Source organism: Arachis hypogaea, chromosome 17, assembly GCF_003086295.3.
Source record: "Arachis hypogaea cultivar Tifrunner chromosome 17, arahy.Tifrunner.gnm2.J5K5, whole genome shotgun sequence".
In the NCBI taxonomy this organism is placed as follows: Eukaryota; Viridiplantae; Streptophyta; class Magnoliopsida; order Fabales; family Fabaceae; genus Arachis; species Arachis hypogaea.
The window spans coordinates 46180774-46252862 of NC_092052.1; the positions used below are offsets into that span (position 1 = coordinate 46180774).

Here is a 72089-nt window from a genome sequence, read left to right on the forward strand (position 1 = left end):
GACTTGGGGGCTGGCCATTCGGCCATGCCTGAACCTCATCACTTATGTATTTTCAACGGTAGAGTTTCTGTACTCCATAGATTAAGGTGTGGAGCTCTGCTGTTCCTCATGAATTAATGCAGAGTACTACTATTTTCTATTCAATTCAACTTATTCCGCTTCTAAGATATCCATTCGCACCCAAGAACATGATGAATGTGATGATTATGTGACGCTCATCATCATTCTCACTTATGAACGCGTGCCTGACAAACACTTCCGTTCTACATGCAAACAAGCTAGAATGAGTATCTCTTAGATATCTAATACAGAGGACCGAGTCCGAGTTATTAGTATCTTCGTGGTATAAGTTAGAACCCATGGATGGCCATTCCTGAGATCCAGAAAGTCTAAACCTTGTCTGTGGTATTCTGAGTAGGATCTAGGAAGGGATGGCTGTGACGAACTTCAAACTCGTGAGTGCTGGGCGTAGTGACAGACGCAAAAGGAGGGTGAATCCTATTCCAGTATGATCGAGAACCTCAGATGATTAGCCGTGCTGTGACAAAGCATTTGGACCTTTTTCACAAGAAGATGGGATGTAGTCATTGACAACGGTGATGCCCTTACAGAAAGCTTGCCATGGAAAGGAGTAAGACTGATTGGATGAAGATAGCGGAAAAGCAGAGAGTCAGAGGAACGAAAGCATCTCTATACACTTATCTGAAATTCTCACCAATGATATACATAAGTATTTCTATCTTTATTTTCTGTTTATTTATTATTATTATTCAAAAACTCCATAACCATTTGATATCCGCCTGACTGAGATTTACAAAGTGACCATAGCTTGCTTCAAGCCGACAATCTCCGTGGGATCGACCCTTACTCACGTAAGGTTTTATTACTTGGACGATCCAGTGTACTTGCTGGTTAGTTGTGCGAAGTTGTGAAGTTATGTTTGGACCATGGTATTGTGCACCAGTTGTTGGCGCCATTGCCAGGGAGAGAATGAACAAATTTTGCGACCTCAGAGTAACAATTTCACATACCAGTTACCGTGGTTCAAGATTTTGCAGAATAAATTATAAAATAGCTAAAAAAAATCAATTTACCAAAAACCAAATTCTTATTACTGATATATTTATAAAACCTCTTCTTGAAGATATATTTGAGCATTTTAAAAATTCTACTAACATGAAAATTTTTTAGGGCATGCATACGTATGCATATGTGCTCCCTAAGGTAGCATTTGTTTTGAGGTACTGGAACAGAGACGGAGAGACTAAGACTCATTATCATGTTTGTTGGTCTAGAAACTGGTACTAAACTTTCAGTCTCTGTCTCCAAAATTTTAGTATTTCAGTACCTCCAAAAAGTAGGGAAATAAGAGACTGAAATTTTTGGGAACGGAAACCGAAACTTTAATAACAATTTATACTTAAAATATCCAACATTTCAATTAATTAATTCCAACTTTGTTCTTTTTTCAAATTAAATTAAAGTTTCATTTTTATTTCAATCTCTGTCTCCCACTTTACACCAAACACAATACTGAGACTTATTTTAGACTCAATCTCTCCGTCTCTGTCTTTTAATCTCAGCCTCTCTGTCTTTGTCTCTCTTCCAAATGCTACCTAAAAGTTTACATCCCTTGAGAAATTTAAGACAAAATCCTAAAATGCTTCTGAGAGTGACCTAAGAACATAAAACCGCAAAAGAAACCACCACAGATTTCATAAGTCATCAAGTCAAGATACGTGGGTTGGAGACAATGGTATAACGATAACTTCAATGGAAAAAAAAGGTGGAATGTGTAATGTTCATGGGAAGTTAATTGTGCTATGTTTGTGAGTGTTAGTTGCTAACGTTTCAAATCTTTTAAACTGCTCTTTTTTCCTTAAGGCCCAGTTTGGGTAACCAACTTAATTAAGCTCCTTTTGATAAAATAACTTCAACAATAAATGACTCTATTAAAAGTAACTTATAAATAAGTTATTTTGTGTTTGGATTTTTAACTCTAAAAGTGTTTATTTTATAGAAATGTAATGAAAAGTAGAAGTATTATGAGAAAAGTCATTTTTTTTAACTTCTCTATAAGCTCCAAAATAGCTTCTTAGAAAGTTGCAATTTGGTTTTGAAAATTGAACCAGACATTAATACTACTACTTTTCATAAGTCAAAAGTTAAAAAAAGCTACTTCTAGAGTTTCCCAAACGGGCCCTAAGTCTTCATATATGCATTTCAAGTTTCCACTATTTGTCATCCCACTACTAGAAATATGTTATGTAGACACGCTTATTTTTATTCACTCTTAAAAAAGTGGCCAAAAGTGGTTAGCCGCCACACTTTTATTATGGTGATGTTTGTTTTGGATTTTAGTCAAGATTTTTATGTCACACTTGTAAAGCCTAGAAATAAAGGACAATCAGTATGTCTTTAAAACGTGGCTCATTTTTTCTTATGGAAAAAATGTTGGTGTAGTGCAATAAAATGGGCATAGACAAAAAATTTTCATTGTTATAGTGTCAGCCCAAAGCGCAACCTGCGTTTTATTTTTTTGAAGTTTTTCAAATTTTTTTTATTTCGTTTCAGCCCAAACACAACCTGCGTTTAGTGTGTGGCAATATGTTTATTTTTTTTTTTTGAAATAACAAAATGTAGCTTATGTTTTTGGTTTTGTGTTAGTATTTTTATTTTGAAGAAACAAAACGCAGGTTGCGTTTTTAAAGTGTCATAACTTTTTTTCGAAAGTCTAAAATGCAGGTTGCATTTTGTTTAAAAAAAAATATTTTAACCAAGGGTCCAGCCTATAAATACAAAGCAAGATTCACTCGAATCCCTCACTCCACTTCTACTCCTCCTATTCTTCTTTCTTGCACATATGTTATAGTTCTGAATTTTTTCAGCAGTTAGTTGCGTCAAAAAAGTCAAATTAGGTGAGATTGATGTTATGGAAGGTATTATCAACTTGCGAGTGTATTATAATGGTGAGATTATATCAAACACATACGAAGAAGTGACTTTTGTTTGTGAATGTCTGTTGGCATTTGCTATTTCATGCACCATGAGTTTTGTAGAGTTGAAAAATGGTTTTTGTGATAATATACAGAGTCACATTTCAAAAAGGGTGAGCAAAATTTTATATAGGAATCTTGTACAAGTATTTGGTGGGCTGATACAGTTTCAAATAATGCCCATTACTGACGACGCAAGTATGCAACAGATGTTCTGTATTTATCAACAAACCCGATTTCACGTGCCGATAATAGAGCTGTACGTTGAATTCGAACAGCATTTCGGGATGGACGCGGTTGCCGAGGAGGTCAATGTTGGCGAACTCAAGGATATAGATTGAGAAGAAGATAACAACGACAGCGAAGAGGAGTTCGAAGCCAACTATGAAGCCGATGACGAAACGATGACAGAGACTTGGCAAGCAATCCAGCGGTGTAAAATGAAGCGGATGCGATTGTAAGCCGGCACCCCTTTGGTGTTCCGTCTTTTATGTGGACTTTGGATTTCGAAGCCATGCATGACCAGGAATTTCTTGAGTATACGAATATGGGTATGTTATGATTGTTAAATCAAGTAACCACTAGTGTGTATTTTATTTGCCTTGTCTGACTGATGGTGGTGTGCATGTCGTATGTGAAGGTAGCGTTGCGGCGGAAGATGGTGAATTTAGTGTCCGAATGGAGTTTGGCTCTTGAGAGTTAGTGATATCTACAATCAAAAGCAACACTATCTCTAGAGGAGTTGATTACATTGTGTATGGTCTGAATAAGTAGCTTAAGATAAATTGTTAAAACTTACATTGTCGACTCCCATGTGATGGGTGGAAAATCAGATTTCCACACAAAACTCACCGGCAAGTGTACCGGGTCGCATCAAGTAGTAAAACTCACTTAGAGTGAGGTCGATCCCACATGGATTGATGGATCAAGCCACTTTAGTGAGTGATTAGTCTAGTCAAGCTAACAATGGTGAATTGAATGAAACGTAGCCAACAGAAGGGAAATTGACTGAAAATTTGTAAATTACAGAAAGTAAAGTGGACAGAAGCTTAAATTGGCAGAAGCTTAAAGGGCAAGAAAAGTAAATTGCATCAAATGTAAAGGAGGCTGGGTGCTGGAAATTAAAGAAAGCAGTAAAGCAAGCAATTGAAGAGATCTTGAGAATAAGTAACTGGGAATTTAAATTGCAGGAAGAGTAAATTCAGATCACAGCAAGAATTGTAAAATGCAGAATGTAAATGTGCAGAAGAGTAAATCAAGATCAAGAAGACTTAGATCTGAAATCTCAAAGAGAAATTAACAATTTCAAAGAAATAGCAAAAAAGAAAGAAGGCCAAGAGCTCAATTGCTCTCTCGATCAAAACAGAAAGGAAATTGCAGAGGAAGAAATTGTAGCAAAAGGTTGCAGAAACTGAAATTTTATAAATCCAATATTGAAAAATAAAAGTGCAGAAAATTCAAAGTGTTTTAAGAAGAGATGCCTTCTATTCTAATCCTAATCCTACTCCTATTGCTCTCTAGCAGAGCCAGCCTTATTAATGAAATGAAATAGATGCCTTTTTATAGGCTTTACAAAAATGAAAAATGAAATTGAAATTGAAATCAAATTACAAATTAAATGAAATTCCTAATCTAGCTTGTTCTTGTGCCTTTGAGTGATGATATGGGCTTTGCTTGCTTTGGATTTGAATGAGAATGGATCCGGATGCAATTGGTGACTTGGGTCTGTGAGGAATTGGATCCAAGATGGTAGTTGATGGCATGGGTCAGGAGTGGCTTGGTGACACTCCCAGAGGAGCGCTCAGTTTACTTTAGTGAACGCCCAGTTCACTTTCTTGGTGTGCCACTTTGGTGGGCATTTGGTGCCTAGTGTTCACTTAGTGAACGTCACGCTCCCTTAGTGAGTGCTATTCCTTGGGTGCTTGGTTCCTTTGTTGCACACTACCTTCAGGGCCAGCGCTCCCTCTTCGAGCCTTAGTATTGCCTTTAGTGAGCGCTGCTTCCTATGTTTCCTTGGGCCTCCCCTATGCCCAAAAACGCTCAATTGATTGAGCGTAGCGTTCACTTTAATGAACGCTTGCTCCTTATGTGCCCTCAATGTGCATCTTGCTTCCACTTGAGTTTCACGCAAAAGGTGAAACAAGTGAGCGTGGCGCTCATTGTTTAATGAATGCTAGGCTTTATTAGTAATGCCGTTCATTCATTAATAATGCAAATTTAATAATGCATGGTTCATGATGGCATTAAATGTATGCATGCTTTAATTAGTGAACGTTTAATTAGTGAGCGTGCAACGTTCCTTCATTTCATTCATTCTTTAATTGGCATTAGTAATTAAGTTCCATGCATGCTTTCATTTATTTCATTGCATTATTGATTGAATGTTTTATACATGCATGCTTTTATTGGTTTTAATAATAATGCCAATGCATTAACAACGTTGCTTTCATTCAATTTAAATGCATGCATGCTTTATTAGTTTCATGATGCATGCATAAGGCATTAATGCATGCCATGGCTTCATGGTCATGGGCCACGCTTTAAAAAGCGTGGCCTAAGGTTCCAAAGCATGCTCAATCTTCAAAGCGTGTCCAAAATTCCTCTTTTCTTCTTTTTAGCTTATTTTGTGCTTTTTTTGCTTCTTTTTCTTCTTATTTCCTACAAAGTTTTTAAAATCAAAAGATCAAAGAAATATACCATTTAAGCACAAAAGAATGCAATATTTAAGCACTAATCATCAATTTCTTGTATGAAAAAGCATAGAAAAATATGACATGATGACATGTCATCACAACACCAAACTTAAACCTTGCTTGTCCCCAAGCAAGAAAAGAATCATGTAGTACATTTTGACAAACCAAGGTGAGAAGAATAGCAACTCAATGTTCATGGTTAGCTAGTTTTCTATGCATGCTACAATCACAAAAGAAATGTAAATGATTGATGCTTCTATCTAGCTCATTTTATGAAGTCTTTTCCTTATATCTCTTTGATGAGCGGATAATTTATACGCTTTTTGGCATTGTTTTTAGTAGGATCTAGTTACTTTTAGGGATGTTTTCATTAGTTTTTAGGTTAAATTCACATTTCTGGACTTTACTATGAGTTTGTGTGTTTTTCTGTGATTTCAGGTATTTTCTGGCTAAAATTGATGGACTTGAGCAAAAATCAGATTCAGAGGTTGAAGAAGGACTGCTGATGCTGTTGGATTCTGACCTCCCTGCACTCAAAGTGGATTTTCTGGAGCTACAGAACTCGAAATGGCGCGCTTCCAATTGCGTTGGAAAGTAGACATCCATGGCTTTCCAGCAATGTCTAATAGTCCATACTTTTCCCAAGTTTAGACGGCACAAAAGCTGGTGTTCAACTCCAGAAAGAGCCTCTGCACGTGTAACATTCAAGCTCAGCCCAAGCACACACCAAGCGGGCCCCGGAAGTGGATTTATGTATCAATTACTTACTTCTGTAAACCCTAGTGGCTAGTTTATTATAAATAGGACTTTTTACTATTGTATTAGACATCTTTGGATCCTGGATTATATTTTTGATCTAGTGATCACGTTTTGGGGGCTGGCCATCTCGGCCATGCCTGGATCTTTCACTTATGTAATTTTAACGGTAGAGTTTCTACACTCCATAGATTAAGGTGTGGAGCTCTTCTGTTCCTCAAAGATTAATGCAAAGTACTACTGTTTTCTATTCAATTCATCTTATTCCGCTTCTAAGATATTCATTCGCACTTCAACCTGAATGTGATGAACGTGACAATCATCATCATTCCCTATGAACGCGTGCCTGACAACCACTTCCGTTCTACATTAGATTGAATGAGTATCTCTTAGATCTCTTAATCAGAATCTTTGTGGTGTAAGCTAGAATGATGGCGGCATTCAAGAGAATCCGGAAAGTCTAAACCTTGTCTGTGGTATTCCGAGTAGGATTCAATGATTGAATGACTGTGACGAGCTTCAAACTCGCGATTGCTGGGCGTAGTGACAGACGCAAAAGGATAGTAAATCCTATTCCAGCATGATCGAGAACCGACAGATGAATAGCCATGCCGTGACAGGGTGCGTTGACCATTTTCACTGAGAGGATAGGATGTAACCATTGACAAGGGTGATGCATTACATAAAGCCAGCCATGGAAAGGAGTAAGACTGATTGGATGAAGATAGCAGGAAAGCAGAGGTTCAGAGGAACGAAAGCATCTCTATTCGCTTATCTGAAATTCTCACCAATGATTTACATAAGTATTTCTATCCCTATTTTATTAATTATTTTCGAAAACCCCATTACTATTTTATATCCGCCTGACTGAGATTTACAAGGTGACCATAGCTTGCTTCATACCAACAATCTCCGTGGGATTCGACCCTTACTCACGTAAGGTATTACTTGGACGACCCAGTGCACTTGCTGGTTAGTTGTGCGAAGTTGTGAACCATGGTATTGGCATCATGTTTTTGGCGCCATTACCAGGGAAAGAAAGAGCAATGAATTTTACATAATCAAAGTGTAATCACAATTTCTGCGCACCAAGTTTTTGGCGCCGTTGCCGGGGATTGTTCGAGTTTGGACAATTGACGGTTCATCCTGTTGCTCAGATTAGGTAATTTTCTTTTTTGTTTTGTTTTCAAAAAGTTTTCAAAAATATTTTAAAATTTTCTCATTTTTTTTCAAAAAAAAATTTAAAATAAAAATGTTTTCAAAAATTTTATAATTTTATTCAAAATTTTTAAGAATGAATTCTAGTGTTTCATGAAGCATGTGAAGCCTGGCTGGCTGTAAAGCCATGTCTAAATTCATTTGGACTAAGGCTTCCAATTTGTTATCAAGAGCAAGCTAGTTGGTGCTAATCCACCTACTACTGTTCATGATCTACCTATTACATGCTAAAGCTTGGCTGGCTATTAAGCCATGCCTGATCCTTTGATTGGAGCTTTAGACTAAAGAGCATAAGATTCCTAGAATTCATATTAAAAATTTTGGAATCCTTATTTTTCTTTTTCAAAATGATTTTCGAAAAATTAAAAAGAAAATACAAAAAAAAATCATAAAATCATAAAAATCGAAAATATTTTGTGTTTCTTGTTTGAGTCTTGAGTCATGTTATAAGTTTGGTGTCAATTGCATGTGCATCTTGCATTTTTCGAAAAAATCATGCATTCATAGTGTTCTTCATGATCTTCAAGTTGTTCTTGGTAAGTCTTCTTGTTTGATCTTTGCATTTGCATGTTTTGTGTCTTTTCTTGTTTTTCATATGCATTCTTGAATTCTTAGTGTCTAAGCATTAAAAATTCTAAGTTTGGTGTCTTGCATGTTTTCCTTGCATTAAAAATTTTTCAAAAATATGTTCTTGGTGTTCATCTTGATCTTCATAGTATTCTTGGTGTTCATCTTGACATTCATAGCATTCTTGCATGCATTCATTGTTTTAATCTAAAAATTTCATGCATTGCATCATTTTTCTTGTTTTTCTCTCTCATCATTAAAAATTCAAAAATCAAAAAAATATCTTTCCCTTTTTCTCTCTTAAAATTTCGAAAATTAGATTTGACTTTTTCAAAACTTTTTAAAATCTAGTTGTTTTTATGAGTCAAATCAAATTTTCAATTTAAAAATCTTATCTTTTTCAAAATCTTTTTCAAAAATCAAATCTTTTTCTTTTTTCTTAGTTATTTTCGAAAATTTCAAAAATATTTTTTAAAAATCTTTTTCTTATTTTTGCATCAAATTTTCGAAAATAACAATAACAATTAATGTTTTGATTCAAAAATTTCAAGTTTTTTACTTGCTTGTTAAGAAAGGTTCAAACTTTGAGTTCTAGAATCATATCTTGTGATTTCTTGTGAATCAAGTCATTAATTGTGATTTTAAAAATCAAATCTTTTTCAAAACTAATTTCAATCACATCTTTTCAAAAATATCTTCTTATCTTATCTTTTTCAAAATTTAAAAAAAATCTCTTCTAACTTCTTATCTCCTTATCTTTTCAAAATTGATTTTCAAAATTTGTTTCAACTAACTAACTAACTTTTTGTTTGTTTCCTATCTTTTTCAAAATCACCTAACTAACTCTCTCTCTCTAATTTTCGAAAATATCCTCCCCCTTTTTCAAAATTTCTTTTTAATTAACTAATTATTTTATTTTTTATTTGAATTTTCAAAAAACTACCAACCTTTTTCAAAAACAATTTTCGAAAATCACTAACTCTTTTTCAAAAATAATTTTCGAAAATTCTCCCTCTCTCATCTCCTTCTATTTATTTATTCATCTACTAACACTCCTCTTCATCTCACATCTCTGCTCTTATCATCAACTTTGTGTTTGGATTATCCATTATTTTCTTCCACTCACACAGGGACCTCTATACTGTGGTATAAAGGATCCCTATTATTATCATTATTATTTTTCTGTGCCCTCTTCTTTGTCATATGAGCAGGAGCAAGGACAAGAACATTCTTGTTGAAGCAGATCCAGAACCTGAAAGGACTCTGAAAAGGAAATTAAGAGAAGCTAAACTACAACAATCCAGAGATAACCTTTCAGAAATTTTCGAACAAGAAGAGGAGATGGCAGCCGAAAATAATAATAATGCAAGGAGGATGCTTGGTGACTTTGCTGCACCTAATTCTAATTTACATGGAAGAAGCATCTCCATCCCCACCATTGGAGCAAACAATTTTGAGCTGAAACCTCAGCTAGTTTCTTTGATGCAGCAGAACTGCAAGTTTCATGGACTTCCATCTGAAGATCCTTTTCAGTTCTTAACTGAATTCTTGCAGATCTGTGATACTGTTAAGACTAATGGAGTAGATCCTGAAGTCTACAGGCTTATGCTTTTCCCATTTGCTGTAAGAGACAGAGCTAGAATCTGGTTGGACTCTCAACCCAGAGACAGCCTGAACTCTTGGGATAAGCTGGTCACGGCTTTCTTAGCCAAGTTCTTTCCTCCTCAAAAGCTGAGCAAGCTTAGAGTGGATGTTCAAACCTTCAGACAGAAAGAAGGTGAATCCCTCTATGAAGCTTGGGAAAGATACAAGCAGCTGACCAAAAAGTGTCCTTCTGACATGCTTTCAGAATGGACCATCCTGGATATATTCTATGATGGTCTGTCTGAGTTATCTAAGATGTCCTTGGATACCTCTGCAGGTGGATCCATTCACCTAAAGAAAACGCCTGTAGAAGCTCAAGAACTCATTGACATGGTTGCTAATAACCAGTTCATGTACACTTCTGAGAGGAATCCTGTGAGTAATGGGACGCCTATGAAGAAGGGAGTTCTTGAAATTGATACTCTGAATGCCATATCGGCTCAAAATAAAATATTGACTCAGCAAGTCAATATGATTTCTCAGAGTCTGAACGGAATGCAAGCAGCATCCAACAGTACTCAAGAGGCATCTTCTGAAGAAGAAGCTTATGATCCTGAAAACCCTGCAATAGCAGAGGTAAATTACTTAGGTGAACCTTATGGAAACACCTATAATCCATCATGGAGAAATCATCCAAATCTCTCATGGAAGGATCAAAAGCCTCAACAAGGCTTTAATAATGGTGGAAGAAACAGGTTTAGAAATAGCAAGCCTTTTCCATCATCCACCCAGCAACAGACAGAGAATTCTGAGCAGAATCCATCTAGCTTAGCAAACTTAGTCTCTGATCTATCTAAGGCCACTGTAAGTTTCATGAATGAAACAAGGTCTTCCATTAGAAATTTGGAAGCACAAGTGGGCCAGCTGAGTAAGAGGATCACTGAAATCCCCCCTAGTACTCTCCCAAGGAATACAGAAGAAAACCCAAAAGGAGAGTGCAAGGCCATTGACATAAGCACCATGGCCGAACCTGTAAGGGAAGGAGAGGACGTGAATCCCAAGGGGGAAGACCCCCTGGGACGTCCAGTGATCAATAAGGAGCTTCCCTCTGAGGAACCTAAGGAATCTGAGACTCATCTAGAGACCATAGAGATTTCATTGAACCTCCTTATACCATTCATGAGCTCTGATGAGTATTCCTCTTCTGAAGAGAATGAGGATGTTACTGAAGAGCAAGCTGCCAAGTTCCTTGGTGCAATCATGAAGCTAAATGCCAAATTATTTGGCACTGATACTTGGGAAGATGAACCTCCCTTGTTCATCAATGAACTAAGTGATTTGGATCAACTGACATTACCTCAGAAGAAACAGGATCCTGGAAAGTTCATAATACCTTGTACCATAGGCACCATGATGTTTAAGGCTCTGTGTGATCTTGGTTCAGGGATAAACCTCAAGCCTCTCTCTGTAATAGAGAAACTGGGAATCTATGGGGTGCAAGCTGCTAAAATCTCATTAGAGATGGCAGATAATTCAAGAAAACAGGCTTATGGACAAGTAGAGGACGTGTTAGTGAAGGTTGAAGGCCTTTACATCCCTACTGATTTCATAGTCCTGGATACTGGAAAGGAAGAGAATGAATCCATCATCTTAGGAAGACCTTTCCTAGCCACAGCAAGAGCTGTGATTGATGTGGACAGAGGAGAATTGATCCTTCAATTAAATAAGGACAACCTTGTGTTTACAACTCAAGGATCTCTCTCTGCATCCATGGAGAGGAAGCAGAAAAAGCTTCTCTCAAAGCAGAGTCAACCAAAGCCCCCACAGTCAAACTCTAAGTTTGGTGTTGGGAGGCCACAACCAAACTCTAAGTTTGGTGTTGGGAAGTCTCAACAAAGCTCTGCACATCTGTGAGGCTCCATGAGAGCCCACTGTCAAGCTATTGCCTTTAAAAAGCGCTTGTTAGGAGGCAACCCAATGTTTATTTATCTAATTTTATTTTTGTTTTTCATGTTTTCTTAGGTTCATGATCATGTGGAGTCACAAAATAAACGAAAAATTTAGAAACAGAATCAAAAACAGCGGAAGAAAAATCACACCCTGGAGGAAGCACCTGTCTGGCGTTCAACGCCAGAACAGAGCATGGTTCTGGCGCTGAACGCCCAAAATGGGCAGTATCTGGGCGCTGAACGCCCAAAATGGGCAGCATCTGGGCGCTGAACGCCAGAATTGCACCCTGGAGAAGAGCTGGCGCTGAACGCCCAGAACAAGCATGGTTCTGGCGTTCAACGCCAGAAATGGGCAACAAATGGGCGTTGAACGCCCAAAATGGGCACCAACCTGGCACTGAACACCCAGAGTTGTGTGCAAGGGAATTTTGCATGCCCAATTTGGTGCAAGGGTGTAAATCCTTGAACACCTCAGGATCTGTGGACCCCACAGGATCCCCACCTACCTCCACTCACTTCTTCTCACCCCTTTTTCACACAATCCCATAAACACTCTTCCCCAAAACCCTTCACCAATCACCTCAATCTCTCTTCCCCATCACCTCTTCACCACTCACATCCATCCACTCTTCCTCATAAACCTACCTCACAAACTCCACCTACCTTCAAAATTCAAAATCAATTCCCCACCCAAACCCACCCTAAATGGCCGAACCTCCACCCCCTCCCATCCCTATATATAACCCTCCATTCTTCCTCATTTTCACACAACACAACCCTCTCTTCTCTTCTTGGCCGAAACACAACCCCTTCTCCCTCTCCTCCATTTCTTCTTCTTCATCATCTATTCTTTCTTCTCTTGCTCGAGGGCGAGCAAAATTCTAAGTTTGGTGTGGTAAAAGCATAAGCTTTTTGCTTTTCCATTACCATTGATGGCACCTAAGACCGGAGAATCCTCTAGAAAAGGAAAAGGGAAGACAAAAGCTTCCACCTCCGAGTCATGGGAGATGGAAAAGTTCATCTCCAAAGCCCATCAAGACCACTTCTATGATGTTGTGGCCAAGAAGAAGGTGATCGCCGAGGTCCCTTTCAAACTCAAAAGAAATGAGTATCCAGAGATCCGACATGAAATTCAAAGAAGAGGTTGGGAAGTTCTAACAAATCCCATCCAACAAGTCGGCATCCTAATGGTTCAAGAGTTCTATGCCAATGCATGGATCACCAAGAACCATGATCAAAGTAAGAACCCGGATCCAAAGAACTATGTTACAATGGTTCGGGGGAAATACTTAGATTTTAGTCCGGAAAATGTGAGGTTGGCATTCAACTTGCCAAACATGGAAGAGAACGCACGCCCCTACACAAGGAGAGTCAACTTTGATCAAAGGTTGGACCAAGTCCTTATGGACATATGTGTGGAAGGAGCTCAATGGAAGATTGACTCCAAAGGTAAGCCGGTTCAACTAAGAAGATTGGACCTCAAGCCTGTGGCTAAAGGATGGTTGGAATTCATCCAATGCTCCATCATCCCCACTAGCAACCAGTCTGAAGTTACTATAGACCGGGCCATCATGATCCATAGCATCATGATTGGAGAAGAGGTGGAAGTTCATGAGATTATACCTCAAGAACTCTACAAGGTGGCTAACAAGTCCTCCACTATGGCAAGGTTAGCCTTTCCTCACCTCATTTGCCACCTATGCAATTCGGCTGGGATTGACATAGAGGGAGATATCCTCATTAAAGAGGACAAGCCCATCACTAAGAAAAAGATGGAGCAAGCAAGAGAGCCCATTCATGGAGCTCAAGAGGCGTATGAAGCTCATCACCATGAGATCCCGGAGATGCCTCAAATGCATTTTCCTCCACAAAACTATTGGGAGCAAATCAATACCTCCCTAGGAGAATTGAGTTCCAATATGGGACAACTAAGGGTGGAACATCAAGAGCACTCCATCATCCTTCATGAAATAAGAGAAGATCAAAAAGCAATGAGGGAGGAGCAACAAAGACAAGGAAGAGACATAGAAGAGCTCAAGGACATCATTGGTTCCTCAAGAAGGAAACGGCACCATCACTAAGGTGGATTCATTCCTTGTTCTTATTTCTTCTGTTTTTCGTTTTCTATGTTAAGTGCTTATCTATGTTTGTGTCTTCATTGCATGATCATTAGTAGTTAGTAACTATGTCTTAAAGTTATGAATGTCCTATGAATCCATCACCTCTCTTAAATGAAAAATGTTTTAATTCAAAAGAACAAGAAGTACATGAGTTTCGAATTTATCCTTGAACTTAGCTTAATTATATTGATGTGGTGACAATGCTTCTTGTCTTCTGAATGTATGCTTGAACAGTGCATATGTCATTTGAAGTTGTTGTTTAAGAATGTTAAATATGTTGGCTCTTGAAAGAATGATGACAAGGAGACATGTTATTTGATAATCTGAAAAATCATAAAAATAATTCTTGAAGCAAGAAAAAGCAGCAAAGAACAAAGCTTACAAAAAAAATAGGCAAAAAAAAATAGAAAGAAAAAGAAAAAGTAAGCAGAAAAAGCCAAAAGCTCTTAAAACCAAGAGGCAAGAGCAAAAAGCCAATAACCCTTAAAACCAAAAGGCAAGGGCAAATAAAAGGATCCCAAGGCTTTGAGCATCAGTGGATAGGAGGGCCTAAAGGAATAAAATCCTGGTCTAAGCGGCTAAACCGAGCTGTCCCTAACCATGTGCTTGTGGCGTGTAGGTGTCAAGTGAAAACTTGAGACTGAGCGGTTAAAGTCAAGGTCCAAAGCAAAAAAAAAGAGTGTGCTTAAGAACCCTGGACACCTCTAATTGGGGACTTTAGCAAAGCTGAGTCACAATCTGAAAAAGGTTCACCCAATTATGTGTCTGTGGCATTTATGTATCCGGTGGTAATACTGGAAAACAAAGTGCTTAGGGCCACGGCCAAGACTCATAAGGTAGCTGTGTTCAAGAATCATCATACTGAACTAGGAGAATCAATAACACTATCTGAACTCTGAGTTCCTATAGATGCCAATCATTCTGAACTTCAATGGATGAAGTGAGATGCCAGAACTATTCAAGAGGCAAAAAGCTATAAGTCCCACTCATTTGATTGGAGCTATGTTTCATTAATAGTTTGGAATTCATAGTATATTCTCTTCTTTTTATCCTATTTGATTTTCAGTTGCTTGGGGACAAGCAACAATTTAAGTTTGGTGTTGTGATGAGCGGATAATTTATACGCTTTTTGGCATTGTTTTTAGTATGTTTTTAGTAGGATCTAGTTACTTTTAGGGATGTTTTCATTAGTTTTTATGTTAAATTCACATTTCTGGACTTTAATATGAGTTTGTGTGTTTTTCTGTGATTTCAGGTATTTTCTGGCTGAAATTGAGGGACTTGAGCAAAAATCAGATTCAGAGGTTGAAGAAGGACTGCTGATGCTGTTGGATTCTGACCTCCCTGCACTCAAAGTGGATTTTCTGGAGCTACAGAACTCGAAATGGCGCGCTTCCAATTGCGTTGGAAAGTAGACATCCAGGGATTTTTCGCAATGTATAATAGTCCATACTTTGCCCAAGTTTAGACGACGCAAACTGGCGTTCAACGCCAGCTCTCTGCCCAATTATGGCGTCCAGCGCCAGAAACAAGTTGCAAAGTGGAGTTCAACGCCCAACATGGCACAAAAGCTGGCGTTCAACTCCAGAAAGAGCCTCTGCACGTGTAACATTCAAGCTCAGCCCAAGCACACACCAAGTGGGCCCCGGAAGTGGATTTATGCATCAATTACTTACTTCTGTAAACCCTAGTGGCTAGTTTATTATAAATAGGACTTTTTACTATTGTATTAGACATCTTTGGATCCTGGATTATATTTTTGATCTAGTGATCACGTTTTGGGGGCTGGCCATCTCGGCCATGCCTGGATCTTTCACTTATGTAATTTTAACGGTAGAGTTTCTACACTCCATAGATTAAGGTGTGGAGCTCTTCTGTTCCTCAAAGATTAATGCAAAGTACTACTGTTTTCTATTCAATTCATCTTATTCCGCTTCTAAGATATTCATTCGCACTTCAACCTGAATGTGATGAACGTGACAATCATCATCATTCCCTATGAACGCGTGCCTGACAACCACTTCCGTTCTATATTAGATTGAATGAGTATCTCTTAGATCTCTTAATCAGAATCTTTGTGGTGTAAGCTAGAATGATGGCGGCATTCAAGAGAATCCGGAAAGTCTAAACCTTGTCTGTGGTATTCCGAGTAGGATTCAATGATTGAATGACTGTGACGAGCTTCAAACTCGCGATTGCTGGGCGTAGTGACAGACGCAAAAGGATAGTAAATCTTATTCCAGCATGATCGAGAACCGACAGATGAATAGTCGTGCCGTGACAGGGTGCGTTGACCATTTTCACTGAGAGGATAGGATGTAACCATTGACAAGGGTGATGCCTCCAGACGATTAGCCGTGCCGTGACAGGGCATTTGGATCATTTTCCCGAGAGAAGACCGAAAGTAGCCATTGACAATGGTGATGCATTACATAAAGCCAGCCATGGAAAGGAGTAAGACTTATTGGATGAAGATAGCAGGAAAGCAGAGGTTCAGAGGAACGAAAGCATCTCTATTCGCTTATCTGAAATTCTCACCAATGATTTACATAAGTATTTCTATTTTATTAATTATTTTCGAAAACCCCATTACTATTTTATATTCGCCTGACTGAGATTTACAAGGTGACCATAGCTTGCTTCATACCAACAATCTCCGTGGGATTCGACCCTTACTCACGTAAGGTATTACTTGGACGACCCAGTGCACTTGCTGGTTAGTTGTGCGAAGTTGTGAACCATGGTATTGGCATCATGTTTTTGGCGCCATTACCAGGGAAAGAAAGAGCAATGAATTTTACATAATCAAAGTGTAATCACAATTTCTGCGCACCACTCTTCCTTGAAACAAGCTTTTCATTTTCTTATTAGCTTCCCTTTTGGGTGCTTTGCCCCATGAGTTGATAACAAAGCTACGACTTCTAAATGCTTTATTTTCAAGTATTACCACTTGATACATAAGCACCACAAGCATTTAATTAGAGGACTTCATTAAGCTCATTTGTTTCTTTTCTTGATTCTCTAATCATTGATGCTCATAGCCTTAAGTTTTGAGGGAGTGCTTTTGCACTTTGAGCCTAGCCTTGACTCTAAGTATTTTGTTTTCAAGCTTTTTGCTTGATACATAAACACCACAAGTACTTAACAATGGAATTGTCATTGGTACTCAGAGCCTTCAACTTTCTCATTCTTTCCCTTTTGCTTTTCTTGCCTTAATTTGCAATTGCTTCTTCAAGGTTTTCATGATTTCAAAATATTTCACAAAATGTTCTAGATGAAAACTTCAATTACACAAAATCCAATGCAATTGAGCAACAATTAACCATACTAGCCTTCCAATACTTGTATGCACATGCTAAGTTCTTCTTTAAGTCCTTGTTTGTTTATGATCATGATGCTTTATTGCTTTTGAACTCACAAAATTCAAGATGGTAGTGATAATGTCACAACAACATGTTGCAAATCAAAATTTAGGCTATGCTTATTCATACCACACATGCATACAGAGAAGATAAAGACAATGATGCAATTTAAAGTGCTGGAAACAAATGAGAGGAAGAGGAACTTTACAACCTTGTAATTCATCTTCTCTATTGTTGTCATTTTCTTCCCATTCTTTCCCTTCCTCTACCAACTTCAGAATGCTTGCTCATCCTCGAGCAACAATTAGAACAATAGCTATGGGGCTAAGATGGATCATGAATGTCTTACACAATGAAATGTTAGCAATACATGTGTTTTAAGGAAGCAAAATTAAGGATAACAATCAAGGCACAAGAGATAGAGACATTGTGATTGCAAACATAAGAGGGTGTGCATGATACATGACATAAAAGATAAGTGGCACACCAAACTTAGTGTGACACTCTCACTTGGAATTGATGCAAGTATCGAGTAAAGATCGAAAGCAAATTTTGTTGCATAACAACACCAAACTTAGAATGCAATCATATGTCAATTTATTTGAATTAAAACTAAGCAAATGAAATTGTTATTTGTTAAGTACAATCACCAAGCCAAGAATCTGTCATGAATAAGGATCTCTTGGTGATGTATTAACAAAAACAGTTAATAAAAGAAAGCATTAGAAACAGGGAAATGACTAAAATAAAGAGAAAACTAAAATCGTCCAACTAAAAAGAAAAATAACACTGCAAAGGGCACTATGATTATGCAGACAAGTGGTGTTGCTGAATGAATTGCATAGAAAATAAGTGACACACTAAACTTAGAATCTTAGTGTGACACTTTCATTTTTAATTTGATGCAATCATCCAGAAAGATTGAAAACAAATTGTTGCAAGGCAACACCAAACTTAGAATGTAATCATATGCCAATTTATTGAATTTTAAACAAAGCAGGCAGAGAAAATAACAAAGCAAGGAAATGAAATGTTACCTACGGTTGACATGTTCTTCACTTTCTTCCTCTCCTTCCAGTTTGTTAAGAGGAATGACCTCAAGGGGGGAGAAGATTCAGCTATTGTCCCCTGTCTTGGTTTCTCCTCAGCAAGCTTCCTTTTGTTAATGGCTTGATTGAGCTTGCTTGCTGGATCAGGGACAGGATTGGTGTTCTTATTAGTTGCCTTCACTCCTTTGGATTCAAGACTTGGTTGCTGTGTGATTATTGGAGTTTTATCTTCATCCATAGCCTTTTGAATTGGTGGTTCCATGAGCCCTTCCTCTATGTACTTCTCTACTTCACTTGAGTGTGAATTCTCTTGATTGACTTTCTCACTTTCTTGTTCTTCCACTTCCTCTTTTGCACCCAACATTTGACTTAATAGCACTTTCATGGAGGAGGTTTATTGTTCTTCTCAAGATTTCTTCATCTCCTCTTCATATCTTTCAATCACAGATCCAAGTGTTGAGAGTCTTTGGTTCAGGGAAGTTTGTGAGGGTTGTGAGTTTTCATGCTCTCTTGTCATCTCAAGTGCAGTTTCATTTTCAACCACCTCATTCTTCACTGAAAATTTGCTTGACATCAGGGCCTCTTCTTCTTGCTCTTCCACTTCCTCCTTCACACTTAACATTTGGTTTACCAGCACTTCCATATTTTTGAAGGAGTTCTCTTGGTCATTCCAGGATCTCTGTGCTTCCCCTTCATATCTTTCAAGCATGGGTTTCAAGCCTTGAGAGGCTTTGGTTTATGGAAGTTTGTATGGACTGTGAGTTTTAGAAGAGATTTTGTGTCACGGGATAGTTAAGTGATGAAAAATTTTCAGATGAAAAACTGGGAGGTGAGGTTTGAAAGCTTTCCATGAATGAATTGAAGGTTTGCTCAAGTGATGATAGTTCTTGATAAGTGGAGTATGAATTGTCAAATGTTTTCTGATTTTGATTCTCCCAAGCACAACTTAAATCATTGCCGAATTCATCACAGTATGAATCATTTTGTTGCCTTGGGGGACAATCTTGCATGAACTCATTGAATGTATACTCCAGTGATGATGTTTCTTGATGAGTGGAATATGAATCATTGAAATTCCCTTTCCAGCCACGATTTGTGTAACTGTCATCACAGTATGAGTCACTTTGTGGCTCTGGGAGGGCATTTATTGCACTTGATTGTTTACATTCTTGTTGATAAGCCCAAACACCATGAGGATAATGACATAGATCATTTTGTGGTTCTGGATCATATCTCATGTGAATTGCTTCATCATCTATCATTTCTTGGTGATACTCACAACCACCATTAGAATAATGACTTGAATCATTTTGTGGTGGTGGGAAATATCCTATATGATTCTCTTGCTCATCTTGTGGTTCTGAGACATATCTCCATGGATTGAAGTGCTCAGGATCTGTAATTTGTTGGTGATATCCCCAGCCATCATTAGAAATTGGTGATGGTGGGTAATATCCCATAAAATTTGTTTGATCATAAGATGAGTTGAACTCGATTTGAATTTTGTAAAACACAACACCAATGAAGATTGAAATTCATGTCTCAGAGAAGAATTTCTTAGTAAGGCAATAACTCAAACACCTTGGTGTCACTTTAAAGTAGAAAACAAAAACAAAGAAAATGCTTAATCTAGCATTCTCACCCACTTAATCATTGTTGATCTAAATCAATCCTCGGCAACGGCGCCAAAAACTTGATGGGTGGAAAATCAGATTTCCACACAAAACTTACTGGCAAGTGTACCGGGTCGCATCAAGTAGTAAAACTCACTTAGAGTGAGGTCGATCCCACAGGGATTGATGGATCAAGCCACTTTAGTGAGTGATTAGTCTAGTCAAGCTAACAACGGTGAATTGAATGAAACGTAGCCAACAGAAGGGAAATTGACTGAAAATTTGTAAATTACAGAAAGTAAAGTGGACAGAAGCTTAAATTGGCAGAAGCTTAAAGGGCAAGAAAAGTAAATTGCATCAAATGTAAAGGGGGCTGGGTGCTAGAAATTTAAGAAAGCAGTAAAGCAAGCAATTGAAGAGATCTTGAGAATAAGTGACTGGGAATTTAAATTGCAGGAAGAGTAAATTCAAATCACAGCAAGAATTGTAAAATGCAGAATGTAAATGTGCAGAAGAGTAAATCAAGATCAAGAAGACTTAGATCTGAAATCTCAAAGAGAAATTAACAATTTCAAAGAAATAGCAAAAAAGAAAGAAGGCCAAGAGCTCAATTGCTCTCTCGATCAAAACAGAAAGGAAATTGCAGAGGAAGAAATTGTAGCAAAAGGTTGCAGAAACTGAAATTTTATAAATCCAATATTGAAAAATAAAAGTGCAGAAAATTCAAAGTATTTTAAGAAGAGATGCCTTCTATTCTAATCCTAATCCTACTCCTATTGCTCTCTAGCAGAGCTAGCCTTCTTAATGAAATGAAATAGATGCCTTTTTATAGGCTTTACAAAAATGAAAAATGAAATTGAAATTGAAATCAAATTACAAATTAAATGAAATTCCTAATCTAGCTTGTTCTTGTGCCTTTGAGTGATGATATGGCCTTTGCTTGCTATGGATTTGAATGAGAGTGGATCCGAATACAATTGGTGACTTGGGTCTGTGAGGAATTGGATCCAAGATGGCACTTGATGACATGGGTCAGGAGTGGGTTGGTGACACTCCCAGGGGAGCGCTCAGTTTACTTTAGTGAACGCCCAGTTCACTTTCTTGGTGTGCCACTTTGGTGGGCATTTGGTGCCTAGCGTTCACTTAGTGAACGTCACGCTCCCTTAGTGAGCGCTATTCCTTAGGCGCTTGGTTCCTTTGTTGTGCGCTACCTTCAGGGCCAGCACTCCCTCTTCGAGCCTTAGCGTTGCCTTTAGTGAGCGCTGCTTCCTTTGTTTCCTTGGGCCTCCCCTATGCCCGAAAATGCTCAATTGATTGAGCGTAGCGTTCACTTTAATGAACTCTTGCTCCTTATGTACCCTCAATGCGCATCTTGCTTCCACTTGAGTTTCACGCAAAAGGTGAAACAAGTGAGCGTGGCGCTCATTGTTTAATGAACGCTAGGCTTTATTAGTAATGTCGTTCATTCATTAATAATGCCAATTTAATAATGCATGGTTCATGATGGCATTAAATGTATGCATGCTTTAATTAGTGAGCGTGCAACGTTCCTTCATTTCATTCATTCTTTAATTGGCATTAGTAATTAAGTTCCATGCATGCTTTCATTTATTTCATTGCATTATTGATTGAATGTTTATGCATGCATGCTTTTATTGGTTTTAATAATAATGCCAATGCATTAACGTTGCTTTCATTCAATTTAAATGCATGCATGCTTTATTAATTTCATGATGCATGCATAAGGCATTAATGCATGCCATGGCTTCATGGTCATGGGCTATGCTTTAAAAAGCGTGGCCTAAGGTTTTAAAGCGTGCTCAATCTTCAAAGCGTGCCCAAAATTTCTCTTTTCTTCTTTTTAGCTTATTTTGTGCTTTTTTTGCTTCTTTTTCTTCTTATTTCCTACAAAATTTTTAAAATCAAAAGATCAAAAAAATATACCATTTAAGTACAAAAGAATGCAATATTTAAGCACTAATCATCAATTTCTTGTATGAAAAAGCATAGAAAAACATGACATGATGACATGTCATCACCATGTCATCGAGTCCTCGCCTAAAATGTGCAGTAGGCCTCTGTATGTATCTTGTATGCCGGCGCCAATGATTCCACCTAAACAAAATTAAAGCAATTGAAATAAGAGCAACAACAGCAACAATAATAATATTAATAATAAGAACAATAACAATAACAATAATAATAATAATAATAATAATAATAATAATAATAATAATAATAATAATAATAATAATAATAACAGTTAAAAAGAATACCGTTGTGCAAGTGGAACCCAACATCGACGAGCTGATCGTGGGGAATAGGCGCCAGGAACGGCATACGCTCCCACGCCTAGACAAATAGTAGTATGAGTGGCCCATCCATCTCTTTACAATTGAATCGGGATGCACAACACAACGATCTGTATAAGTGTGCCAGACTGGCTGCGCCCCAACTGTATATTAAAATCCAGTGGAAATCCCGAAGTAGAGGCAAAAACTTCGAGTTCAATGAAGTGGTCGACTTATTCGGAATCACAACCGTTCCGAACATGTAGAAAATGTGAGCTCAGACGTACCACTCAACAGACTCCTGCGTGTCACACGGCTCAGTGTCTCTGCACCGCCAGACGCATGCCAGATTAACCTTACCCAATACATGATCTTGTGGACCAGGCTCCCGACTGAAGCACGCGATGCAGTTCTCCACCAAAAACTGGTGACTGCTGTCTGATCTACCCGTAACGGGATCCCCATTAACCGGGAGGCCAAGAATATATGTCACATCTTCCAATGTCACTGTCACTTTACCAACTAGAAGATGAAATATGTGGGTTTCCAGCCTCCATTTCGCCAAGGCACTCAGGAGTGCCGAATGACCTCTCATTTCGCCTACTCGCGAAACGTGTTAAAATCCAGTAAATACTAGTGACGCTGCAGCTACCTAGTTAAAGGTCTCTGGTAGATCTAGTTTTCTGGATAACTAATTCCTAATAACCTGCAAAAAGAAATATAATAATTATGATAATCACAACAACATTACTCATGATAGTAATTATTATAACAAGGTTACTAATAATACTAATAAGTAATAACAATAATAATAATAATAATAATAATAATAATAATAATAATAATAATAATAATAATAATAATAATAATAATAATAATAAAAATGACGTTACTGATGCCAGGGCACTTGGCTAGTTTTACTAGCCTTTTATTTATGAATTTCAGGTAGTTTCATGTATTTTTTTAGGCAATAAGCAAGCATTTGAGTGGATATGCACTTATATCTTGATTCAAGCAAACATTGTGAATTTTACATGATTTCAAGGGAATAATGCATGAATTAAATGATAAAATAGATGATGCATAATCTCATGATCTAAGGCAGGGCTTTGATGCACTTTGTTTGTTTGATTTCAGGAAAAAAGAAGCAGAGAAAAGCCACGTTAGTGATAAAGTTAACACCACTAACGTCTTCGAAGGATATTGTAGCCCATGTTAGTAGCCACGTTAGTGCCACTAACGTGGAAACTAACGTGGAAGAAAAGAGAAGCTCTAACGTTAGTCGTAAAGTTAACACCACTAACATTAGAAAGGCCAACATAAGCCCACGTTAGTGGCCACGTTAGTGCCACTAATGTGGGCATTAACATGGAGCATAAAGGGGAGCCAACGTTAGTGACACTAGCTTTGTCACTAACGTTGGAAATGGCCTAAGATACCCCCGTTAGTAGCCACATTAATGCCACTAACGTGGGTATTAACGTGGAGCAAGGAGAGAAAAGCCAACGTTAGTGACACTAACTTTTCACTAACGTTGGAATTGGCCAAGAAGCCTACGTTAGTGCCACTAACGTAGGCACTAACATAGAAGGGGAAGAGGTTTGCAATGTTAGTGACAAAGTTAGTGTCACTAATGTCTTCGAGTCATAGTACACCCACGTTAATGGTCATGTTGGCACCACTAACGTGGGCCATTAACGTGGAAGAAAGAATGGTTGTAGCGTTAATGGTAAAGTTAATACCATTAACGTTATCAAAGGTTAGAAAATGCTACATTACTTGTCAAGTTAGTGCCACTAACATTGGGGTTAACGTAGCTCAAGAGGGTTGGGACGTTAGTGACAAAGTTAGTGTCACTAACGTCTTCGAACCAGAATATACACTTAACGTTAACCACACTAACGCCTTGACTAACGTGAATCATACTTGACTCAACTTCTTTCATGCATGCTGAGCTAAGCCCATTGAGATTGTAACTGCTTCAACTATGCTTAAAGGCCCACATCCAGAGACTTGCAGACTCAACTTAAGATCAGAGAAGTAGTATATATAGGGGTAGTTTTGAACTAGGAAAGAGATTGGGACCTGGGGATCCAAGATTGTAAACACTCTGTATTTTACTTTCTCTGAAATTCAGTTTTAGATTCAATGCACTTTCCATTTCTAATTTCCATTTCTAAAGCTGTGAACAGCTAAACCCCTCTTCATTGGGTTAGGGAGCTCTGTTGTCATTCAATGGATCAATAATAGTTTTCACTCTTCTTCCTCTTTCTTTTCTCTTGATTCTCTTGAAAGCTTTTGATCTTCATACTAATGGATAATTGTCTTGGAGGAGAAATTATTCATACTTGGATTTCTTCGGACCCTTGGAAGAGGAATGAGGAAATCATGCTAGAAATGCTTTCTCATGTTGGACTGGGTTGGGGTTTGGATGGATATGGTGACATATAATCCTACCAACACTTTGATCTAGGAAAGCATGTGGTATAATCAGTGATCGTACTTCATCTCTTCCCATAAGCAATTAGATCAAGGAATTAGGCAATTGTTCAAGCTTAGAGAGATTGGATTGCCAAGGAATTGGGATCCAATCACTTAAGATTGCCAAGAGATCAATGAATACATTGATTAAGGAAGAGATGAGAATGAACTTGATCCGGAGAATTGCAATATCTCCTAAGCCCAATGAGCTTCCCCACTTCTGATCTTACCCATTCTTTAATTTCTGTTGTTTACTTTGATGTTCATCATCCCTATTCCCATTTAAGTTTCTGCAATTTAAGTTTCTACACTTACATTCTGCCATTTAATTTCAGCTATTTACATTTTGTATCATTTACATTTCCCGCTATTTAGTTTTTGCAATTCTCAATCTAATTTGTGCTTAGTTCAACTAGAATACTCCTCTAATTAAAGTTGCTCAACCAATCAATCCCTGTGGGATTCGACCTCACTCTATTGTGAGTTTTTACTTGACGACAATTCGGTATACTTGCCGAGGATAATTTTGTAGAGATACAGGATTCTTAGTATCAAGTTTATGGCACCGTTGCTAGGGATTGATTTTACATTGACAATGATTAAATTAGAGGATAACTAGATTGAGCAATTTTTTTTCCTTTGTTAAATTGTTTCGTTTCTGTTATTTTACTTTTAGTCTCAGCACTTACTTTTATTTTATTGCTTATCAGTTACTCATGATAACAATAATAAAAAAATTATTAAACATTCTTCTTTATTTGAATTAACTATACAGTATTGTATTATTATTATCATAACAGTTAATAATAAATTATTAAGAATTAATAAAAAATTGTTAAACAATTCTTTATTTTAATTTATTACACAGAATTGTTAATCACATAAAAATTAATTCTAAATTATTAAAAAATAATAAAAATTTTCTACACAATATTATTTATTATAATTTATTACACAGTACGGTTATTATCATAAAAATTAATAATAAGTTAATAAAAAATTATTAAAAACTAATAAAAAATATAAAATAGTATTATTTATTATTAAATAATAATAATTTATTATTATTATCTTCTACAGTATTTTACAAAATTAACAATATAATAATTATCATAATATTTTTTTTCCCAAGACTTAATCTTAATACTAATAATAACAATAACAATGTCATTAATAATAATAATAATAATAATAATAATAATAATAATAAAATTTCTAGTTGAAAGTTAAAACACAAATACATAAAGTATAAATAAATATATTTATTTAGTAATTATAAAATTAAAAAAAATGTACCCATTGAGGATGATCCAGATATTCAATAATGGGTTTTTTTAGTTTGGTAAAATTACAAACTATTTTTCCTTCCTTCATAGTATACTTCTTCTTCTCCCACACTTGCTTCTTCAGTTTTATCACTCTTGCTTCCTCATTCTCGTTTCACTCTTCTTCGGTAAGATTTTTTCACTCTTGCTTCCCCTATTTGCGTTTTGATTTTGACTTCTATAAACCGATTTCATTACCTTCCATGACACATGTCGCGCATGCAGCTAGGAAAACTACCAACGCAACCTGTGCTTTGTTCTGCACGGTTGACAAACGCACATGTGTTTTGCCTTCTCCAATGCTAGTGATGAGCGGATAATTTATACGCTTTTTGGCATTATTTTTAGTATGTTTTTAGTAGAATCTAGTTACTTTTAGGGATGTTTTTATTCGTTTTTATGTTAAATTCACATTTCTGGACTTTACTATGAGTTTGTGTGTTTTTCTGTGATTTCAGGTATTTTCTGGCTGAAATTGAGGGACTTGAGCAAAAATCAGATTCAGAGGTTGAAGAAGGACTGCTGATGCTGTTGGATTCTGACCTCCCTGCACTCAAAGTGGATTTTCTGGAGCTACAGAACTCAAAATGGCGCGCTTCTAATTGCGTTGAAAAGTAGACATCCAGGGCTTTCCAGCAATATATAATAGTCCATACTTTGGCCGAGTTTAGATGATGTAAAAGGGCGTTGAACGCCAGTTCTACGCTGCTGTCTGGAGTGAAACACCAGAAACACGTCACAAGCCAGAGTCGAACGCCAGAAATACGTTACAAACTGGCGTTCAACTCCAAGATTTACCTCTACACGTGTAACATTCAAGCTCAGCCCAAGCACACACTAAGTGGGCCCCGGAAGTGGATTTATGCATCAATTACTTACTTCTGTAAACCCTAGTAGCTAGTTTATTATAAATAGAACTTTTTACTATTGTATTAGACATCTTTGATCAGTTTTATGCTATCTTAGACTTTCATGGGGGCTGGCCATTCGGCCATGCTTGGATCATTATCACTTATGTATTTTCATACGGTAGAGTTTCTTCACTCCATAGATTAAGGTGTGGAGCTCTGCTGTTCCTCAAAGATTAATGCAAAGTACTATTGTTTTTCTATTCAATTTAACTTATTCCGCTTCTAAGATATTCATTCGCACTTCAACCTGAATGTGATGAACGTGACAATCATCATCATTCCCCCACGAACGCGTGCCTGACAACCACTTCCGTTCCACCTTAGATTGAATGAGTATCTCTTGGATCTCTTAATCAGAATCTTCGTGGTATAAGCTAGATTGATGGCGGCATTCATGAGAGTCCGGAAAGTCTAAACCTTGTCTGTGGTATTCTGAGTAGGACTCTGGGATTGAATGACTGTGACGAACTTTAAACTCGCGAGTGCTGGGCGTAGTGACAGACGCAAAAGGAGGGTGAATCCTATTCCAGTATGATCGAGAACCTCAGATGATTAGCCGTGCTGTGAAAGAGCATTTGGACCATTTTCACAAGAGGATGGGATGCAGCCATTGACAAGGGTGATGCCTCCAGACGATTAGCCATGTAGTGACAGCGCATCGGACCATTTTTCAGAGAGGATAAAAAGTAGCCATTGACAACGGTGATGTCCTTACATAAAGCCAGCCATGGAAAGGAGTAGGATTGATTGGATGAAGACAGCAGGAAAGCAGAGGTTTAGAAGAACGAAAGCATCTCTATGCGCTTATCTGAAATTCTCACCAATGATTTACATAAGTATTTCTATCCTTATTTTGTTATATAAATTTCGAAAACTCCATAACTGTTTTATATCCGCCTGACTGAGATCTACAAGGTGACCATAGCTTGCTTCATACCAACAATCTCCGTGGGATCGACCCTTACTCACGTAAGGTTTATTACTTGGACGACCCAGTGCACTTGCTGGTTAGTTGTATCGAAGTTGTGAATGAAAAACAATTTATTAAGACGTGCGTACAGAGTTTTTGGTGCCGTTGCCTGAGATCACAATTTCGTGCACCAGCTAGTCAACAACTACTCCTGCACGTTTCGTAACTTGGTTACCCTGCTAATCGCAGGCTGCATTTTGCAGCATGCTATACTTTCTTGGTCTTCGTTCCACCCAAAACGTAACCTGCATTTTGTGGTTTCTGACAATAACAGCTTCATATTTGTGCATAACACGCCATACATATATTTTTTAGCATTTTACCATTTTTTTATCCATTTACAAATTAATTTCTGTTAAAGCCAAACGTAGCCAATATTTTAAATTATGGTCATACTTTAAAAAATGGCCTCTTTATTTTATCATTTATTTTTTTATTTTAAAAACATAAAAGCAGAAACAAATGCTAAGACAATATAATATAAGATTTTTTTTGTTAACAAAGGGCCAAAGCCCATAAGTCAGATTCTTCTAAGTCCATCATCTTAATTAAAAATGTACATCGTTTTTCACACCTATTAAGTTATTATATTCTACTAAGCCCATTTTACTTGTATCGGGAAAAAAAATTTGTTTTTTTTTTTACCAAAGATAGGAGACTCGAACCCGCAACCTCTTAATTGAGTATGGAGAGACTATGCCATTTGAGCTATTACTCATTGGCTCAAAAATTTGAAAAAATAGGAGACTCAAATCCACAACCTCTTAATTGAGTATGGGGAGTCTTAATCAATAAAAATATAAAATTTTAGAATAATAAAGTTAACACCGTGTCGCTACCAAGTAATTTGAAGGTTATTAGCATAGTTCTTAACCATAAAGTCCTCGTATCGAAACTGGCACTCAGAAGAAGCAAACAAAGCGGAAAATTAGATCTTTAAAACATAAAAGTATTTTAAAAGTTTTATTTTTATTAAAAATAACAATGAATTTTTTTTATTTTTTTAAATATTTTACTCTTAAAATATTATTAAATATAATTTTTTAAATAATAAAAATAAATTAATATTATACATATAACAGTTATTAATTTAAATAAAACATAAAAAATTATATTTATTTATTTACTACATCTCCGCAGATCGATCCAACCAGTATCGTATGCTTGCGCTTTTTTATTTTTTGGATTTGTGATGAGCGGATAATTTATACGCTTTTTGACATTGTTTTTAGTATGTTTTTAGTAAGATCTAGTTACTTTTAGGGATGTTTTCATTAGTTTTTATGTTAAATTCATATTTCTGGACTTTACTATGAGTTTGTGTATTTTTCTGTGATTTCAGATATTTTCTGGCTGAAATTGAGGGACTTGAGCAAAAATCATATTCAGAGGTTGAAGAATGACTGCTGATGCTGTTGGATTCTGACCTCCCTGCACTCAAAATGGATTTTCTGGAGCTACAGAACTCAAAATGGCGCGCTTCCAATTGCGTTGGAAAGTAGACATCCAGGGCTTTCCAGCAGTATATAATAGTCCATACTTTGCCTAAGTTTAGATGACGCAAACTGGCGTTCAACGCCAGTTCTCTGCCCAATTCTGGCGTCCAGCGCCAGAAACAAGCTGCAAAGTGGAGTTCAACGCCCAAACTGGCACAAAAACTGGCGTTCAACTCCAAGAAGGACCTCTACACGTGCAACACTCAAGCTCAGCCCAAGCACACACCAAGTGGGCCCCGAAAGTGGATTTATGCATCAATTACTTACTTCTGTAAACCCTAGTAGCTAGTTTATTATAAATAGGACTTTTTACTATTGTATCAGACATCTTTGGTCTCAGTTTTAATCCATTGTTCATCTTAGGAGACTATTGATCACGGTAGAGTCTCTACACTCCATAGATTAAGGTGTGGAGCTCTGCTGTTCCTCAAAAATTAATGCAAAGTACTACTGTTTTCTATTCAATTCAACTTATTCCACTTCTAAGATATTCATTCGCACTTCAACCTGAATGTGATGAACGTGACAATCATCATCATTCTCTATGAACGCATGCCTGACAACCACTCCCGTTCTACCTTTGATTGAACGAGTATCTCTTAGATTACTAATACAGGGGACCGAGTCCGAGATATTGGGATCTTCGTGGTATAAGCTAGATTGATGGCGGCATTCATGAGAATCCGGAAAGTCTAAACCTTGTCCGTGGTATTCCGAGTAGGATTCTGGGATTGAATGACTGTGACGAGCTTCAAACTCGCGAGTGCTGGGCGTAGTGACAGACGCAAAAGGATAGTAAATCCTATTCCAGTATGATCGAGAACCTCCAGATAATTAGCCATGCAGTGACAGCGCATCGGACCATTTTCACAGGGAGGAATAGGATGCAACCAATGACAAAGGTGATGCCTCCAGACGATTAGCCATGCTGTGATAGAGCATTTGGATCATTTTCCCGAGAGAGATCGAAAGTAGCCATTGGCACCGGTGACATCCTTACATAAAGCTAGCCATAGAAAGGAGTAAGATTGATTGGATGAAGATAGCAGGAAAGCAGAGGTTCAGAGGAACGAAAGCATCTCTACACGCTTATCTGAAATTCTACCCAATGAATTACATAAGTATTTCTATTCTTATTTTAGTATTATTTTCGAAAACCCCATTACTATTTTATATCTGCCTGACTGAGATTTACAAGGTGACCATAGCTTGCTTCATACCAACAATCTCCGTGGGATTCGACCCTTACTCACGTAAGGTATTACTTGGACGACCCAGTGCACTTGCTGGTTAGTTGTGCGAAGTTGTGAACCATGGTATTGGCATCATGTTTTTGGCGCCATTACCAGGGAAAGAAAGAGCAATGAATTTTACATAATCAAAGTGTAATCACAATTTCTGCGCACCAATTTGGCTAAAAGAAAAGCGTAGCATTACCCATTTTACAAATGGATTTTGCTTTGAGCCTGCCTTTACAGAGGATCCTGCTCATCAGAAAATGGCATGGATGAGATCCACGGGAATTTCTCAAAGTGGAAAAGGGACTCAATGTTATAATGCTAAGTTTCGCTCAGACCATTTAATCTCACTCATTATAATGGTTGGAAAGAGTGACTGGGATAAGCAAATGATGCTTTATTTCATTGTTATCCTGAAGTACTAGAGATTCACCCCTGTAGTATCAGAGCCTCAGGTTTACAAGAGGAAGAAGAAGGTATTACTAGTAAAAGTAAGTAAGAGAGAATCATTAAGTATGAACCCCTCAGATTCCTCAAGCTCTTCACAACCCATACATCACTCTACCTCCCTAAGCATAGACCGATTACCCTCCAGTTTAAAGAAAACCCTTGGAAATAAAATTGATCAGTTAGTAGAATTCACTCATGTTCCAGAAGACTCCCGAACTCCAGCCACTGAATGCCCTCTTATAAGTCCCTATTCTTTCTACCAAAGACAAAAGAAATCAACCTTCACTTTCATTCGCCATCTTATCCACAGAAACCCTTCTCCTCCTCCTAAAGAAGTCATCCAGTCCTCCCATCTACAACAGTGTGGTCTAAAAGCCACTACTGCTGAACAATACACAACCTTGGAGATTCCTCCAGAACTCATTCAAAATTATCAAAACCAAGGCTATACTCATTTACATCTAGGAGCAGTTAGGCTTATTCTTACCCTTCATGGAAGAAGATCTCTTCCGGTAACGGCCAAGGTTGCTCTTTTAGATACCACTTTCAAAGAATACCAACATGCCTTGATAGGAGCATTAGTAACCACGCTCTCAAATGGAAGTGTCATTCTTACTATAGCTCCTAATTTCACTATGAGACTTTCAGATCCTACCATATGTCAAAGGCTAAAGATTCAAATACAACTAGTGCGAGTAATCCAATATTCCAATGCTGAACAAGCCACCCTACACCACCAAGTCCTCTACAGAGTTTAAGACCATGCTATTGATCTCAATCTCCCAAACACTACAGGAGAAGTATTATTCATGTTCACAGATAATGCAAGAAGACCAGCAATCGTAAACATTCCAAGAATGATCACTACTGATGAACTTTCTTCTATCATTCCATTGGAATGGATTACTGATTATGAGAAAGCCTTTCCAAAGAAACAGGTCGATGTTCATACTACAACACCTCCAACTATTACTCATAATAGTGATGGAACGGTGACAACTATTTTTCAGAGACCTAGAATGACCAAACAAACTTCACTGCGAGGACCATCCTTCAGAAGAATCAATATGATCTCTCCTGTTCAGGTGCAGACAACTCATGATCAGAATGATCCACCGGTGCACTTCTATGAGAACGGAAAACCTGTTTATGTCTCTCACATAAATGGCCACTTCATTTGGGATGTTGATCCCTCCATGTGTGATTCTGACTGTGATTGTGCCAATCAATGGAGTGACACAGATAATGAAGATTATGCTAGGAGACAAAGGAACAAGAAAAAGAAGAAGAAGTTACTACAGGCCCCTTGCTCTTTTAAAAGACCTGAGCCTCCTGATGATGCTGAATTAGCTCCAATGATCAGAAAGAGGCCAATGATCAGGAAGACGAAATTGTCTCGAAAAGGCTCCATGGATTACCTTTATCAACCAGTCAGCACACTCCCATGTATCACCACTCTCAGATCTTATGAGGAAGAATTCCCACCATTGGTGACCCAAAATGATGAAAAGAAAATCACTAGGAGACCTTATGTGATACCTCAAGGAATCACTCCACATGGACATCAAGCAACAACTCCTCAAGAGGAAGTGCTTAATTGGCATACAGATAATGCAGTCAGCCAAAATAAAGTACTACTCCGGATAGATCACACTCTTGATACTCTTGTAGAAAAAACTGAAGGACTCTCAGCACAATTAGGCTCTGTGGCAGAACAAGTGGCTGAACTCAAAGATCGACTTTCTGCACAAGCTTTTCAACTTGATCAAGAACTCAAAGCCTATATTGATAATCGCTACTTTTGCCCAAAATTTCAAAAGAAGAATAGAGAACTGGATCAAGTCAAGGCCCAACTTCGACAAATTGAGATGGACAAAAGCATAACAGCTGTACCCCAAGCACTGACTATAGACCCATTATCCATGTATCCCAAACCATATCCCTCATATTCACCTGTCTTATTTCCTTCCACATATTCACCACTAGAAACCCCAGATTATGACTCCATCTTCAAATCCACCTACCACTTAGCCAGATAAGTAAACACTAAAAAATCAATTTCTCCCCAAGGACGGCGTCACTCGTCCCAGCCCCAGCCACAACAATCTCAGCCATCTCTCCAACCTCATCCTCCTTGGAGACCAGAAAATTTTTTTAGAGAAGAAACATCTTCTAATATCCCTACGAAAGATAAGGGTATTAAAGAAGGGTCTCCTGCACCAGGACGATCAATTTATACCCTTACTTTGGATAATCAATCACACAGTGAAGAAATCACTGAAGAATCAGAAGATGAAACTACTGGGACCAGTGAAGAAGTAGATGAAGGGTCCGAAGAGAATTATGAAGCAGACCTTTTAGCAATAGCCATGGTTAACCCTGTAGAAGAAGAAAAGGAAGAGATAACTTCTGAGAGAGATGAACCAGAAGCTTCAGCAAGTCGTGCTCATACAGGGCCAGCTGAAATCAAAACTTCCAATAAATGGTTCACCTTTGATGATATTCCACCAGCAAGATACAGGAAAAGGTTAAATGAATTCAGTGCTTGGATTGAGACCACCATGGCTAACCCAAACCTCACAAGAACACAAGTCCTTGCAGATTTTATAAATCAGATGACTGGCAATCTCCGAGAATGGGTGAATAACCTTTCTGAATATAAAAGACTCCAGCTCATCAATGGTACCTCCTCACAGTTTCTGGGGATAATACATCAAGAATTTCTGGGAGACATTGCAATCATCCAAAAAAGAAATTCTCAAGAATATTTTGAAATGAAGTGTTGTTCACTCAACAGGAAGGACTTGGAGAGACATTACAAAAAGATGGCCGCCAAATATTATCCTCTTGGAGAAAATAATAATCCGCCACTTAAACATGTCTTCATAGCATCCTTGCCAGATGAGCTTCAGCCAGAGATACAACGAATGATGATGGCTCTTCGCAAAGAAGTGACTACCACAACCATTGGAGAAATATACCAGTTGGCCTTAGCTGCCTTGGAAAAATTGTGTGAACAACAACAAATGTTCAAACAACTTAACAAAAAATCAAGCAAACTCAAAGGAGCATGCAGCAAATCCCATCTGAAAATTAAGTGCAAAGAGTCAAGCACGTGTGAATGTAAGATAAAGAAGAAGACACATTGGCAATTACCGGCTATGAGATTTCACCAGAATATATCCAGAAGAAGAATAAAGAAGCAGAAATACCGCTATTTCAAAAGGAGAAAACCTCATACTAAGTCAAACAAATGCTTTATTTGTGGAAAACAAGGATACTTTGTTAAGTCATGTCCTCACAAAACAAAGAAGGAGATAAAAATGCTCCAGTCTTTAATGGATGCTGCTTCCATTGGTGATGAGGAAGATCTAGAGTCAGTACTTGAAGAACAAAGAAGTAAAAATGATGAAACTGAATATGTTTTCCAAGACTCTGACTCAGAAGTAAATAGTTCAGAGGAAGACCTCCCACCAAAAAGGTCTATCTTTACCATATCATCCATTGCTTCCATCACCACAAGAATTCCTAAAGGATCGAGTATTCCAGAAGAAGAACTTGGATATCTTGGATCTTTAGGGGTAAAACAGATTGATGGTACTCCTCGGCCTCATTTCGATTTAAAAGTCAAGACATCAGTCTATGATAAACCAATAAAGGCTGTTGCACTAATGGACACTGGATCTTGTGCTACTGTCATAAAACCACATGTCTTAAGAAAAGAAATGTGGGCACCTTTTTCCAAGAAGTTCGCAGCAGCTAACAATGAAGTCTTCACCATCAATCTCATCTCCAAAAAACCAGTTGGATTGGAGATATTTGCAGGCTAGACCACTTGGCTCAGAGTACTGGAAAGTTATCTCCCAGACAAAGATGTTTTGTTCGGATTTGATGCCTTCTTCCGAACCCATAGGCTACAAATCAAACCTATTGGTCTAAGTTACAAAGGGCAGTTTTTGCCTTTTACAGGGATACAAAGCATCCTTGAAATCCAAGAAGCTCCAGAAGGATATAAGGAGATCCAACAGCTACTCCTTAGTGCCTGTTGTGACAGTCATGATCAATTCAACCACCCTGCTCCTTTGTGGAAGAATCCAGAATTCTATGTTCGACTCCCCTTCAAAAAGAATGAAGACACCAGTCCTACAAAGACCACGCATTCAGGGATGAACCCCGAAGATCTTAAGATGGCAAGAGCTGAATGTGCAGCCCTTCTTGTTCAAGGGCTCATTGAACCAACTAATTCTAACTGGGCGTGTCAAGCATTCTATGTTGAAAAAAGGGCCGAGCAAAATAGAGGAAAAAAAAAAGCTTGTCATTGATTATAAGCCACTTAATGTCTTCTTACAAGATGACAAGTTTCCTCTACCAAGAATATCAGTTATTACAAAGAGATTAAGTGGAGCAAAGATATTTAGCAAGTTTGACTTAAAAGCTGAATTTTAGCAAATTGGCCTCCATCCTGAGGACAGGTACAAAACAGCATTCTGTATACCTGAAGCCCAATACCAGTGGACGGTAATGCCATTTGGACTCAAAGTAGCCCCATCTCTCTTCCAAAAAGCAATGACTAAAATCTTTGAGCCCATATTACACTCCACACTCATCTACATTGATGACATCCTACTGTTCTCAAAAAGACAGTGAAGCCCACAAGGCACTCCTGGTCCAATTCACTCAAATCATCAAAGATCAAGGAATCATGTTATCTTCAAAAAAGAGCTCTATTACTAAGACAAAAATTGAATTCCTTGGGATGATCTTCGAAGATGGATTTTTTCAACCAGGAGAGAATCTCGCCAAAGAGTTAATCCACTTTCCTGACGAAAACATGACGGTCAAACAAGTCCAACAATTCTTGGGAATTGTAAACTACATCAGAGACTTTATCCCAGAGGTGACCAGACACACCAGCCAGCTGTCAAAACTCCTAAAAAAGAAGCCCCCACCATAGGGACCTGAGCAAACCACAGCTGTCAAAACCCTGAAGAAGATAGCATAAGACCCCCCACCTTTAAAGATTCCCAGCACAGGAAAAAGAATATTGCAGACAGATGCTAGTGATGAATTCTGGGGAGCTGTGCTACTTGAAGAAATTGATAGGACAAGACACTATTGTGCGCATGCTAGTGGACAGTTCAAAGAATTTGAAAAACATTACCATGCCACTTACAAGGAGATTCTTGCTGTCAAGAGAGGAATAGAAAAGTTCAATTTTCATCTCAGTGCTTATCATTTCACTGTAGAAATGGATAACACCTCATTCACGTCAATGCTGGATATCAAGAAAAAAATCCTGCCAGACTCTCAATTGCTAAGATGGAAAGATTGGTTCTCTTGCTATAAATTCGAGGTGAAACACATCAAAGGACACCAAAACACATTAGCTGATTTCCTCTCCAGACCTACTAAAGAACCAATCCCAAAACCAATCCATTACATCTGCACCATGAGTTCCTACAATCCTTCACGCACCATTCCATTTCCTGATTGCCCACTTCACAGAAGCCCATACAGAAGAAAGATTAGTCCTTTTCCATTCAAAGCAGAATCCCAGACAGAATTCCAAATAAACAGTCTAGCTAGACAAACCTTGTTTTACTGGCTACATCAGCTTCTTATCATAACACAAATCCATCCAAATCTAAGGTACTTCAACATAGATACCCCTTTTTGTACTGTACTAATAATCCAAGGACCTATACTAGAAGAAATGATGTGGTATATCTGGGCTCTTTCTTCCATGTATACATGTGCTATCATATTGCCACTCTTTCCTATATATCACATCCTGTGTAATTGCACTCAAGCCCATTCTCATCTAGTCCGGTTATTCTCTATGTATGCACCACTTGAAGCATGGAGAGGAATGTTATATAATATGCTTGAAAGGCACCAACTATGGAATAAACCCTCTAAGGCAAAATGGAAATTCAGTTGTTTTGTCACCTTACAGAGGAGTTATTTCACTAGAAGAGATCCTCACACCATGAACAAAGTTGATATTGTTGGATACACTACCATGTGGCCTACTGATAAGAAGGCAGTCCTGAATGCCTTGGCTAAATACCTTTGTCAACTTTGGCAACCTGGTCTATATGGAGAAGGAGATGCAGTTGAAGGACTCCTGTTTCAAACAGATGTTTCCCCAATAACTCTCCAAGAGTTCCAGTCCAGATTCATAACTTCAGGAATAATCAATCAATTTGGACAATACTCCTTTTATGCTCCAAGAGACTAGTCCAGCACGTCTACACATATTCCAAACAGAAACTCCGAAGAAGATCTGAATTCTGAAGATCTAGATGGAAGAGTATATGCCTTACCACCAAACCCAACTAGAATTGATGCAGGAATACCCAATGATGCTGAAGGCCCAAACTCAGACCCATATGACCCATATCTGCAAGATGCCCAAGACCCGAATGAAGAAAACATTGAAGACCCGTTTGCATATCTGCAAGACCCGGATAGGGATCTTAGAGCTGTCAATTTGGCTTCTGATGACACATCATCTTTCTTAGATGGTGATGGAACTCTTCCAGAAGACTATTTTAAACCATCCCTCTATTAGGACACTATTGTTCCTACTATGTATAATTATGAGTGTGCTGAAATAAAGTGACCTTAGTCACATGTCTAGAAAATGCCAAAAAAAAAAGATAAGGCTTATCCTTATCCTCCAGATGGCATTGTATGATAGGTTTGTCTAGATTTCGTAAGATATCGCTTTTATCCAGAGACCTCTATAAAAGGAGGTGCTCACTTCAGTTGTAATCAGATTTCAAAAAACATTGTAATATATCCACTTTTCCTATCTCACAATATGTTCTAAATTTTCTTTCTCTCTCTGAAAGCTTAGCCAATATTATTTTCTTATTCCTCAATCCAGTGCCATATAGTATGCTCTGAGCCTGCCTCTACAGAGGATCCTGCTCATCAGAAAATGGCATGGATGAGATCCACGGAAATTTCTCAAAGTGGAAAAGGAACTCAATGTTATAATACTAAGTTTCGCTCGGACCATTTAATCTCACTCATTATATTTAATAATTAAAAAATACATAAAAAATTTATTTAAATTTATAATAGATACAAAAGATATTCAACTTTCAATTTTTTTAATTTGACATATATCTTTTATCACTTATTTAAATCTCTTTTTTTAGTGTTTCTTTCCTGATAATATAGATTTTAAACCACCCACTATTAACGATAAATAATTAAAGGTGAATGCTACCATGCCCTCTCTAAAATAAAGGGTAAATTACCCTCTGTGATTTATATAGTGCCTATAATTATAATTAAGTTGAATGTTAACCATAATAATTAGGTATATGTTCTCTACTTTTCTTTCTCTCTCTTGTGATTATTTAAATTTAGTTTAGCACCACCAGTCTATGGTGGTGGTGGTGGCTGTCACCGCTGAAAAAATTTCTTTATGGTGAACTCACAAACCCATCAACAAGGTGCAAGTATGTATTCAGCTCGTTACACGTAGAAACATTTGTACTATCGAGGTACGGAGAATCTCTGCTATATAGGCGCAACTCCTTCCCAACCTCAGCGTACACCCATTGTATGCCTCCTCCACCCTTTTCTGTATGGTGATAACATCCTCGGAGTTCACTATCTGTAAAACTTTTGTCCTATGAAAGTGATTAAATTCTTGTGCTAATTGTCACCTCATCTTGCAAATCCTATTGATCTCCACCTCATCGACAACAATGTCTTTAATCTCATGAGGATCCGAATCTACAATCCCTTGAAACTTGTATTTGACATCATCAACAATGTCTTTAACTGTGTTTATGACTTGAGGATCTAAAGAATCTTTCTAAATGTCTTTATGACTTCTATCATCACGGGCCATAAGCTATCCTTTACCTTTAAGTGCATCAATTGCATTCGTAAAGATCTCTTCCATGTCATAAAACTCATCTGGTGAATCACTTTCAATATATATATTATAAGAGGTAATTTACCCTTTATTTTAGAAAGGGTACGATAGAATTCACCATAATTAAAATATTGAATTAGTTCTTCTTCTAGGTACCTGTTTCAAATTCTTGTAATTCTACATGCTTCCATTTTTCGTAAGACTCCCACTCTCACGTATGTTTCAAATTTTTGTAATTTCACGTATTCTCGTTCTTGGTTCTAGGGGTGTATATGGGGCGGGCCATACCGGGTTTGGCTTAACTCAAACCCGACCCGAAATATAGATCGGGCCTAATTTTTAGACCCTAACCCGATACTAGACCCGATGAAACTTACGCATTTTTGGGCCGGGTAAAAACCGAGTGAAAACCTGGTCTTTAGTATGTAAAAATCACCTAATCTCCAACCATTATTTCACAATTCACATAGTAAAATTTACTTAAAAAAATATAACAAGAACCAACCCTTCGCTATAACCATAATCAATACTAATATTGTCTAATAACACCAAATATTTAAATCAATACAAATAACACAATATTATGCATTAGTCTAAAGTCTTATGCATTTTAAACATAAAACATTAACTTATAATTTTATAATGACTAATAACACAAAATATTAAGATTTACAATATTTAAATTCCACATAAGAATAGCCATTATCCATTACTAATAATACAAAATATTAATTGTGTATGATGACCGGGCCACCGGGTCGAGTTCGGGCCGAAATAATGATCGAGTCTATTTTTGAGACCCTTACTCGACCCTAGACTCAATAAAATCACACTAAATTAGTCCCTAAAGTGTTCGGGGCCGGGACATGTACACCCTTACTTAGTTCTTTTGATGAGTAATAGGCGATTTTAATTTTAATTAAATAATAAAAATAAATTTAAAAAGAAAAATAGAATTTAAAAATTTGAATAGATTATAAAAAAAATTAGTTGTTTAAATATAATAAAAAAGAGGAAGAGTTAATCAACGTAAAATATGGACAACTGCAAGACGTAATGAGAGAGGATTCTCACCCAAACAAAACAAATATCATTTGGTAATATTTCATTCGATCTAAATGATAATAAAATATATTGATTTTTATTTTTTGAATTAACATAAATTAAATTGTTAATATTTTTTTATTAAAAAAATTTATTTTTATAGTTATAAAAAGTATATTTTTATATTTACAAATACTCATATCTTATTATAAATTAATTATGAATATATTTTATTTACTGTATAGACGAGATAGGTGGAGTACACCAATTTTTTAAAAATTTTTGTCTTATCTCATTTACTGTTTAAATAAGATATACTCATAATTAATTTGTTTACACAATAAATAATATAAGTAATAAGATGTAAAAATATAAATAGTGTTTAAATTAAATAAAATATTTATTTGAAAAAAATCTTTTTACGAACCCCCAATGTTCGAACAAATAATAATGAGGGAATCCCTAATTCATTAGCCACCTGCGCTGCAACGTTCTCTCCGGCGATTAGAGTTCCAGCCACCTGCGCGCCGTGTAGCCACTTGTTTGCTTCCCTACTCGCTCGTGTTCGTGAACCTGCCCCTGTTCGCGTCGCTGCTCGTATCCGGCGTCCCTGTTGCTTGCTGATTTTGTGTTGTGCGTCCCTGTTCTCGGTGGGGGTTTTTTATTTTGATTCTGAGTTAATATTAATGACTTTAGGGTTCTGATTTTGTTTTGATTTGAGTTAATATTAATGAATATCCATCAATTTTTTCTGATTTAGTGATTGGTTTTTTTGGGTGGAAATTCAATTGCAATTAACTTTATGTTGAGTTGATAGCGATAGATAACAATTTAGTCACACCTGATAAATTATTTAACAATTTTTAATTATCACCTGCGTTTTCACCTTGTTTTAGTTTCTCATGTTTGGATCTGAATTTTAAAATTGATTATTTTGTGGTAATTTTTCTGCCTTAGAATTATGTCGGCTTTGAAAGAGCTTCTTCCTCCAGCAAAATCATCCTCAACAACTTACTATGATCACAGTAACGATCCATGGTTCAAGAAGAGATTCTCCTCTTCATCCGAGGAGGAAAAATCCACTGCCATCATACACAAGCCAGTGCCCCCTTATATGAAACGTGCCGGTTTTGTTCCTCGCAAGGTGGAGGATTTTGGGGATGGTGGTGCCTTTCCTGAGATCCATGTTGCTCAGTACCCACTTGACATGGGAAGGAACAAATCCTCAAAGCCGGGTTCAAAGATCCTTCCAGTGACAGTTGATGCTCATGGGAATGTTGCATATGATGCAATAGTGAAGCAGAACGAGAATGCTAAGAAGATTGTATACACGCAACAGAAGGATCTCATACCAAAGATCCTGAAGAATGATGAGGACAGTGACATGGAAGATGATGAGGATGAGCAGAAGGAGATTGAGGAGACAACTCAGGAGACTAAGGCTGCACTTGAGAAGATAGTTAATGTGAGATTGAGTGCAGCACAGCCGAAAAATGTCCCCAAGCAGTCATCAGATACAAAGTATATTAAGTATAAGCCTTCCCAGCAGAATGCAGCTTTCAATTCCGGGGCGAAAGAGAGGGTTATTAGAATGGTTGAGATGCCAGTTGATCCATTGGAGCCTCCAAAATTCAAGCATAAGCGTGTTCCCAAGGCTTCCGGCTCCCCTCCGGTGCCAGTGATGCATTCCCCTCCGAGGCCAGTTACTGTGAAAGACCAGCAGGATTGGAAGATACCTCCTTGTATTTCTAATTGGAAGAATCCAAAAGGTTACACTATCCCTCTTGACAAGCGTCTTGCTGCCGATGGGAGAGGTCTTCAGGATGTTCAGATCAATGATAATTTTGCAAAGCTTTCGGAGGCATTATATGTTGCAGAGCAGAAGGCTAGAGAAGCAGTTGCAATGAGGTCCAAGGTTCAGAAGGAGATGCTTCTAAAGGAAAAGGAAAGGAAAGAACAGGAGCTGAGAGCTTTGGCTCAGAAAGCTCGTTCCGAGAGAACTGGTGTAGCCCCTCCAGCTGCTATTCCTGTTCCATCTGAGAGGAGCATCATGGATGATGCTGACATGGCAGTTGATTATGAGCAACCACATGAACATGAAAGGGAGAAGAACTATCCAAAGGAGACAAGAGAGGAAAGGGAGGAGCGGTTGCATAGGGAGAAAATTCGTGAGGAACGGCGAAGAGAAAGGGAGAGGGAGAGAAGATTAGAGGCTAAGGATGCTGCTATGGGAAAGAAAAGCAAGCTCACAAGAGACAGGGATCGTGATATAAGTGAGAAAGTTGCTCTTGGTATGGCTTCTACTAAGCCGGGTACTGAGGTCATGTATGATGAGAGGCTATTCAACCAGGAGAAAGGAATATCATCTGGGTTTGCCACTGATGATCAGTACAATGTTTATGACAAAGGCTTGTTCACTGCACAGCCAACACTCTCAACCCTCTATAGGCCAAAGAAGGATGTTGATAATGAGGTTTATGGTGGTGCAGACGAGCAGTTAGAGAAGATTAGGAAGACCGATCGCTTCAAGCCTGACAGAGGGTTTGTGGGGACTTCTGAAAGGCCAGGTCCAAGGGACAGGCCAGTTGAATTTGAGAATCAAGATGAAGCTGATCCATTTGGTCTGGATCAGTTCTTGACTGATGTTAAGAGTGGTAAGAAAGCCATGGAAAATGTTGGTAGCGGAGGAACATTGAGAGCAAGTGCTGGATCTTCTATGCGGGATGGTTATGAGGGAGGTTCTGGTAGGACTCGCATTGGATTTGAAAGAGGGCACTAAGTAGCTCAGTATCAAATGAGGTCAATTTCTGATGGCTGGTCGTCACTTTACGGAATACAAATGGTGGTTTAGGTTGTGTTAAAACTTGGAATTTTCTTGACACCCCCTTGTTTGGGGGGAATGAAGTGTTTCTGTACTCTGGTCCTAAATTGTGTATGGCTTTTGATCAAGTTATATGTTGAATGAATTGGAATGTTTTAAAGTATATCTTTGCCTATTGGTGGTAAGTAGTCTCTTACTAACTGCACCCCTTTATTTACAGTTTCATAAAATATATTTCCAGATAAAAAAATCTCTTAATATGTAATGGATGGAAAGTTTTTCCATTGGATGGTTCAAGTGTCAACATTGGATTGGCCACTGAATAGCAAATTTCTCACCACTTGGATATCCATTACATATTTTACATGGCCATAGTATCTACTGTCATGCTATGAGAGTATTGAAATCACTTTCCATGTTTTAGTAGAAGAAAAGCATACTATACATACATAAGCCACATTGGAAGTGCGTTATTGAAAGTCGTTTTATGGCAACCAACAGCAATACACATGCGTTTTAATATACTTTGCATATATATCATGGAATCATGTTTATGTCCTTTCCCATCATTCAAAAGTTTTGAACAAGTGTGTGCTTTTAACTTTTGAATAGGTAGTGATAAATGGAGCAGCCAAGAAGACAAGACAAGCGGTAGTGGCAGCTATGACTGATCCCAAGCGAAAGTTGAAATTGAAGCAAATTATTCTGGGTCTTCAAAAGTAAGTTTTATGAAGGTAATGACCTTTAAGCAAATTCAGACTGATGAGATTTGCTCTTGCCTTTTAACTAAAGATCTTTGTTGGATGCTTATATATATTCTCGGACTGCATCCATTTCTTTATTCTTATTTGTTTCTCTTGTCTGTTACTAATGACATTACAAAGGCAATATTTGAAGAGTGATTTGAGAGGTACTAATATAATAGTTTTGAAAATGAGATCAGTTTTTCCTGTGAGAATAGTGGTTGAAAGAGTAGATATGGGTGAAATGATGCAAGTGCAATTTGGTTTAAAATATGGAGGAGTTGCTGAAGTGCAAGGAAGAACTCCTTTTGAGGTTATGCCCGGTCTTACTCCATTTTTGGACTGCATCTTTCATGATGTAGGCTACTTTCCTACTGAATGCAGGAATTTTTTTATAACTTGGAAGAGCTGTTGTTTTTTTGTTTTTTTTTTTATGTTTGAATGTCTTCATTTGTTATTGACATGTACTCTGACCGTTGTTGCATAGATAGGATTGAGATGGTAATGCTAGAATATTCATGGTATGTACTTTTGGACTTTTCCATTTGGAAGAACTTTGTTATATATGGGAGAAGAATCAAGGAAGTCAAGAGCTTAGTTCTAATGTGATTTGTAACTTGTAATACACTGTTAGGGTAATGAGCTTTGGTTCACAGGATATTTAGATTTGGTGGCTATATTTTTGTAGAGAGTCGCATGGTGAAGTAGCTTCCTGTAGCTAAAGATGATGATCACCGAACGTTTGTATTAACTTTCTTATTAATAATTAAATGAAAGATAATCTACATTATGGTGTCTATATTTTGTAATTTTGTGTACAAGTTATTACCCATCATAGTTTTTGATTGCGGATGGCGGCTCATGGTGGTGAGACAAAAATCCCCCATAAAATAATAGCGGATGACAACGTGAAAAATGACGGATTACCTAAAAAATGCATATATATGTACAGAAAAACATACAGAAAAATTACAAATATGATAAACTATAAAATCTAATCTATATAATCATTTTTCTAGTTATAAGACATCCAATTAATTCGACAAATATAATAACAAGTTTAGCAAATAAATATAAGACAGAAAAATAAAAACTAAAAACTTAAAAGAAAGACTAAAGTAATTGTGTCATCGTGTCTTTAAACTAACATGATGGAATAAATCATCTAAATTTTAGCCCTTATCAACTTTATCCGGATTAACACGATTATTATTACAATTGTTCTCCACATACAAGTGTTTTTTTATATAAGTCATTTATATTCACTCGCATCTCCAAAAATGCGTATTTACTGCACGTTCTTCTTCTTCTTTTTGTTATTGCAGGTTCTTTTTCGTTATTTTTCTTTTTTGTTATCGTCGTCATCAACACCACCTCTTTTTCCTTCTTTTTTCATTGGAATTTCTTCTCCTCCTTTCTTTTTCTCTTTCTCCTCCATCATCAGTTATCTCGTTATTGAAGATAATGAATAATTCAGGTTCAGTTTGTTAATTGAATCGGAACGAAATTGATTATTGTTTTGAATCCAATCAAGTGGTTGAGCTGTGGTTCAATTCAGAAGAAAAAATATAGCATTAGAGGAAATATTTTTCTGTATTTGCAGCAAATTTGGGTATAACACGAAGATATTTGGGTGTATTTTAAGGAATTTTGGGTGTATTTTTATTCTGATAAGTTCTGCATAATTCAAAACTCTTCATCTTCCTCCTTTTCATCTTCTACTGCTTTTTTTTTTCATCATCATCACCATCTTTTTCTTCTTTTTTTCTTATTCATTTTTTTCTTTTTGTTTTACCTTCTCAAATTTCTTCTTGTTTTACTCTCTTAACAAGAATAAAAACAAAAAAGTCAAGCAAAGAAAAAGAAGAAACACATAATGCTGCAAAATTACTTGAAAGTGAGTGAACTTACATTCATTTAACTACAAGAAAGAAAGAAATAAGGGAAAAAAAAGAAAAAAATGCAGTATTAGAGCAAACAATTTTCTGTATTTGCAGTAAATTTGTGTGTAACACGAAGATATTTCGGTGTATTTTAAGGAATTTTGGGTGTATTTTTATTCTGATAAGTTCTACATAATTCAAAACTCTTTCTCTTCCTCCTCCTCATCTTCTGCTGTTTCTTTTTTTTTCATCATCATCAGCATTTTCTTCTTGTTTTTCTTATTCATCTTTTCCTTTTTGTTTTACCTTCTCAAATTTCTTCTTATTTTACTCTTTTAACAATAATAAAAACAAAAAAATTAAACAAAGAAGAAGAAACACCCAATACTGCAAAATTACTTGGAAGAGGATGAACTTATATTCATTTAACTAAAAGAAAGAAAGAAATAAGGAAAAAAAGAAGAAAAAAATGCAGCATTAGAGGAAATATTTTTCTGTATTTGCAGCAAATTTGGGTGTAACACGAAGATATTTGGGTGTATTTTAAGGAAATTTGGGTGTATTTTTATTTTGATAAGTTCTACATAATTCAAAACTCTTTCTCTTCCTCCTCCTCATCTTCTACTTCTTCTTCTTCCTCATCTTCTTATTTCGTTTTCTTATAATTCTTCTTGGGAGAAAAAATCAAACAAAGAAAAAAAAAATACATAACGTTGCAAAATCAATAAAAAGAGGAGGAGAAAAAAATGCAGCAACAACAATAGTAATAAAAAAATGACGATAAAGATGAAACACACGAAGAAACAGGAGGAGAAACGCAAAGAAGAAGAAGAAGAAGGAAGAGGAGGAGGAGGAGAAGGAAGATCGTGAAGAAGAAGAAGCGTCTTTCCATAATGGTGAGTGAGAGCGCGCTTTGGAAACGGTTGAGTGATGCACGTGTTATCACGCTTCAGTGGGTGAATGTAGTTTTTGTTAGGTTTGACCCAACTTGTAAGACATGTAAGCCAAAAAGACTTGTATGTGTAGCAAAACTCTTATTATCATGCCCATCATCATCATCTGATTCAGTATCATTAGAATCAAGGGTTGGTCTGGAAGTTGACATAGTTAACTGAACTGAATGGAAAAAAAATTAGAGGAAGAGATGTTTATGACAGTGAATTAAATGGAGAAAAAAAAAAAGAACGTATGTAACTACGAATCAGAGAAAGACGGAAGTGGGGTGATGAGTGGCGACAACGACTAGCGGCGACGACGACGACGACGACGACGACGACGACGGGGGCGGCAAATGGCGATGGGTAGCAGCGAAGATCGGCAGCGATGGGAGGCACAGAGAAGAGAGAACAAAGACAGAGAGACGTTTTTTACATGAATAAGAGAAGAGAAGTTTTTGAATAACACTGACTGATTAGGGTTACATTGTATCACTTAGGGTTTCCTAATTTATCCAATTACTCTCAGATTTTTTTTTAAATCCCAAAAAACCAGCCATTTTTGCCATTTTCATGGCGTTCCGCCATGGCACCACCGCAATTGCAGCCGCCTTTTCATCCGCCGTGAAAACCACGTCGCGGTGGCCTCTGTATGGTAACGAGGCCAAATTCTGCCACGCCATACCATTATGGCGCCGCCATATCCGATATTTCAAAACACTGTTACCCATGCTTTTGGTGCTGCAGCTGCACATAACAGAAGAGGTGATTTAGGAAGCTTGCTAAATTTCTGCAATTGTCAAGGAGGCCCCTAACAGATCGCTCCCTTCCTTCTTCGATCAAAGCACCTGTTCCGTTACGTAATGTCTCTTCTCTGGTTCTCCCTGTAAAACCAACCTTAATATATTTGGGCTGAAAGAATCACAACTAGTAAGATACGTAGAGGATTCTGGGTCAATACAAAAACAATTGGGAAAGTCTAGAATTAGGATAGAAAAATTTATAAAAGATTTGAGACACGAGGAAAATTTGTCAAACATGAGGATCTGAATTTGATATTAGATTGCAGATGTTGGCCGCTAATATCATCAAGTAATTTCAGAATTTGCTTAATGATTGTTTAATTAGGGGTTTTTACTTAAAAATTAGGCTGGACGTTGGATTGGATGAAGATTCAGGTTCAGTTTTTTTTATGTGAAGTTGATAGTTAAAAACTATTAAATGATTTAATATATTTGACTAAATTATTATGTAATAATTTTTAACTATTAACTTTACAAAAAAATAACAGGACGTGAATTTTCACCATTAGATTGGTCCGCCAAGATTTGTTTTCCTTCTCGCGGGCTGAATACGTATATTGCAATAAAGTATCGTTGTCTAGTTAAAAAGGTGTTAAACATATATAATTTTAAGCTGAACATAAATTAAATATAATTATAAATACGGGTGAATTTTATAGTGCCACTCACAAATTGGTGGCATCGTGGCTTCTTGCTAGTTTATGATGCACCAGCAATTTTGTAGTGACTAAAATGTGAAATTGTATGTTTAATTATTTTTTAGCTAAAATTGTGATAAGAATTTTATTTTAGCAAGAGAAATAAACATAACTCTAATCTCTTTGGACGTCTAACCCCTGTCATTGCTCACCCTTTGTTTGATTGCATTTTTGTTTATCTTGTTTTGCTTAGCCAGAAATTTTGTTTATTTGGATGTAGATTAGAATGAATTATTTGTTTAAAAAATTATTTCATTCTAAAGTATTTGTTTAACATTTGTTACAAATGAAAGCTTGAATCAAGCTTCAATGGTGGAACCTACACCTTGTTATTGTTGCTCAGAAAAAACTCAAAAAAAGTTTTGGTCGAAATACATTTGAAGAGTATATGAGTTTCATACAGTATTTAGAGGCAAATCCATAATCACCAAGAACATGGAAAATTATGGCTAAATGAAGGAGATATGGATGTTGGTCCGTTTTTTATTGGGTGGGTCAAAAATCAAATCTAATCACCCATCCAAAGGTTGAAGATGATGCTGCTATTGTGTGGATTCCAGTCACGAGCAACAGCGTGTCGAGCACGCAGATATCCATTCTAAGTTCGATATTTAGACTTTTTTGCCAAAATTAAATCCTAAATTATTAGTGAAATTTATTTAATTTTTTCAAATAGCAAATATATGTCTTTGGGTATTTTAATGTTTTAAAATTGGTTAAAATTATACAATACTGTTTCGAGTGTTACCTGAAATTGTGATTTGCACCTGAACGTGAAGTCTAAGTTCCTTTTGAGGTTGTGTCCGACACTTCCTGGTGCTAAGGTGCTGCCGTCTGACGTCTTGGTGAAGGTGGGGGTGGTACCTGCAAAGAAATCGGCCATAGATGTCTGATTTCAAGGTTGTTTGCTCAACCTCCAGCTCCGACTTAGACTCCTTCAAGCTGGCAACTTTAACCTCTTGTTAAGTTTCTGTTTGAATTTGAATGATTTCTTTTACTTGATAGTCTTTTTAAATGATTTTGACTTGAAAAACTAAACTAATTTTGACTTGAGAATACACATACTACCATAGTTGTAAGAATCGGACCGGACCGATCGATTCGGTCGGAAAACCGGTGAACTGGACCCTTGACCGGTCCGATTGATCAATATGACCGGACAAGAAACAGAACTGTTGGTAACTGGGTTGAACCGGTCGATTCTGATGAAAATCAGAGGACCGATGGTTTTTGTTCAACCGGCAGGTTCGGAAGTTTTTTTTTTTAATTCACTTGCCAAAACGACGTCGTTTTGGTTTAAAAAAAAAAGAGACTCGAATAACCCTCCAATCCCTGTTTCCCCAACCCTAATCCCCTAACGAGTAACCACAATGACTAACCCTCCCCCTCACCTCCTCACCTCGTGACCTCACTTCACTCTGTCACTCACCGCGACACCCATTCTGAAGTCTCAAGGAACAGAACAGAATCACTGCTCCGCTTCGTCTCACCTTGGTCCCTGTCTCTCATATTTATCGTCGCCGTCGCCGCGCCGTCGCCGTCGTGTTCGTCCTCTGCTCTGTCAAACAGGTTAGTTGAACATGTTGTTCTCCTCTGTTCTATTCTGTTCTTCCAATGCTTGTTGAATATGCTTGTTAAAAACTTGAAATGATGAAGCTGTTATGAATAATGTTATGTTGTTCTGTTCTGTTATGAAAACTTAAAATTTTTGGGATAATAGGTAAAATTTCTGTTGTTGAAATAGCTGCTTGTTGAAATAGGTGATGTTGAAGTAATTGTTTAGTATGAAACTATGAATCTGCTTGTTCTGTGAATTTAAGATTGTTGTCTTGCTGAATAGGGAATAGGAAATAGGGAATTTAGGGTTGCTGTTGTTTTATACTTTTACTACTCCATATTGTTTTAGAATGGCTTCTGCGAATACACCATCAGAAACACCATCTTCGCAAGAATAAGGATCAACTCTTGATGCATCAATTGGAACCCAAAAAAACAATAATAGAGCAAAAACTAATCCTGCATGGGGTCATTGTAAACAAGTTGTGGAATCTGAAAAAACCATTATGTTATGCATATATTGTGAGAAGCTTATTAGGGGTGGAGGAATTCATCGATTTAAGACTCATTTGGCTGGAAAAGAAAGAGATATTGAGTCATGTCGAAACGTGTCAGCTGCAGTGAGACACCAATTCCATCAAAGCATTGAAGAGCTTCGAAGCAGGAAACGAAAAGCTCATGAACAATATGCAGAAAGTTATAATTCTTGTGATGAAGTTGAAAAAGAATTTGACGAGATCGAACGTAATGAGATACAACAACAACAAAAATCCGGAGTTCCAGCACCTAGCTCTAGAAAAGGAAAACAAGTCAAAGGATTACAATCATATTTTCCATCGGCAACAACACCCGGAGCTCAACCAACTATCAAAAGCATTCTTCAAAGCAAAGAAATTGGGGAGAAGTGTGATATTGCTATTGCAAAATGGATGATGGATGCCTCTATTCCATTTAATGCGGTTAATTCAGCTTATTATCAGCCAATGATTGATGCTATTGCAAGCATGGGTACAGGGTATAAAGGGCTAAATTATCCAAGAGTCCGTGGGTATTTGTTGAGTAAATTGGTCGAGGATGTGAGGAAAATGATTGATGGTTATCGTGAGATTTGGAAACAAACTAGATGTACTATTATGGCCGATGGATGGACTGATCGTTGTAGGCGTACTTTGATTAATTTTTTAGTTTATTGTCCTAAAGGAACTGTTTTTCTAAAGTCAGTTGATGCTTCTAATGTCTCAAAAACTGTTGATGCTTTGTTTAAGTTGTTTAGGGATGTTGTATTGTTTGTTGGTCCTAAGAATATTGTGGATATTATAACAGACAATGTTGCAAACTATGTTGCTATGGGAAGGTTGTTGGAGGCTGAGTTTCCTAAATTGTATTGGTTCCCTTGTGCAGCTCATTGTGTTAATATGATGTTTCAAGATATTGGGAAGTTACAAAAAGTGAGTGAAACTGTGTCACAAGCTTCAATGATCACCAAGTATATCTATAATCATTTCTATCTACTATTCTTGATGAGAAAGTTTGAACGTGGGAGGGAAATACTTCATTCGGCTCCAACTCGGTTTGACACTAATTTCATTGCTTTGCAAAGTGTTTTGGCTCAAAAGGATCCTTTGAGATCTATGGTGACCTCTAAAGAATGGACAAGCTCAGCTTACTACAAAGAAGCCAAAGCTAAGAAATTTGTGGATCAAGTCTTAGATTCTAAATTTTGGAGTCAATGCACTGATATTATTAAGCTTACTGAGCCACTTGTTTGTGTTTTACGTATTATGGATAGTGAAGACAGAGCTGCCATGGATTTTCTTTATCAAGCTATTTATAAGGCTAGAGGAGAAATGGTGAAGAGGTTTCAAAAAAGAAAGAAGGTTGTTGATCCTTATTTGAAGATTTTAGATACTTGTTGGGATGCACAACTTAAGAAAAATCTTCATGCCGCTGGTTATTGGTTAAATCCAGCTTTTCGATTTAATGCTGAAGAATTTGAAAAGCACAGACAAACGACTTCTGACTTGTTGGATGTCATTGAGAAATATTCTTATGGTGATCCTGATTTGAATTCTAAGCTGACAAGTGAGATGAGGATCTTTAAGAATGCTGAACAAGATTTTGGAAGACCGTCTGCAATACGTGAACGCAGCACTGTTATGCTAGGTGAATTTCTTCATAAATTTGGTCTTCTACGATTGTGATGTATTTATGATTTGATATTTATGATTGTGATAAATTAGTTTTTTTTGTTTTTTATATTAAGATCAATGGTGGAAATCTTATGGTTGTGGAGCGCCAAATTTGCAAAAGATGGTGATTCGTATTTTAAGCCAAACTTGTAGTTCTTCAGGCTGTGAGCGTAACTGGAGTATTTTTGAACACATTCATCAAAGAAGAGGAATCGGTTAAAGCATCAAAAACTTAATGATCTTGTTTATGTTCATTACAACTTAAAGTTACAACAAAGGTACTTTCTTGATTATTTTAAGTTGAAAGCATTATTTTAAAATTTTAATCATCACAAGAGTAACGAAGTATATTGATAACATAGGAATGAAATGAGAAAGAAAGTTTATGATGAAATTTGTCTTGATGAATTTGATGATCATTCGTAATGGATATTGGAAGATTCACCACCATTTTTAACTCTTGAAGAAGTTGATGCTTTATGAAATGATCTTGCAAATATGTCTCTTCAATCACTTTTAGATGATTTAGGTATGCTTTTATTTATTTATGTATTATGATCAACTATGATTTTGGTATGCTTTATAACATGTTTTATATTATTTTTTATCTTAATTTGTGAAACATTATCTATAATGCTAGATCAATTGGATTTGGAAGATGATCGGGATGATGATGGAGCTAATAATTCTATGGAAAATGCAAATCAAAATGAAACCAATCAGGATGTAGCTCCACATTTATCAGATGAAGAACAATTTTCCGACTTCGAGATCACTCCTTGGATATAGTTTATGAATTGTTATTCTTATTGTGTCTAATTAAGATACTATTGTAGTAGTACTAACTAATTTCATGTCTATCTTTGTATTAGTTATCTTTAGACTTTGAAACTTGGTTGTTTTTAAAATGTTGGTGAAGAACTAAAGATATGTATTTTGAATTTTTTAAGTTTATGACTATTTTTAGTATTTTATATTTTTTATTTACTTGAAACTGGTTTTACCGGTTCAACTAGTAATTTATTGGCTGAACCAATAAACTAGTAAACCAGTAATCTAACCGGTTTAATCACCAGTTCCATTTTTACAACTATGCATGCTACTTTATCTTCTTATAGTAATCTTTGTTTGCTATATATTAAGCCAAAGCTAGAAGTTGGAGGTTTTTGTTTTGCTGCTATTATTAAAAATATATGTATTTTCAGTTCACTTGATTACTACTTGAGGCCCTAAAACTTTTCGTGCATTTAAATATTCGGCAAGATATAGATTTTTAATTGTTGGTCTTTATGTTTCCTTTTGTGAAATCATAATGCAGGTACAATGATGATTTAAAATCAGGTTCTCTTTAAGTTCAAATGTTATTAGCTCAATGAACTTATCAAGCTAAAAATTTAATTTAGTTCTCAATGAATAAAGCTCCTTCCACTGGAATAATATATTCGCTTTATTTATTTCCTTGTCTCTTTTTATTTTGAAAAAAAAAATAATTTGTATATACACAACTACTTGAGAAAAAAAAATTCACAAAACTACTGTGATTGCCATGAAATTATCATTTGAAAGAGGTAATTATAATTTTCTTAAAGTATCTTTTACAATACTATTTAAGTATTTTTATAATATCTAATTTTCACATGCAAGAATAATTTTCTTGCCTTTAGAATATATAGATTTTTAATGAATAAATTTTTTAAAATTTCTATTTGTAGTCCTTTTTAGTCATGTCAATCGATAAATCATGGATCGTAAAACCACGAACCACGCATGAATATAAAAATGGTTTAAACAAGTTTTTCGATTTTGCTTTTGAGCATCGATCTTTCAAGGGTCATCAAATTAAATATCCTTATCCGGAGTGTAGTTTTGGCAAGTGGCAAACAAGAGAAAAGGTTTTTGAACATTTAATAGTCAAGACATTTTTAGAAAACTACAAAGTTTGGTATTGGCATGGTGAAGAAGCAGTTGGAATTCGGTCACAAATTCATCAAACTAGTCATATTATACAAGATGATTCGGCATCTCAGCATCCAATGGTAACAATGCTCAATGATGCATTAGGAGTCGCTGGACCTGACTTGAATGAACCTACTCATTCTTCTAAACCTATAGATAGAGATGGAGACAATGCAGAAGATGAGGATGGAACTCAAAATGAAGAGCACAATGGAGAAAATGCAGAATTTTACAAGTTGTTGGAAGATGGTAATAAACAATTATATGAAAGGTGCATAAAATATTCGAAATTGTTTTTCTTAATTACTATGTATCACATAAAGTGTTTATACAGAATAAGCGACAAATTCATGACTGAAATCCTCAAGTTAATAAAAGATGCTTTTGGAAATGCGAAGATTTCAAACACATTCTATGAGGCAAAAAAAAAAAAAACCATAAATAAACTAGGGCTCAATTATAAAAAGATACTTGCTTGTCCTAATGATTGCATGTTATATTGGGAGAAAGATGAAGATTTACAAGAATGCAAAAGACGCAAGACAAGCAGGTGGAGTTATATGCCGAATATATCTAACTTTTTCTTCACAGACGCATATATCTACTCTCCCAAATTTTTGTTATGAGTGAAAATCATTCATAAAATGGTACTTAAAACCAGGGGGGAGGGGATACTCTTTCACACATATATCCCTTTATTTGTAATGTTGCTGGTGTGATGTTTATATGTGTTAGGGATGTCAGTGTTTGATAAACCCATATTTTATGATATAATTTGTGTTCAAATTGAGTGTTTCTATCAATTCTTCACCCACTTATTCATGTAAATTGCATGGTTTTACTTTTCCTTTCTTATTTTATGATATATGTGAAAAACATGTTTCCTATGCTTTAAAAATATTAATTTTGATTACCCTTTACTATCATTCAATGCCGTGATTTGTGTGTTAAGTATTTTCAGGTCTCATAGGGCAGGAATGGCTTAAGGGACAGAAAAGAAACATACAAAAATGGAAGGAAAGCACAAAAATGGAGTTTTGAAGAAAAGGCAGCGACGCGAACGCATGGACGACGCGAACGCATGCCTAGCGCAAAAATGCAGCGACGTGAACGCGTGGACGATGCGGATGCGCTCCTTGAGCAGAACGCAAATGACACGTACGCGTGACAAGGAAAACTCCCAGATGACGCGAACGCGTGACCCACGCGAACGTGTGATAGACGCCACGTACAGGAATCTGCAGAAAACGCCCCCAGCGATTTCTGGACCCTTTTTTTTGGCCCAAATCCAAACCAGAAACACAGAATATAAGCCAGAGAATAGAGGAATCAAAGGATATACGTAGAACAACCTAGTAAAACATACACATTCACAATTATTAGGATTTAGATGTAGTTTTAGGGAGAGAGAGAGGCTCTCTCCTATCTCTTAGGATTTAGGATTAGAATTTCTCTTATTTTAGGATTATTTCTCTTCAATCACAAGTTCAATATTCCTTTAATTTATTTTCTACTTTTATTTATTCCACTATTTTAATTGTCATTTATCTTTTCAATTTAGCTTATGAACCATTCATGTTATGATTTTCTTAATTAATATATTTTGAGGTATTTCAGATTTTATTTTGCTTTAATTTATTTATGAATGATTTCAATTCAAATTAGATTTATTTTCCCCTTTTGGCCTTGGTTAAGTAATTTATAACACTTGAGTTATCAACTCAGCTGTTGATTCAAATTGGAATTCTTTGCTGGTTAATTTGCACCCCAATAACTCTAGTCTCTCCATAGGAATTGACTAGGACCTGAGGATCAAATTAATTTGTCCACTTGACTTTTCTTTATTTAGTAAGGGTTAATTAAAAGTGGGAGCAGAATCCAATTCTCATCACACCTGATAAGGATAACTAGGATAGGACTTCAAGTTCTTATACCTTGCCAAGAGATTTTATTATTATTAATTTATTTTTCTTGTCATTTAAATTACTTATTCCTTATTTTAAAAAACCCAAAAACATATCTTTTTACATAACCAATAATAAATCACACCTCCCTGCAATTCTTTGAGAAGATGACCCGAGGTTTAAATACTTCGGTTATAAATTTTATTGGGTTTTGTTACTTGTGACAACAAAACTTTTGTACGAAAGGATTTTTGTTGGTTTAGAAACTATACTAATAGCCGATTATAATTTTATAAAATTTCTTTACTAAACAGAAATCAGTTCGTCAAAATGGCGCCGTTGCCGGGGAATTACAAATGTGTGCCTTATTATTGGTTATTGTAAATATTTTCTTTTACCTGTTTATTTGTTTTTATTTTTGTTTTTAATTTTTATTTGTCACTATGAATTCTCACCCCTATCGCTTTGAGTTTGGTTCCAATGCTGTTGCAAGGAATGGAAGTTATAACAGGAACATGTATCAGGGTCAAAACAATCAGAGATGGAAGGAGTCACGAGGATCTGATCAACCATTTGAGCAACAACACCCTCGAAACTACCATGGACGATGACCATTCAACAATGCATGTCGAGACAATAGTTATGGTGGACCCTTTCGTGATAACCATCACCCACCATATTACTATAGTCAGAAACCATTCCGAGGTGCATACCAAGATGATAGATATGGTGGAACCACTTGTAATTACCGACAAGCCCTGCCATATGCCTATGAACCACCTCCTCAATGCAGCTTTGAACCACCACACTCACAAGCCGACTACCACCATTCACCTCCATATGACCCTAACCTTTATCCACCCCAATTCCAACCCAATTACTCCCAAGAACCACCACCTCCCTATGTACCATGTCCATATCCTTCACCCCAAGAAACAAGGGAGCAACTCAAGGAAACATTTGAAAAATTTCATGCCATACTTCACTAATTGAATCAAGCGATAAATAGACTACCTTCCCGACGTTCGGACACTCAAGGAATCCCATGGCTTCATGTGGGCAATCTAACGAAGAACGCAGCATGAAGGAGATACTAGAAACCCCAATGGACAGTAAAGAGCATGATTTTGTACTGGAACAAGTGGAGGAAGCTGAAATTATCAAAGAAGAAGAATTGGTTGAAGACTTAGGAGACGCTGAACCTCCATGGGAATCCAGAATTGTGGAGAATTCCGTCAAGAAATTTACAATTGATGCTAAGGAGGATAGTGCACAACCTCCAAAGCAGGAATCTTATGAAGAACTGGACAGAATAACTCAACAAGCAAGTTTCCTTGATAATGATAATCCCGAACCAAGTTCTCCTACTAATGAACTTGCATACGCAAGTGAACTCTTTGAGATGGGAGAATCTTCCCCAAGTAAATACGGAGATGATGCGGAGGTAGATTTTTCGCAACCTCCAACTTATGACTTGAGTGATGAGGAAGATATCGAAGACTTGGATCAAGATGTGGTTGAAACCGAAGAAGTCTACAATGAAGTGGAAGAATTCACAGAAGAACACAAGGGAGAAGAGCTTGCAAAACCACTGGAAACACCTATCCCAAGGCCATTACCACCCAATACTAAATTTAAGTGGGTAAAATCCTTAGCTTTTATCTTTACTTTTCCACTTGAATATGGTTTGCTTGAAACAGATGGTCAGCTTAGGGCTCTTTGCGGCTTTAAGAGTAAAAGGGAAATGGTTCGTACTCAGAGCTGGTATGCAAGATTCAATAAGGTTCCACGCTTCAATTTGAAGTGCAAGAGTTGGTATCGAATTCAATTGAATGGGTCTCGGAAAATGTTTTGTCATCTTGGTGAGAATGCAACTTCCAAACCGCTCGGCTGGAAAAGTAAAAATTGAGACAAAGGTGGATGTAAAAGCAAGGTTTGGGATCCTGGAATCTATTCTGTCATTCAACATCTCGGGAACCTGAGAACCTGTTTGAATTTACTCAAGGGCTTTACATGCCTAGTTTGGGACCCCAGAGGCTGTTGGCATTCCAAACAGTGGTGGAGATTTTTGGATGAATTCAAGCACAAGCCACCATAACAAAGGACTCCCCAAATGTCCAACTTAAGGACTCTAACTAAAAGTGCTAGGTGGGAGACAACCCACCATGGTATGATCGTTCCTTTTTTTTTCAATTTTATTTCGTTTTGTTTATTTTTATTTTATTTTATTTTCATTGAACCTGGAATTATTCATATCACCCATATTAGCATTGCATATTGCATACTGCATAATTGCAAAAAAAAAAAAAATCACCCCACGCAAGCGCGCAGGCCACGCGTGGGTGTCGAATGGAAATCGGTGTAAAGATCCAACGCCCAAAAAGTTGGGCTGGAATCATGCGGCTAGTGTGCCTTTAGCACAAATTGGCCCACGCATTCGCATCCCTGACACGAACGCGTCACTTGCACTACGCACATCCCACGCGAAAGCGTGAGAGACGCGTACGCGTCGCATGGATTTTAGGGAACCTAATGGAAACAGAAAGTTGCGCCAAAACGACGCTGGAATCGTGCGTTTAGCACAATTCTGTGCGACGCGTTTGCGTGCCCCACGCGTACGCGTCACTTTCATTATCCCACAATCACGCGATCGCGTCAGAGCCCTTTTTGCCCCAATCACACGATCGCGTGCTGCACGCGTTTGCGTGGATTCAAAATCCTTAACCCCAACCCATGCGAAACCCTACCATTCCGCATCACCCAAAAACCCCCCCACTCCCCTCTGCAACCTCCCTTCCCCTCTTCCCCTTTCCACCGCCCAGCCACGACCCCACTGCCGCCACCCCAACGCCGAGCCGCCACCACCGCACCCCCCCTTTTTTCTTCTTCTTTCCTCTCTTCTCCTCCCTCCCTTCCTCTCTTCCCATTTCCTCCTCCCTCTACGACCCCACTGCCACCACCCCAACATCGAGCCGCCACCACCGCGCCACCCCCCAACCACCTCAACCCTCACCCCCTTCCCTCACCTCTTCTCCTTAACCCTTAACTACCCACAACCACCAAACCGCCTCTGCCTCCACCACGGACTGCCGCCGCTCCGCCAACCATCGCCGCTGCATCACCACCATACCGCCACCATCTCTCTGAGCCTAATTTCCATTTCTACACACCAGGTTTCGCCGAACACCGATTTTGTTTTCTAATTAGTTAGTTAGTTGCATATTTTATATTTTTTGTTCGAAATAGGATAGTTAGAGATGCATGATTGTAGTGGATTTTAGGTGGTTAGGTAGCTAGGATGTGGTTAGTGGATGATGAGCGGATATTTTATACGCTTTTTGGGGTTAATTTCATATAGTTTTGAGTATGTTCTAGTTAGTTTTTAGTCTATTTTCATTAGTTTTTAGGAAAAATTCATATTTCTGGACTTTACTATGAGTTGTGTGTTTTTCTGTAATTTCAGGTATTTTTCTGGCTGAAATTGAAGGAGCTGAGCAAAAATCTGATTCAGGCTGAAAAAGGACTGCTGATGCTGTTGGATTCTGACCTCCCTGCACTCAAAGTGGATTTTCTGGAGCTACAGAACTCGAAATGGAATGCTTCCAATTGCGTTGGAAAGTAGACATCCAGGGCTTTCCATCAATATATAATAGTCCATACTTTGCACAAGGATAGACGACGTAAACTGGCGTTCAACGCCAGTTCTCTGCCCAATTCTGGCGTCCAGCGCCAGAAAAGGATCAAAAGCTGGAGTTGAACGCCCAAACTGGCACAAAAACTGGCGTTCAACTCCACAAATGGCCTCTGCACGTGGATTGCTTAATTCTCAGCCTAACACACACCAAGTGGGCCCCAGAAGTGGATCTCTGCATCATCCATCATAGTTTACTCATTTGTTGTAAACCTAGGCTACTAGTTTAGTATTTAAACAACTTTTAGAGACTTATTTTGCACCTCATGACATTTTTAGATCTAAACTTTGTATTCTCTGACGGCATGAGTCTCTAAACCCTATTGTTGGAGGTGAGGAGCTCTGCTGTGTCTCGATGAATTAATGCAAGTATTTCTGTTTTCCATTCAAACACTCTTGTTCCTATCTAAGATGTTCATTCGCGCCTAACTGTGATGGAGGTGATGATCTGTGACACTCATCACCTTCCTCAAATCATGAACGTGTGCCTGACAACCACTTCCGTTCTATATACGATTGAATGAGTATCTCTTAGATTCCTTAATCAGAATCTCCGTGGTATAAGCTAGAACTGATGGCGGCATTCATGAGAATCCGGAAAGTCTAAACCTTGTCTGTGGTATTCCGAGTAGGATTCAAGGATTGAATGACTGTGACGAGCTTCAAACTCCTGAAGGCTGGGCGTTAGTGACAGACGTAAAAGGATAGTAAATCCTATTCCAACCGGATCGAGAACCAACCGGTGATTAGCCGTGCTGTGACAGAGCGCGTGAGCGTAGTTTTCACTGGAAGGATGGAAGGTAGCCATTGACAACGGTGATCCACCAACACACAGCTTGCCATAGGAGGACGTGCGTACGTGAACAAGAAGACAGAGGAAAGCAGAGATTCAGAAGACAAAGCATCTCCAAAACTCCAACATATTCTCCATTACTACATAACAAGTAACCTTTAATCCATGCTCCATTGTTTATTTGCAATTCAACTGATAAACATAATTGACTTCCTGGCTAAGATTTACAAGATAACCATAGATTGCTTCAAAACAACAATCTCCGTGGGATTCAACCCTTACTCACGTGAGGTATTACTTGGACGACCCAGTGCACTTGCTGGTCAGTGGTACGAGTTGTGAAAAGTGTGATTCATAATTTGTGCACCAAGTTTTTGGCGCCGTTGCCGGGGATTGTTCGTGTTTGAACAACTGACGGATCATTTTGTTGCTTAGATTAGGAAAATTTTTCTTTTTTTTTTGGTTTAAAGTCTCTTATTATTGTTCTTGGTTAAAAATATCCTTCTTTAAAACAAGTGCTACATTTACTGCCCAATTGGCTAGAGCGTTGGTCTAAGTCCGTGGCAGTTTGGTACACTCTTTTTAAAATCTTTTTCAAAAATAATATTTTCTCTATTAAATTTTGTGCCAAACTTTAAGTTTAGTGTTTTCTTGTTGATTTCCCTTTGATTTTCGAAAATTTTGGTTTGGTTTTCTAAAAATTTTAAGTTTGGTGTTCTTTCTTTGTGTTCTTGAGTTTTCCTTGTGACTTGATCTTAAAATTTTTAAGTTTGGTGTTCCTTGGTGTTTTCCCTCCAAAATTTTCGAAAATAGGGAGCATTAGATCTAAAAATTTTAAATCTTGTGCTATCTTATTGTTTTTCTCTTTCCTCTTAAAAATAAAAAATATCTTTTCTCTCTATTTTAAAAACAAATTTTCGAAATATATTTCTAAAATTTAGATTTTTATTTCAAAATTTAAAACTTTTTTTTTCAAAATCATCATATCTTTTTCAAAACTTCCTAACCACTTTCTCTCTCCTCAGTTTTTCGAAAATCTTCACTCAATTTTATTTATTTTATTTCAATTTATTTCATTTTTGAAATAAATATATAAATAAATAAATAAAAATATTTTTTCTATTTTACATCATCTCCCTTTCTCCATCATGGACCTAAGCGGAAATGAACAGTCCAGGAGGACTCTGGGGTCATATTCTAACCCCTCTACTGCTTCATATGGGAGTAGCATCTGCATACCCTCCATTGGAGTCAGTAGCTTTGAGTTGAATCCTCAGCTCATTATCATGGTGCAGCAAAATTGCCAGTATTCCGGTCTTCCACAGGAAGAACCTACAGAGTTTCTGGCACAGTTTATACAGATTGCTGACACAGTACATGATAAAGAAATAGATCAGGATGTCTACAGACTATTACTGTTTCCATTTGCTGTAAAAGATCAAGCTAAGAGGTGGTTGAATAACCAACCTAAGGCCAGCATAAGGACATGGAAACAGCTAACAGAAAAATTCCTGAATCAATATTTCCCTCCAAAAAGGATGACACAGCTAAGGCTGGACATCCAAGGCTTTAAACAAGGAGATAATGAATCTCTTTATGATGCCTGGGAGAGATACAGAGAGATGCTACGAAAATGCCCCTCTGAAATGTTTTCAGAGTGGGTTCAGTTAGACATCTTCTATTATGGGCTTGCAAAAGGAGCTCAGATGTCTCTAGATTACTCAGCTGGTGGATCTATCCACATGAGAAAGACAATTGAAGAGGCTCAAGAGCTCATTGATACAGTTGCCAGGAATCAGCATCTGTACTTAAGCAGCAACCCTTCCATGAATGAAGAGGTTAAAACAGTAACTGCTGAACTCAGCCCTGTAAAACAAGCTGCTGAATTCAATCAGCAATTGGACTTTCTGACAAAGCAGTTAGCCGAATTCAAAGAAAGGTTACAAGAGACAAGGATGGCTAATATCCATATGGACAAACAGTTTAAGCAAACAAAGCAGCAGCTGTCAAGGCAAATAGCAGAAGAATGCCAAGCAGTTCAACTAAGAAGTGGGAAAACATTAAATACCCCACCTCAAGGCAGCAAAAAGCTAAGAAATGAGTAAACCACCCAAAATTCACCTGAGGACAGTAAGAGCCCAGGGAAAAATAATTCTGGCACTAAAACGCCAGAAAATTGGTGGAAGGCTGGCGCTGAATGCCCAGACCATGGCCAAAACTGGCGTTCAACGCCAGAAATACAGCAGGACTGGCGTTCAATGCTAGAAATGGGCAAGGATCTGGCATTGAACGCCCAAAATGGGCAGGATCTGGCGCTGAACGCCCAAAATGGGCACAATTCTGGCGTTCAAACGCCAGGAACAGACAAGGAGTTGGCTTCTCACGTCACTCCAGCTTCTAACTCTGGCACTCAATTGCCAGTGAGAGATCAGACACACACAAATGCTGATAACAACCCCTCTAAAAAGGCTTCTTCAACCACTTCTGTAGGCAATAAACCTGCAGCAACTAAGGTTGAAGAATATAAAACCAAGATACCTTATCCTCAAAAACTCCAGAAAGAGGAGCAGGATAAGCAATTTGCTCGCTTTGCAGATTATCTCAGGACTCTTGAAATAAAGATTCCATTTGCAGAAGCACTTGAGCAAATACCTTCTTATGCCAAGTTCATGAAAGAGATCTTGAGTCATAAAAAGGATTGGAGAGAAACAGAAATAGTTCTCTTCACTGAAGAATGCAGTGCAGTCATTCTGAAGAGCTTTCCTGAAAAGCTTAAAGACCCTGGGAGCTTTCTGATACCATGCATATTAGAAGATAATTGCACCAAGACAGCTTTATGCGATCTTGGGGCAAGCATCAACCTAATACCTGCATCCACTATCAGGAAGCTTGGCTTAACTGAAGAAGTTAAACCAACCCAGATATGTCTCCAACTTGCTGATGGTTCCACTAAATACCCATCAGGCGTGATTGAGGACATGATTGTCAGAGTTGGGCCATTCGCCTTTCCCACTGACTTTGTTGTGCTGGAAATAGAGGAGCACAAGAGTGCTACTCTCATTCTAGGAAGACCCTTCCTAGCAACTGGACGATCCCTCATTGACGTCCAATAGGGGGAAATAACCCTGAGAGTCAATGATGATGAGTTCAAGTTGAACGCTGTCAAAGCCATACAGCATCCAGACACATCAACAGACTGCATGAAAGTTGATCTTATTGACTCTTTGGTAGAAGAGATCAACATGGCTGAGAGTCTCGAATCAGAGTTGGAAGACATCTTTAAAGATGTTCAGCCTGATTTGGAGGATTCAGGGGACATGAAAGAGCCTCTGAACTTTTTTCTGAAAGAGGAAAAACCTCTTAAACCCGAGCTCAAGCCATTACCACCATCCTTGAAATATGCATTTCTGGGAGAAGGTGACACTTTTCCAGTAATCATAAGCTCTGCTTTAAATTCACAGGAAGAGGAAGCACTTATTCAAGTGCTAAGGACACACAAGGCAGCTCTTGGGTGGTCCATAGGTGACCTTAAGGGCATAAGCCCAGCTAGATGCATGCACAAAATCTTATTGGAGGATAATGCCAAACCAGTGGTTCAACCACAGTGGCGGCTAAATCCAGCCATGAAAGAAGTGGTGCAGAAAGAGGTCACCAAATTACTGGAGGCTGGGATTATTTATCCTATTTCTGATAGCCCCTGGGTGAGCCCTGTTCAAATCGTCCCAAAAAAAGGAGGCATGACAGTGATTCATAATGAAAAAAATGAACTGGTTCCTACAAGAACAGTTACGGGGTGGCGCATGTGTATTGACTACAGAAGGCTCAATACAGCCACCAGAAAGGATCATTTTCCTTTGCCATTCATAGACCAGATGCTAGAAAGACTAGCAGGTCATGATTATTACTGCTTTTTGGATGGCTACTTAGGCTATAACCAGATTGCAGTAGATCCCCAGGATCAAGAGAAAACAGCATTCACATGCCCATCTGGAGTGTTTGCTTATAGAAGGATGCCATTTGGCCTATGTAATGCGCCTGCAACCTTCCAGAGATGCATGCTCTCTATTTTCTCTGATATGGTGGAAAAATTTCTGGAAGTCTTCATGGATGACTTCTCAGTATATGGAGACTCATTCAGCTCCTGTCTTGATCACCTGAAACTTGTTCTGAAAAGATGCCAAGAGACCAACCTAGTTTTAAACTGGGAAAAGTGTCACTTCATGGTGACTGAAGGAATTGTTCTTGGGCATAAAATCTCAAACAAGGGAATAGAGGTGGATCAAGCAAAAATAGAGGTAATTGAAAAATTACCACCACCTGCCAATGTTAAGGCAATCAGAAGCTTTCTGGGGCATGCAGGATTCTATAGGAGGTTTATAAAGGATTTTTCAAAAATCGCAAAACCTCTAAGCAATCTGCTAGCTGCTGACACGCCATTTGTGTTTGACACAGAGTGCCTGCAGGCGTTTGAAATGCTGAAAGCTAAGCTGGTCACAGCACCAGTCATTTCTGCACCAGACTGGACGTTACCATTTGAGCTAATGTGTGATGCCAGTGATCATGCCATTGGTGCAGTATTGGGACAGAGGCATGACAAGCTTCTGCATGTCATTTATTATGCCAGTCGCGTTCTAAATGATGCCCAGAAAAATTACACAACCACAGAAAAAGAATTACTTGCAGTGGTTTACGCCATTGACAAGTTCAGATCATACTTAGTAGGATCAAAAGTGATTGTGTAAATTGACCATGCTGCTCTTAAATATCTACTCACAAAGCAAGATTCAAAACCCAGGCTCATCAGATGGGTATTACTTCTGCAAGAGTTTGATATAGAAATAAGAGACAGAAAAAGGGACAGAGAACCAAGTGGCTGATCATCTGTCCCGGATAGAGCCAGTGGAAGGGACGCCCCCCCTTTCTTGAGATCTCTGAGACGTTTCCTGATGAGCATTTATTTGCCATTCAGGAAGCACCATGGTTTGCCGACATTGCAAACTATAAAGCTGCAAGGTTCATACCCAAGGAGTACAACAGGATACAAAAGAAGAAATTAATTACTGATGCAAAGTACTACTTGTGGGATGAACCCTACCTCTTTAAGAGATGTGCAGACGGAATTATCCGTAGGTGTGTGCCTAGAGAAGAATCACAGAGGATCCTATGGCATTGCCACGGATCTCAATATGGAGGCCATTTCGGAGGTGAGCGAACAGCCACCAAGGTCCTCCAATGTGGCTTCTATTGGCCCACACTCTATAAAGATTCCCGAGAGTTTGTACGTAACTGTGACAGTTGCCAAAGAGTTGGGAATCTGCCTCATGGTTACGCCATGCCTCAACAAGGAATCTTGGAGATTGAGTTGTTTGACGTATGGGGAATTGACTTCATGGGACCTTTCCCACCATCATACTCAAACACTTATATTCTGGTGGCAGTTGACTATGTGTCAAAATGGGTTGAGGCTATTGCCACACCCACCAATGATACTAAAACAGTGCTGAAGTTTCTCCTGAAACATATCTTTAGCAGGTTTGGTGTCCCTAGAGTACTAATCAGTGATGGGGGCACTCACTTCTGCAATAAACAGCTTTACTCCGCCATGGTTCGGTATGGAATTCGCCACAAGGTGGCCACTCCATATCATCCACAAACCAATGGGCAAGCTGAAGTCTCTAATAGAGAATTAAAGAGAATCCTGGAACGGACAGTAAATACCCGTAGAAAGGATTGGGCAAGGAGCTTGGATGATGCTCTGTGGGCTTACAGGACAGCATTCAAGACCCCTATAGGGACCTCTCCATACCAACTCGTGTATGGTAAGGCATGTCACCTGCCCGTGGAACTGGAACATAAGGCTTACTGGGCAACCAGATTCCTAAACTTTGATGCCAAATTAGCAGGAGAAAAACGATTGCTCCAACTAAATGAGCTAGAGGAATTCAGATTCACAGCTTTCGAAAATGCCAAGCTTTATAAAGAAAAATAAAAAAAATGGCATGACAGAAAGCTGTCATCTAGAATCTTTGAACCAGGACAGAAGGTCTTGTTGTTTAACTCTAGACTCAGGCTATTCCCCGGGAAACTGAAATCCCGGTGGAGGGGACCATACGTGATTACAAGTGTATCACCATATGGTTATGTGGAGCTTAAAGATATTGATTCTGATAAAAAGTTCATTGTCAATGGACAGAGAATCAAGCATTATCTTGAAGGCAACATTGAGCAAGAATGCTCAAGGCTGAAGCTAGATTAAAAGCTCAGCGAGGTCTAGCTAAAGACAATAAAGAAGCGCTTGCTGGGAGGCAACCCAGCCATGGGGCAACAATCCTCTAAGCATTTTGCCCTATTTCTATTTTTATTCTTATTTGTTTATATAGAGTTCATTGGCAACAAGGTAAATAATCATTTACAGAAGACCTCGGCACATAAAACAGAGAAAAAGAGCTCACTGGCAAGAAAACGCCAGTAAAAGTATATTTTGGGCGTTCAACGCCCAAAATGGGCATCCACTGGGCGTTGAACGCCAGTAATGGTAGCAATCTGGGCGTTCAACTCCAGAAAGGGGCACCCACTGGGCGTTGAACGCCAGTAATGGCAGTAGCTGGGGCGTTGAACGCCCAGGAGAGCAGCATTTGGGCGCTGAACGCCCAAAACAGGCAGTGTTTGGGCGTTCAAACGCCAGGACAGCAGGGAGGAGCCAAATTCATTTTTCCACACGTATTTCCATTTTAATTTCAAATTTTATGTTTCAATGCATGATTTTTACATGAACATGTTAAGAACCCTGATTTCTAAAATCCTTAATTTCTAAAAATCCCTCTTTCCAAATTCAATCCAAACTCTTTTCAAATCTTTTCTGAAAACAAATCTATCTTTTTCACTCAAAAATCTTTTCAACTAATCCATATCTTTTTCAAATCTCCATATTATCTTTTTCAAAATTCAGATTTATCTTTTTCAAAAATCTATCATATCTTTTCAAAATTAAACTATATCTTCTATCTTATCTTTTTCAACTCAATCTTTTTATCTCATCTTTTCCAATTTTTCGAAAACCCACCCCCCCATCCCTTTAAATTTGGGTTCGGCCTCCCTCCTCCTCCATCAACAATTCCACATAGCTCTCCTTTTTATCCCTCTCCTTTCTTTTCTTTTGCTTGAGGACAAGCAAACCTCTAAGTTTGGTGTGTTTATCCGAGATTACTAAGATCATGGCTCCTAAAGGAAAACAACCCACTCCAAGAGGCAAGAAAGAGAGCGTTCCAAAACCACTTTGGAATCAAGGGAAGTTCTTATCTAAAGAACATTCAGACCATTATCTTAAAGTAATGGGTCTGATATCAGTGATCCCGGAAGTTAGATTCAATCTGAAAGAAGATGAATATCCGGAGATCCAGGAGCAAATTCGAATCAGGAACTGGGAAGTTCTAGCTAATCCTGAAACAAAAGTAGGAAGGAACATGGTCCAGGAGTTCTATGCTAATATGTGGCAGACTGACAAGCAAAAACTATCTGGAATTGCCTTCTATGAATTTCGGACCATGGTCAGAGGAAAGATTGTTCATACCACCCCTGACAAGATCAGAGAGATCTTAAAGCTACCTCAGCTAAAGGATGATCCAGACTCCTTCAACAGGAGGATGATGAGAGTAGACATTGACCTGGATAAGATTCTAGAGGACATATGTATCCCTGGAGCCAGGTGGACCACCAACACAAAGGGTGTCCCAAATCAACTCAAGAGAGAGGATCTCAAACCAGTCGCCAGAGGATGGCTGGACTTCATTGGGCGTTCTCTGTTGCCTACTAGCAACTGTTCTGAAGTCACAGTTAAAAGAGCAGTGATGATCCATTGCATCATGATGGGAAAGGAAGTGGAGGTTCATCAGGTGATTTCATCTGAACTCTACAAAATTGCTAACAAAACTCTAAAGAGGCCAGGTTGGCTTATCCAAGTGTGATTTCTCTGCTCTGCAAGGACGCTGGAATAAGGATGGGAATAACTGAGTATATCCCAATTGAGAAGCCAATCACCAAAGCATCAATGGAAAAACAACAAGCACAGGAGGATCCCATCAAGAAGAGAGCACAGGAATTCCTCCCAGAGATCCCTCAATCTGAATACTGGGAGTATCTTGAGACGTCTGTTACCAAGATACGGGAAGCTATGGAGCAAATAATAAAAGAACAGAAGGAACACAATCAAATGCTGACCTATATGTTTAAAGAACAAGAGGAGCAAGGGCGTTACTTAAGGGAATTGAAGCGCCAAAAGTCTTCTCTTGTAGGACCAAGCACCCCAAGGATCAGAGGAACCCCCGTTCCCCCAGAATAAAGGTTGTTAATTTCCAATTTCTGCCTTAACTCTGTGATAGTGTCCTTATAGAAGTTTACCTTAGGAGTCATATAGTAGTAATTAGTATCTATTTTGATTTTATCTCCAATTAAGCTATAGTTTATTTTTCTCATCATCAGCAAACATGAATAAAATAGTAGATCTTTTGAATAAGAGGCAATAAAATTTCGAGTTTTTAATAAGAAAAATCCTAATTAGTAACATGTGGTGGCAATGCTTTCTGTCTTCTGAATGAATGCTTGAACAGTGCATATGTCTTTTGAATTTGTTGTTTAAGACTGTTAAATATGTTGGCTCTTGAAAGAATGATGAACATGAGACATGTTATTGATAATCTGAAAATATCATAAAAATAATTCTTGAAGCAAGAAAAAGCAGCAAATAACAAAGCTTGCAGAAAAAAAAAATATAGAAAGAAAAAGAAAAAGCAAGCAGAAAAAGCCAAAAGCTCTTAAAACCAAGAGGCAAGAGCAAAAAGCCAGTAACCCTTAAAACCAAAAGGCAAGGGCAAATAAAAAGGATCCCAAGGCTTTGAGCATCAGTGGATAGGAGGGCCTAAAGGAATAAAATCCTGGTCTAAGCGGCTAAACCAAGCTGTCCCTAACCATGTGCTTGTGGCGTGAAGGTGTCAAGTGAAAACTTGAGACTGAGCGGTTAAAGTCAAGGTCCAAGGCAAAAAGAAGAGTGTGCTTAAGAACTCTGGACACCTCTAATTGGGGACTTTAGCAAAGCTGAGTCACAATCTAAAAGGTTCACCCAATTATGTGTCTGTGGCATTTATGTATCCGGTGGTAATACTGGAAAACAAAGTGCTTAGGGCCACGGCCAAGACTCATAAAATAGCTGTGTTCAAGAATCATCACACTGAAATAGGAGAATCAATAACACTATCTGAATTCTAAGTTCCTATAGATGCCAATCACTCTGAGCTTCAATGGATAAAGTGAGATGCCAAAACTGTTCAGAAGCAAAAAGCTACTAGTCCCGCTCATCTAATTAGAATCTGAGCTTCACTCAAAAACTCTGAGATATTATTGCTTCTCAACCTATTAGTCTTCTATTTTATTTGTCTAGTTGCTTGAGGACAAGCAACAGTTTAAGTTTGGTGTTGTGATGAGCGGATATTTTATACGCTTTTTGGGGTTAATTTCATATAGTTTTGAGTATGTTCTAGTTAGTTTTTAGTCTATTTTCATTAGTTTTTAGAAAAAATTCATATTTCTGGACTTTACTATGAGTTGTGTATTTTTCTGTAATTTCAGGTATTTTTCTGGCTGAAATTGAAGGAGCTGAGCAAAAATCTGATTTAGGCTGAAAAAGGATTGCTGATGCTGTTGGATTCTGACCTCCCTGCACTCAAAGTGTATTTTCTGGAGCTACAGAACTCGAAATGGCATGCTTCCAATTGCGTTGGAAATTAGACATCCAGGGATTTCCAGCAATATATAATAGTCCATACTTTGCACAAGGATAGACGACGTAAACTGGCGTTCAACGCCAGTTCTATGCCCAATTCTGGCGTCCAGCGCCAGAAAAGGATCAAAAGCTGGAGTTGAACGCCCAAACTGGCACAAAAGCTGGCGTTCAACTCCACAAATGGCCTCTGCACGTGAATTGCTTAATTCTCAGCCCAGCACACACCAAGTGGGCCCCAGAAGTGGATCTCTGCATCATCCATCATAGTTTACTCATTTGTTGTAAACCTAGGCTACTAGTTTAGTATTTAAACAACTTTTAGAGACTTATTTTGCACCTCATGACATTTTTAGATCTAAACTTTGTATTCTCTGACGGCATGAGTCTCTAAACCCTATTGTTGGGGGGTGAGGAGCTCTGCTGTGTCTCGATGAATTAATGCAAGTATTTCTGTTTTCCATTCAAACACGCTTGTTCCTATCTAAGATGTTCATTCGCGCCTAACTGTGATGGAGGTGATGATCTGTGACACTCATCACCTTCCTCAAATCATGAATGTGTGCCTAACAACCACCTCCGTTCTATATACGATTGAATGAGTATCTCTTAGATTCCTTAATCAGAATCTCCGTGGTATAAGCTAGAACTGATGGCGGCATTCATGAGAATCCGGAAAGTCTAAACCTTGTCTGTGGTATTCCGAGTAGGATTCAAGGATTGCATGACTGTGACGAGCTTCAAACTCCTGAAGGCTGGGCGTTAGTAACAGATGCAAAAGGATAGTAAATCCTATTCCAACCGGATCGAGAACCAACCGGTGATTAGCCGTGCTGTGACAGAGCGCGTGAGCGTAGTTTTCACTGGAAGGATGGAAGGTAGCCATTGACAATGGTGATCCACCAACACACAGCTTGCCATAGGAGGACGTGCGTGCGTGAACAAGAAGACAAAGGAAAGCAGAGATTCAGAAGACAAAGCATCTCTAAAACTCCAACATATTCTCCATTACTGCATAACAAGTAACCTTTAATCCATGCTCTATTGTTTATTTGCAATTCAACTGATAAACATAATTGACTTCCTGACTAAGATTTACAAGATAACCATAGATTGCTTCAAAACAACAATCTCCGTGGGATTCGACCCTTACTCACGTGAGGTATTACTTGGACGACCCAGTGCACTTGCTGGTCAGTGGTACGAGTTGTGAAAAGTGTGATTCATAATTTGTGCACCAGTGGACTTAGGCCTGATAATTGCACCGTTCCTGCTACCTGTTTTTATCTGATTCACAATTCTGAATTTGCTGTGATGATTCTGTTCATATGTTTTTCTTCATATTTGATGTTGCTGTTGAACTGTTCTTTAATATTCTTGCTATTTGTTAATCTTTCCAGAACTATTTAATTTCATATGAACTTATTTTTCCTACTGTTTACTGCCTGGGAACATCCAATTTTAGCCGGAATGCTGCCCAAATTTTCTGCAAATTTATGGTTCAATCTATCCCCATTCATGTATTGGTTTGAAAATTCAGTGTTTTGCATTAATTGGCTACAGCCAAACCAATTCATGAATGCACGGGCTAGCATTCTTATTCCTCTTGGTTCCCTGAGTAATAAATTGCTTATTGATGAATTCATTCTCATTTTAAACTTACTTTATCTATAGGAATTATCATAAATAAACTGCAATCCTTGCTTGAATATGAGTTGATTGTTCTTCAAGTTTGTGAATTTCTTAGTAACTAGGAAAACCATTCTCATGCCACTCACTTTAACTTCCTTTTAACTCCTAAACAGTTTAGCTTTCTAACTTCTCTTTTTGGTTTTTACCTAACTACTTTCACTTTCTAACTCAAGGCATGATTACTGTTTTTCCAAATTAACTTGAATTCCACTTCTATTACATTTTGGATTGTGATTTTTACTCTCAGATTTTTAACTCGAATTCAATCCAAAATGTACATATACTTACCTCATTTCATGCTCCTATTGTTCTTTTTGCCTTTATGCTTACATTGACAAAATCCTACTTGCCTACTTATTTTCCTGCTTTAGTTCTTCAATTATATCATGCTACTTCTGCTTTTCAGGATGTCTGATCCCAAAAGTAAGGGAAAAGACATGGCAAGTACAGGCAAACAGAAAAGAGGAGAATCTTCTACCTCTATCCTGGATATCCTTCACGATGATTCCTGGCGGGAAAAGAACTTTACCCCACAGGAAAAGGCCGACCAGCTCCTCACTGCCACAGATCAAGTCAAATTTGCAAACAGATATTGTGAGCTAAAGTATCCAGTGTTTGCCACTTCCAGGAACCTCTACC

The 72089-nt window shown here is 37.8% G+C and overlaps 2 protein-coding genes and 1 non-coding gene across 4 annotated transcripts; 2 read left to right on the forward strand and 1 right to left on the reverse strand.

Annotated features, from left to right (window-relative positions):
- Window positions 1-9967: 9967 nt before the first annotated feature.
- Window positions 9968-10075, reverse strand: LOC112768154 (small nucleolar RNA R71). Its single transcript, XR_003185592.1, has one exon. It is a non-coding gene; the product is annotated as a small nucleolar RNA R71 (small nucleolar RNA).
- A 30254-nt stretch (window positions 10076-40329) lies between these two features.
- LOC112766398 (SNW/SKI-interacting protein A) lies at window positions 40330-44374 on the forward strand. 2 transcript variants are annotated; one of them, XM_072222835.1, is made up of 3 exons: window positions 40330-40663; window positions 40971-43015; window positions 43447-44374. In XM_072222835.1, exon 2 carries the CDS (start codon window positions 40975-40977, stop codon window positions 42790-42792), a length of 1818 nt encoding a protein of 605 aa, XP_072078936.1. In that variant the 5' UTR covers window positions 40330-40663; window positions 40971-40974; the 3' UTR covers window positions 42793-43015; window positions 43447-44374. The 2 variants fall into 2 exon arrangements, with proteins under 2 accessions (XP_072078936.1, XP_072078937.1); XM_072222836.1 differs by having other exon boundaries at window positions 40394-40646.
- A 5585-nt stretch (window positions 44375-49959) lies between these two features.
- On the forward strand, window positions 49960-52431 carry LOC112763246 (uncharacterized). The gene is made up of 3 exons (XM_025808968.1): window positions 49960-51616; window positions 51717-51806; window positions 52283-52431. The coding sequence occupies exons 1-3, from the start codon at window positions 49960-49962 to the stop codon at window positions 52429-52431; spliced, it is 1896 nt and encodes a 631-aa protein (XP_025664753.1).
- The last annotated feature ends 19658 nt before the right edge of the window (window positions 52432-72089 follow it).

Bases quoted from the DNA above. Each gene is read 5' to 3' on its own strand.
- LOC112766398 (XM_072222835.1), top strand. From the start codon at position 40,975: ATGTCGGCTTTGAAAGAGCTTCTTCCTCCAGCAAAATCATCCTCAACA.
- LOC112763246 (XM_025808968.1), top strand. From the start codon at position 49,960: ATGTTATGCATATATTGTGAGAAGCTTATTAGGGGTGGAGGAATTCAT. The intron at 51,617-51,716 runs GTGAATTTCTTC...TTTTATATTAAG, and splicing joins ACGCAGCACTGTTATGCTAG to ATCAATGGTGGAAATCTTAT. The intron at 51,807-52,282 runs GTGAGCGTAACT...CTATAATGCTAG, and splicing joins AACTTGTAGTTCTTCAGGCT to ATCAATTGGATTTGGAAGAT.